The sequence below is a fragment of the Lagopus leucura genome, unplaced genomic scaffold (genome assembly GCF_019238085.1).
Source record: "Lagopus leucura isolate 7727_CA_CO unplaced genomic scaffold, USGS_WTPT01 Super-Scaffold_100004, whole genome shotgun sequence".
Lineage (NCBI taxonomy): Eukaryota > Metazoa > Chordata > Aves > Galliformes > Phasianidae > Lagopus > Lagopus leucura.
This window is the reverse complement of record NW_024962264.1, coordinates 44,913,553-44,985,641: the sequence shown is the minus strand read 5'-3', so window position 1 is coordinate 44,985,641 and position 72,089 is coordinate 44,913,553. Positions and strand designations below refer to the sequence as shown.

The window sequence follows — 72,089 nt, the reverse complement described above, 5'->3', positions numbered from 1 at the left end:
CTTGCCACATGCAGCTCCACGCCTCTTTGCCTCATTAACTTTTTCTGTATTTCCTGAGAAACACTGGATTTTCTTCCACGCATTTTGAGATGCTGGAGGGCAAATAGAAACAGGCATTCCCTGTGCGAGTGGAATACGCGTATTCTTAACCCTCATTATGCACATGGAGGGTATGTTAAGCAGAAGGAAACACGGAACCATGACACAATGCAGTGCCACATTTTGGAAAACCATAGTCCTTTTGTTCCCCTCCCCCCTCCTGTTTTATTTATATTGTTTCTGTGGTCACTGAGCTCCTAAATCCGGGTTTTCAAGGACTCCCAAGGCACCTCAGGACAGGGAAGCCTGTAGTGTTTCTCTGCAGCCCTACACCACTGGCTGTGCAGCATCCCCCAGGACTGACAATAATTGAGACTAACGCCCTCATCTTGGAGTCACTCACTACCCTTTCCTGAACCAGCTATCATCCTCTCTCCCTCTCAATCTGCTTTTACAATTGCATCCACAATGGATGCTGGTTCCTTTCTAAAGCTGTTAACAATCAAAATCTTTAGTCCTGAAACTGCTTGGGGAGAAATAACATAGCAACTGCAATCCTGGATGTCCTTCCATTAACTGTAGATGGTCTTCCAACACACTAATGCGCTTCATGCTACTAGGCAGGAAACATCTGTTTCTCTGTGCTCAACCAAGTTTTCCTTATAAAGCAGTCCTCAGTATGCATCGCTGGGTCAGTTTGGACAGAGACTAGCAGATGAGGTATTTTAATGTATTATATAAGTTGGAAGTGAATTGTACTGGAATAACTTAAGGAGGTCCACCTAGAAACGGTTCTCTCGACACACATGGAAGTACTTCATCTCAAAAATAGGAGAATTAGTACTTTTTTTCTTTTTTTGAAAGGCTTTTGTCTGTAATATTCCCAAGTAGGAGTTTACTCAAGAATTACTCACTGGTCAGATGCACACTGTGCCTGAGAGCATGACAGCTCATGTTTTGATACTGGAGATTAATTCCCCTTTCTCCCCAGTGGTGAATTTGCCTAACATGTATAGAGACATGCGTCTGGAGAAGGGAAGCCTTTTCCTTCAAGATGTGCAGCTCACACAGATGCATAGACAGTAGATGTTCTAGCTATCCCTATGGGGTACTTTACCCTGTGATTATAGGTAAAACTAATATATAATCACTACTTTGTGCAGTAATGACAAACACTGGATAAGCTTATAAGAGAACTAAAAAAAAAAAAAAGTAGTATTTTATTACCTTAAACTTTAAACACAGTTATATAATCAACTAGAAATGTGAGTGCTAAGTTACATTGTGAGCTACATATACATCGCAGTGAAATTACCAGTTTGCCCTAAGATCAATACATAAGAGACAGGAGTGCTGTGTTCAAATGATCCAGAATTGAATGTGCTTCTTTTACAGCTTTCTTTCATAGAAAACAGCCATTTCTCTGTTGAAGAATTAATTTTCCATTACCCTTTCAAGTAGTACACAAATATTGAAGAGGAGTGAGTTCCCACACAGTGAGTGAAGATGTTACCAGACAGAATTCACAGTTGTTGGGGGAAGAACAAAGCCCACAGACAAGAAGCTTCAGAGAAAAGTTTCCTTCTTCCACTAACGGAATTTCTTAATAAGATTTTTTCTATTTAAACTCAACCTTTGTTTTCCATTCTGACAACAAGGGGGGTGCAGGTGGCACACCAGAAGAACAAGATGCTGCTCAGAAAGACCTAGACAGGCTTAAACAGTGGGCTCAGGTGAACATCAACAAATCCAAGTGCAAGGTCACATACCTGTGTCATGGCAACATCTACTATCGGTACAAGCTTGTGGATGAGAGGATTGACTGTAGCCTTTCTGAAAAAGGCCTGAGGGTACTGGTGGATTGCAAGCTGGACATAAGCCAGCAATGTGCCCTCACAGCTCAGAAAGCCAAATGTATCCTGGGTTGCATCAAAAGAACCATGGCCAGCAGGTAGAAGGTGATCCTGCTCCTCTACTCTGTGCTGGTGAGATCTCACCTGGAGTACTACACACAGATGTGGAGTCCTCAGTACAGAGAAACATAGCCTCTTGGAACACATCCAGAGGCCACAAAAATTATCTAAGGGATGGTGTATAATCAAAGAATATTAGGATGTTATAATCACAAAATAAACAAGAGAGTTAGAAGAGAGTTAGGCAAAGCAGACTATGATAACAAAAGAGAATAAATAGAAGGCTTACCCCTATCCTGGGCTCACTCACAAAACTCCAGCAGAGCAGATCTCCAGAAGAGATCCTTCCCTACTGGTAGCCAGCTCTTAAATAGGTCTAGGAGCAGCACAGATGAATTGGTGAATTGCCTTCACCTGTGCTCCTCTGGCTGACTGATTGCTCACCTCAGGTGATCAATCAGAGGTTCAGGCCGTGACTCAGCAGTTCCCATACAGATGGAACATCTGCTATCAGGACAGGCTGAAATTGCTGGGACTGTTCAGCCTGGAGAGACTCCAAGGTGACCTGATAGTGGTATTTCAGCATTTAAAGGGAAGCTACAGGAAAAAAAGGGGACAGACCTCTTAGACAGGTTTGTTGTGATAGAACAAGGCAAAATGGTTTCAAGCTCAAAGAAAGTAGATTTAAGTTGGATATAAGGAAAAAGTCTCTCACAGTGCGGATAGTGAGGCACTGTGACAGGTTGCCCAGAGATGTGGTGCCCCATACCAGGAGACTTTCAAGTCAAAACTGGACCATGCCCTGGACTATCTGATTTCGCTATGCACACCCCTGTTCATTGCAGGGGAGTGTGGACTAGATGACCTTTAGAGGCCCCTTCCAACTGTAAGAGTTCTACAGCTAAGATTTCTGCTAAGCAAAGGTATAGAGACCTACAACAGATATTCTAAATTAGCAAAGGATGAGTCATTTCTCGTACAGAACCACTTAGAAGCTCTAATATGCCTATTGCATTCCATCTACATTTACAGCCTTGATTTTAGTCCCCAGGATTGTGGCCTCCCAGTGCACAAAAATGCAGTTTGGAGCAGAGCAGCAGAACTCCATGCTACCAGGGACTGTTGTGAGTTACACAGAAGAGAAAGAAAAGCTACTGAAGTTATGGTCAAAGCTACTAAATGTTGCCTAGACCACTAGATATAACTTCTACTCTAAAATCCTGACGTGAAATAAAACATCACAGAAAACAGCTTAAAGTACTTTAAGAAGCATTCAGAGCAAGAGTGAACTAGAAAACAAATAGCATGCAATCACAAATCACTGTAGATTCCAAGGTTTTTTTGTCAGTTATTGATTCCTTAGCATCAGTCTAATGCAGATTTTCCAACTCACCTTTTATGCAACCTAAATCATAAGAAATATATTGATGATCAAGCAGCAATTTCTACTGCTTTATTCAGATGGAGTTCAGTTACCTCTTCTTTGCTGTCTCTACGCCATGATCTAAAGTTTGCAAAAGCAAGTTGAATGATAAAAACATTTTCAACTCCTAGCAAACGTAACATACGTGTCTAACTACAAGTTAGCAACACACTTGATAACAAAACCTGTACCTTCAATGTTTGCTGCAGGCGTGAAGCCTCTTCCTGTGAAAGAAGCAGCACTTAGCACCGAGGTATTTTCATCCTGCCAACGTCAGTAAGAAGAGCAACCGTAGTTTTGCTAGCAGGGATAAACTTGAGGTTAGAAATCAAGCACAGAACAGAAAAACCCTACCATTACACATTTAAAGTATCAGCCATCCCTGAAGCAGCTGTAGAAATGCCTGCAATTACCTCAGGAATGAGGAGCAGCTGAGTTTAGTTCCCAATTAGCATTTATTGATCTAGTGGTTGTTAACCCTGTACATGTTGGGGGATCTCTAAGAGTCTTTAAGGTTCTGTCCAAAGTAAGCCATTCCACGATTTAGGAAGTAAACTTTAGGAGTGGAAGGATCTTAGGGTTTTACATCTTAGTACATCTTAGGTTTGGGGGCAGTGGAAGGACAAATGATGTGGGAGAAAGGTGTGGATTTGTGTGTGTGTGTGACATTTGATCTATTTCTCTGAAAGGCCCTATGGTTAGTTGCTGAAGGGTTGGAGAAGTCTCCTCTTAAAAAATAAATTTAAAAAAAAAAAAAAAAACAAAAAAACCAAGAAACAAACAAACAAAAAAACACAAACCACATGTGTATCACCATAGCAGAAGATATTAAGATACTGCATTTGGAAGTGTGAGCTAGTGGTGATTTCTTTGGGAAGTGCCAGCAGGGCCTGGTGATAGTCATGCCTCCAGAAAGCTGCTCTGGATGTGGATCTGCGTGTCTTGTTTATTCCATTTGCTTATCCAAGGCACCCTAGAGATGGAGGATAAGAAAAGATCAGAGGAATTTTTTTCTACCTGCCCTTTATCTTTTCAGCGCACTGTCATGTATCTGTAGTTGCCATGCATACTGCTAATACCGGAGCTTAGAAGAAAGAGAATGCCTTAAGATGAAAGGAATCACTTAGCAAAGTGTTATGAATGTTCATCTCCTCATCTTTCTGTCTCTCGGTTAGGTGGAGAGAGTGATCTTGCCTGAATAATGTCTCTTTTGCAAGTTTGACACTGGAAATATCACTTGTACAAAGAACACTTACACAGTTGCATGCACGCTTCTGTAGGAAGTCTGACCAGAAATTGTAAAACCACTGCAAGCTCTCTGCACAGTGAGCCATTCAGAACCATATGATACCACAGCCACTTATATGCAAGTAACAGTGGAATTGCCCTCTTTAAAGTGAAGAGTATTTCTCCCTTTGATTTTACAATATTTAGTGGACAATTCTGCACATCCTTTGTACTTTACTAGCGGTAAGTGCGCACTCTTCACTGTGAATATGCTTTCACAAGGAGAATTAATCTTTAGGAGTCATTTAACAAAGCAGATTACATGAAGGTGTTTTCTTAAGGGAGAAGACAAGTAATTTCCTGTTTCACACAGAAAATGAATGGAGAAAAATAATATCACAGCCAAGAGACAGAAAGAATCAAATCTCAGTTTGTGTGTATGATTCACGATCCCTTCTTGTGATGAATGAAGCAGCACGCATTTTGGTATGGAGTCCTTTCACCATGTCCTTGGTTTCATATCATTTGCAGAGTAAAAACAATCAAAAGTACTTCACCCCCATTCTCCCTCTAGGAATTCAGATGCTCAAGTCACTCTGTTCTTTCTGGAACACATTAGTTTCACAACAGGTAAGCAGGAAGTAAAGACACTGAGTAATTTAGGAAGCAATGCAATACCTCTCAGAGCTGACTGGGATGTATGGCCTTGATTTGAAAAGGAAATTCTACCTTTCTGTTCAAAACTGTGTTCTTAATGTTGCAGATGTATCTTTGCGAGAGTTAAAGGACAGTTGTAAATGTCTCACAGTAATTATTTACTGTTTACTAGGAAGAGAAAGTTAAAGATCATATGGTCTGTAATGGGTAATTTTCCTAACTTTTATCTTACAGACTATTCCTCATTTTCACTAGCTAGGGAAAGAATATCCATCTGCCAGTACGTTCTATGGATGCACTCTATAATTGGTGTTTTTAAACTAAAATCAGATGTATAGCATATTTTACAAAGAGACAAGGAGGTATGTGGAGATCTAACACAAGTGTCTTCATTTAAAACAGCACTGCCAAATGCAGGTCATTTGGTCCTTCATGGAAGAAGATGAACTTAGATCTATTTTCCATTCTTTGTCCTGATACAGCTGTTAGTGCTGTATCTTTGAAGATAAGCTGTCCACATGTCCTTCCAAGGGAAGCCAGATGGTCACAGCACATCACTGATGCACAACTGCAGTGTTAGTACAGGCTGAGTGGAACTAATGAGTGGAGCGTGGGTGGGATGCTCAATGACTTAAACATTTGTTTCTTTTTCTTCTTTAGATGATGCTGGTGGTCCGTGCAGCCTAGTAAGCTTTGGTTCAATTAAGGTTGTAGGTGGATGATTCACACAACATTTTTTCTTTATGTCTGGACACTAACGAAAGCACTCTTCTCACCACACTGTACATCAATATCAGATATGCCATACTCATAATCACCTAAACTACATCTAAAATGATATTTTGTACTTCACACAATGCTAAAGTAAGACAAGATCTCTCATATAGTAAATTTTGAACTTTCATGAAGTTCTTTTAGAGAGTAGGTCTTTCCCAGACAACATTGCAAAATATCCTTTAACAAGGATACACTGAACATTGATCTAAAGCAACCCTGTATTTTATCTTACTGGTTAGCCTGGCAATGCAATTAGGAAATTCTGTGCTCCTTGGAACATTACTGGTTCATATTTGATTTTTGCTGCAAGTGCTACTTCATCTCTTTTGTTTTTTCCTGAATAAAGTCGTTGTGCTTAATGTAGCTTTTGTAAAGGTGATGACAACTGCTTGTGAGACAGAAATAGGTAAGAGGAGGAAAGAGCTCTTGCAGGAAGGTGAGAGCACAGCGAAAGAAGTGAACAAGAGCCCAACTATCTCGCTGCTTGCTGCCGGAGATCTGCTTAAGCTGACTCTTCCAAAGAAAACAAACCCAACCTTTCTATTCCTCCAGTTCTTCTGTCTTCTCTATACAAGATCTGGTCATGTTACATAATGCTTCATTACAGGAAGAAAAAAAAAAAAGTAATCCTTAACACTGGTTGAGGTCAATTAATTCTGTAAAAAAATCACAGAAACATAGAATCATTAAGGTTGGAAAAGACCACTAAGATCATCAAGTCCAAAAACTGTCTCCTTCTGTGCTCTTTTCAGACATATACAATTTGGTTTTAAGCACTTTATAAGTTTAGTCCTGTTTTCAGCTTAGCACTTCAAGACAGTTTTTACAAACTATTATTTTAAATATATTAAAATGAAAATACTTAATTCAAGAGATACTTTGGGGTTATCCATATTTATTTTGCTGAAAATTGAACTAGAAATGAAGTCACACATTTTTTACTTTTCTTGGTATTTCGTACTCTTCTTTTATTCTGCATTTAACCATTGTCAACACTAAGAAAAAATAGAAGTTAGTCTGATTTCCTAGAACAAGCCACGCACAGTCACAGTACATCTCCCTTGGCTTTTGGCCTAAACCACAAGGATTATACTCTTCATTGCCACTCATAACTTCTAGTTTATGCTTTCCAGAGCTAAATTCCTGAATTAGACACCATATTTCCTGCAGAAAATAGTCTAACACATTGTAAAGAGAGAGTTAGGAGTACCTGAACAGTTTGCAGCCGCCAGCACACTGACCAGAAGGAAACCGAAGGCAGCACTGCCGGAGCACTGAAGTAATGCAGACCCCTCTGGGACTCCTCTGCACAGCTTGAGGCCATCTCCCCTCCCTGAGGCTGAGGCTCACAGTCTGGAAATCCTCCTCTGGACACTGGCACTTGCCCTGGGCAGCGTTTTTCATCCAGAGTTTGGCAGAAGAGAAGCAGTGGGAAGCAGCTCTTCTTTCCTCCCCCAAGGGACATAGATGCAGTCATATGGTTTAAGCTGCTTTCTAAAAAGTAGTTTTCCACCTTGACTCCACTTCTTTGCATGCATGCCCACCTTCTGTGTACAGAACTTGATTTATCAGAGCTGAGGCTGTCTACTGGCTGCCCTTTTGGCTTGCCTGTATTCACACACTGAGCACAGCATAAACACAGATCCCTCTGTTACAGCCCCCAAAATGAACCCCACCAGCATGTGTTGTCACCTTCAACTGCTGTAGTAATAACAGCATTCATCATTAGCATTGTTAATTGGTAAACTGCTAGTAATATTTGTCTTTTGTCTGTTGCCAAGCTCTTTTATTCAGTATGAGGAATATGGTGAAAGTATCTAATACATTTACATGATCAGAATCTCCATTTTGCTGTTTGTTTTTCTAACTCTGAAGCCAAAATATCTTCCAAACCATTGACACAAAGAAGACGGAAGCCTTTAAATCTTCAAAAATTAATATTTTTCTAAAGCTTTCATTCTTAAATGAACTGTGAAATGGATAATTAACAAGGTCTTCAGAAATACAAAATCAAAGCTATCATCGTTTTTGACTTAGTTTGGGACAAAAATTGACTACAAACCATTGCAGTATACCTTTCAGGTGCCAGTGTGAGCCTGCAGGGAAATCAGAGCATCCCTGTAAACCAGGAATTCCCCTGCCCACCCTCCAGTGTGTACAGTGGTTCCTGATGAACACAGAGGCCAGCAGCTCACCTATACCTGTTCAGAAGATGTAGCTCCCACAATCAGAAAAGCAGCTCAGCCTGAAAATCTGAGACACATCTTTATGATTTTACATTTCTTCTTATGATTTCTGCTGAAGTTCCCAGTTTTTTTAATAGAAACTTCATCAAATTCACTCTTGTGGGATCATCTTGATGTCAAAGGTATTAAAGAATGAATAATTACAGTCCTGAGAAGAAATGCAGCATTGGACCTGAGTTATTCTGTGTACTAATGGAATTTATTAGCTCCCAGGCATGAAGCTAGGTTAGAGACTTACTCATAAAATATCTGAATCTAATCAATCAGCTGATCTTTGGTCCATTAAAACAAGTAAAACTGGACATCTACAAAAACACGCAGCCTTTCTACAGTTTTTCCAAGTCATGCTATGATAATCAGTAGCTGTGAAAATGAAGTCCCTACACACATACAGAATCATATCATAAAACAATAGTATGGCTTGGGTTCGAAAGGACCCCAAAGCCCACCCAGTTTCAACCCCCTGCTGTGGGCAGGGCTGCCACTCACCATCTCAGGCTGCCCAAGGCCCCATCCAACCTGGCCTTGAATGCCTCCAGGGATGGGGCACCCACTGCTTCTTTGGGCAGCTGTGTCAATGCCTCTCCACCCTTTGAGTAAAGAGTTTTTTCCTAACATCTAACCTAAATTTCACCCCTTTCAGTTTAAAGCCATTCTACCTTGCCCTATCAGTATTAGACTGTTTCACTCTCCTAAAGGGAGCTATAGAAGGTATCTCTCTTGACAGTGGTTCCTGAGATGGGAACTGGGAGTCAGCATGGGTTGGAATGCAAACTCTGAGCTGCACAACAGCGTGCTTGTGCCCCAATCCTGGGGAAGGGTGGGTACAGCACTGGGCTTTAAACAAGGACCTGTGAGTGGAGCCAAGATGCTGAAAGCCATCATTATAGAGTCCGAGACAAAATGGAACAATAACAACAAACAGTTGGGTAACCTTTTTGAAGTGGATGTGCTCCTCTTTCACTGTTTTCTGAATCTTCTTAAATTTTGATTGGCTTTAGATTAGAAAGCAATTGGCAGACACTCAAAATTTAAAATTGATGAAGCACAATCAGTCTGTTCATGGGCCTCTTGGAAAGGAAAATAATGATCTTTCAGACAAAAATGTTCAGAGGAAGCTAAGCCACAATGTCAACACATCAGAAAGCAAACAGTGGCACTAAAATGGCTGGAGCAAACAGTATTTAAAAGAAGGATTTGTCCTGGAGGAGTTGTAGCAGATGTAGAGAGCTTTGTGCTTGGCAATCTACAGGACACTCCTTTATGCTTCCAGGACACGCTGGCAGCACAGCAAAGCCCAGGGTCACAATTCATTTGGAGAAATCACATTAGGTCAGAGGTGTGACCTGCAAAAATGTGGTTTGTGACATGAAGGATTGGCACGGCTGCACTGATCCAAGAATTAAAAAAATGTCAGCTCCATGGAGTACCATCTAAGAAGGTAACCCCAAACAGGAGCTCCTAACACACTTGAGGTAGCTGTGACCCATGGTTAATTTTTTTTTTTTTTTTGCTAAGAAGGCATATGAAATACCTGCGCTAGCCTCTCCTCAACAGGAGTGTGGCAGTGCTAAGTCACTGTGAGTCCATCGCTTACTCTCTCTTCTCTCTTCTCCCTGCAAAAAGCAGCAAATGCCATGGGACAGCCTGCTGGGTCCTGGCTCTGAATCCCCTTGGGATCCCAGGGCAGCTTGTGGGATGCTAGGATTCTGATGAAGCTCATGAGTTCGGCAGTTCTGGAACTCAGTATTTGAATTGTGTATCAAATTTGATCTACTTTTACATCTGTATGTCTGAGTGATGTGTCACTGACTGTTGTGTAAGCGTGCCCAGAAGAAACGATGTTCCTTCCAGTCAGCCAAGCAGCAGGTTGTGCCTAGACTGTAGCCGGACTTTTTGGTGTGTGAAGGATCAGGGATGGGATTAAGTGAAGGATCTGTTCTTGTGTGTTTACCAGTTGTCTGCTGGAGTAGTTTGAACATTTGGGGCAGGAGAGCGAGGGCAGTGCACTGTGTGTGTAAGTGTGTGAGGAGCTGGGGAGGGGATAGAAAACCTGTAACCAATAGGCACCTTTTCATCTTTCTTTCTCTGTTTTCCTTCCAGTGGTGCCCAGATAGAGGACAAATCTTCCCATAAACAGTAATCCTTTAGAAAGTGCTCAAGTACTGCTATTACTTAACTTCCTGATTAGTAGCAGTCACCACCTGCTACTCCTGCTCCTCATTGTCCAGCATAATGGAAGTGTTCATTTCCCCTGGCTGTGAAAAGGTAATGGGAGGGGAGTCCCTGTTCTCTGCTTTGGCAAAAAGAGCAACAGGACTCCTTTTCTCCTGTAACTAATCCCAGACCATATTTATCCAAGAAAATAAAATTCTGTTTCTGCCAACAAATAGCTGGATAGGGCAGGTTATGAACACTTTTGGAAAACAAAACACCACACAAAAGCAATCATTCTGATCACTTTGAACTAAATCAAGGATTCCTGCTGCAGGGCTCTTTTATTGCCTGACCGTGGCTTTGAGATCCCAAAGGAAAGACAATATATTCAATATTTTTGACACCTCAGACATGCAAAGACTTCTGTTTTCTTCTGAACTTAATAGCTGAAGCTGCCAAGAGAGCTGCACATGCTGCCTTGAAAGACAGCTGTTAAAATAGTCTCCTTTGATCAAAATTCTTCCACATTTATGGTTAGAGCAGATAGAGTATTATAGGAATTTCTTAGCACGGGCAGAAAATCATAAAAAGAACGAAAGTTGCAAAACCCTAAAACTGCATTTGTCATGAGCGGGCATAACTTTTGAAATGTCAGTTAAAAGGAGACAACCCCTGAATAGACACGGAGGATTCTCAGACTTTCTATTTCCCTAAAGTCCCCTATTGTTTTACACCAAGAGTGGTGCTGTCTCTTCCTAGGGAAGCACAGGCGGGCAGTAGATTAGTCCTTATTTAGATGGTAAGTTCCAGCCTATTTGAATTGTATTAAGCATTCTCCTTCCTTCTGTGGGATTTGTCATAAATCTTGAGTAAATATACTTAGCACAATCTCAAAGACTGAAGTTTTGATTTCTCAGAGGGCTCAAATCCTTAAGCCTTAAAACTTCTCTTGTTTAAGGGAGATAAAGCAAAAGAATCTACTTGTCAAAACAAACACAGGGAAAAAAAAGCCTCCGTACAACTCTAGACATTATCTCAATGGGAAGTGGCACTCATTTGAGGCTTTTTGCTAGCGTTCTTTGCCCAGGAGTGAAATCTATTATAGGAATTAGTACTGCTCCTTAAAACGGTAGCATCACTAAGCAGCAAATGAATCCTACTCTCCTTCCCTCTGTTTTCCTATCCATTCTCCTTCTTCTAAACAGTATTCAAAGGTTTCTTCAAAGGTCTTCATCCTATCTTTGTTGCCATGGTCTCTCACAGAGTTGAATCAACATTTTCAAAACTAATGCCCGCTCTAAATGCATTGTTGTTGGGATGCTGAGTCAGTTCTCTGCTGACTATGGAGAAAGGAAAAAAGGATCTTTGAAAATCAGTTTTAACATTCAACTAACCTGAATGGGGAAAAGCAAGAGATCTGTATGCTAGAAAGAAGCAAAATTTCTCAGGAGCAAGATGCCTTGCATTTGGAGGAGAAAAACAAACTGTCCTGGGCTTTTTGTGCCAACTGTTCTGTCTTTTTCCTCTTTCATTTTATTCATACTAGACCTGAGAAAGATAATTGCTTCTTAGAAGGAAAAAAAAAGAAAGAAAGGAAAAAAAGAAAACAAAAAGCCACCGCAGAAAGATCCTGTTGATTAACACACAGATCCCAAAGTAAAGCCTTGCTGCGAGGGTGACAGGGATGCTTGGTATGCAGTAGCAGTGACAGCCATCGCTAGCTTTGGCATGCTTGAAGCAAGCAGGGGTAAATGGCGAAGAAGCATCATTATTTTAAGGGAACTAACAGGATACCATGCTTCATGAATCAGGTGTTGTTTGCCTCTCTTGTTTAACTACTTGCACGGTCTTTGGAACAAGGTCCAACTCTAACACATGTATTTGTACAACACACAGAAAAATGTTTGCTAGACTAATTTGAACTTCTCAGCTTTGCTCTATAAATAAGAACCTCTATTTGCTATGTAAATGAGAGCACCAGACGCTTCATAGTTGAATTACAAGAAGAGGTAAGATCTTTGTCACAGGTGAAGCTGCATCAACTTTAAGCTGCCTTTAGCTGCCCGGCCCCAGCTCTTCTAGATCTTTTGAACAACTGTCCTGAGCCAGTAGTCTGACATGGCATGCTAAATTCTGTATATTTGTTCATTATTCCTGGGGGAGAAATCCGCATGAAAATTCTGCTGGTGTAATTATATGCCTCAGCTAGAGAAACTATTCATCTGTCTGCAACAGATTTCATCTTCGTGTAACAGATGATGACTTTGCCAGAGACTTTCTGGACGTTGTAGCAACCGCAGGTTTTACAGCATGTATTTGTAGTACGGGTCATAAACTGAAAGAAAGGAAAAAAATCCAAAAGTGATTAGATCCTTACAGCGTGTTTGAAAACAGCCCTTCATCCTCAAGGAAAATCACAGTTTAATGGGGAAAGTTGTTAACGGCAGCTTAGGAAATGTAAACGCAGTCCCTTTACCCTTCTGCCACTCTATTTCCCAACGTTAGGGAATTTAGGCAGCAAATGAAGAGATGCCAGACAAGGATCTAAAAACAGCACAGGAATGTGTTGTGAGTCTTGATTGCTGAGATTGATGGGACACAATATCTGATACGTTTCATGGTGACAAGATTCCCATAACTTTGAAAAAAAAAAACAAATTCTATGTGAAGCACATTCATTAACTGGGAGTAGTAACGGTTGTCCCCATTTTTCCCATAAAATCAACACACTGAAACACAGATTGTGATCACTGTCTTTGAAGTTTCCAAAGCTGTCCATGTTTTGAAGGCTTAAAGATATTCCCAAAGAGACCATACACAGATTGTATGTTGTTACTCATGAAGAGAGGCCATCATCCATTTTTTTGCCCTTTTCTCTGTGACAATGTCTCTTATCTCCCCGTGGTTTTAATTCACATAATTCTCGCCATTTCACCTCTAAATCCTTTCCTTTCTGGTCTTTGGAATTTCCTCTTTACTTTTTTTTTCTTACCCTTTGTGTGCGTGCGTGCTATTTGTCTTCCCCCACTCAAAATCCACTGATTTTCCCAACCCTTCAATTTACATGCTTTCCCTAAATTCCAGCCTCCCAAAACTTTCTTGTTCCCCCTTTCTAGTCTGTTCTTCGCTTTACTGACTATTTTAGCACTGTTTGTTGCTGGAGCTTCCACGGCCTTTTTAGGTTTCTTGAATTTATTTCCACTCTCTGACCAGCCCTGTCAACCCATCAATCCTACAGCTCATTGCACTGTGAGCACTTGCATTGCAACAAATACCTCATCACTTGAAATCCATGCCTTCTGTTGGATAGCAGTGCACCTGTATTCTTCTTGTGACTTTCCATCTTTTAGATTCCTCCAGGCTCATTTATTCTCTGTCCAACAAGCATTTCTTCTAATGAATAAATTCTCAGAGCTTCAACATTTCACTGTGTTTCTGTTATCCTTGGTTTGGTCTCAGATGCACTGCCCTTTTTGTGCCAACTGATGTAAACCAAAATCTCCCCCCTTTCCATGTCCATTTCAGTGCCATGAGCAATTGTTATGAAAAGAGTGGAGAACAGTTTCCTCCACATCTGCCCACTTGGGCTTCCTTCCTTGCTGCATGTAACCTCGCCATGGAAAAGATGTACCAGCACTCAATGTCACACTGATGGGTTTTCCCACCCCACACGCAGCACAGAAGAGGAATGAGCACTGCCCTCTTCCCTTTCCTCACTCCACACCATTGGCTTCATCTTCATCCCCTCCTTGGGTAGATTCACAGGGCTTTGACATTACATCTGGGACCTGGACCTCCCCAACGCTCGCCAAGCAAACAAGAGTGTCTGCCTCTTCTCAGTAAGGGCCAAGAATGAGAATAGCAAGGGTATTTCAGGTCAGGCCTGAGGCAAATTATAAGACAAGTTGCAAAGCTCACACAACATGTGGCCACATTATGTGTGGCTCCAGTCAGCACTAACAGCCTTCATTGAGCTCCATGTTTAAACAATTTAAGCAAACAGGAAATACAGAAGATAGGAGTGGGGAAAAAGCCTTCGAGGAATTGGAGAGGTCAAACTGCTTGGTATACTTGGTAAGCAAACATTGCAGCAGTGAGGAGGGCAGAGTACCCACGGGATAGACAGATGTGCCCAACTTCCTACTGTGCAAAACCAAACGAACATAAATAAGTGATCCCATTTTAAAAAGTCACTCAGCCAGCAATTTTCAGAGCTGCATAGGAAACTGACTGCTGGTTTAGGCTATGCTTGATCATGTGAATTATCTGGGAGAAAAAAAACATGGTTTTGGTTTAGCAGTGAGGAAACAAAAATGGGGGGGAAAGGAGGAAAAAGAAAAACAAGTCATAGTAGCAACAAAGTAAAATTCAACCACACCAATATAAATAACTTCGATACCAGTGTTGGGAAGTAAATATAAAAACATTTTAAAATAGAACTTAGAAACCATATTGTATTGTTTAGCATGAAAATAATAGGCTTTCAAGGCAGTACTATTAGAGAATGTATTTAATCCAGAGCAGAATTGGCTATGAAACCGTCCACTCTACCATGGGAATGCTTAGCTCAGTATCTGGTAGGTTGCCAGCCATTTAAAATGTTTTTGTGTTGGTTTAATGATTGTTCCCATGAGCACTGATGGTAAGGGTTGACATTAATTAAAATACTAAGTCATCAGAGCTTGCATTGTGGGGAAAGGGAGAATGGGCTGGATCCGACTGTCTTCAAGGTTTCTTTGGCCTTCCACATTATTTTTTTTTCTTCTTAGATGCATCATACATGCCAAGTATCCTCTTAGCTGAGGTATAACAATGTAAACAGACTGTCTCTGCAAATATAATCTTTTTAGGTTTTCCACACACTCGTTTAACTGACTAGAGGACACTCATTAAAATCAGCTAATCATGTAATGTGGCTGTGTTCTGAATGCTAAACAAAATGCCTAAATGAAAGAGGATTTTAAAACATTGTCTGCCTCTCTTAATTTATTTCTACTGTATACTCAATGGCACACAATACAGTAGGAATGCTGGGCCCTATCCTCATTAACCTCAAAACTCATTATCTCATATAAAATCCAGCCTTTTACATAATGTGTATTGGAAAAGCTATGGAAAAGGATATGAAAGACAATGTCTTTAGGGATAGATTCTTGGAACACTACAAAGGATTTCACTTAGAACTGTGACGCTAATAAAGAAAAGCAGAAAATTGCAAGTATGATGCTATGCTGAAACAACACTTGCAGAATTTGGATACAGAAGCTATCATTATGTCTTTCACTGTCATTTCATTAACTATCCAAGATTGCCCAGAGAGGTTGTGGATGCCCCATCCCTGGAGGCATTCAAGGCCAGGCTGGATGTGGCTCTGGGCAGCCTGGTCTGGTGGTTGGCAGAGGGTTGAAACTGGATAATCATTGTGGTTCTTTTCAACTCAAGCCATCCTGTGATTCTATGATCCAGATCTTCATGGGCACACAAGCAAGAACTCATTTAATACATAGAGTTCTCTAAAGGCCAAACATAAGAGTCAAGGCTGCACTTTTCTGCTACCATCACTTAGCCAGTGAATCAGCAGAGAAGCACAACCCAAATGAGGTGTTGAAATCAGCTACCATCCCGGCTCTGGTACTGGCACAAGGAATGGGGCTTCCTGTGACACTGGGATGCTGCGCAGTAGATTCCTTACCTCTAAAGACCAGCAGCTCAGCCACCATTGCTTTGGCAAATACAGGCGTTGCTTAGCCGAGGCCCTTCACGCAGCCGTGTCACCCTGACATCGGGTGGGGCTGAGGTCACCACAGGCTGGAGATTCATGCTTGCATGGGATGGGCATACCTGTTGGCTTTTGGATGTGAATCTTCAGCCTCCTCCTATACAAAACGACCAGGTCTTTGAGTCCCCCCCATGTAACATGGAAGAAGGAGAGCATTTGAGGAGCCCTCGTCCACGCACACAGGGGCGGTAGGTCTGATGCCCTCCTGGGGCTGTTCTCCAGCAGAACCACCTCCGAGCACGAAGGAAGCTAGTCGTTGGGGAAGGGAGAACGGCTTGCCTTTGCTTTTGTTGAAAACCGTTTTTTGCAAAGCTCTGGGAGAGACTCGTCCCACGTGCGATTCCCCGCTCCCCTTCCCCTCGCGCTGGGTGCAGAGCTGGAGAAGCCCGCAGCGCTTCCGCAGGGCCGGGGCCCCGTTCCCCATCGGCGGGGCGCCGGGAAGGGGCCGGGGGGCCCCGCTTTGTGGCCGCCCGCCGGCCCCGCCGTGGTCGGAAGCGCCAGGGTAATCCGGGGAGCCCTCCGCAGAGAGTGGGTGGTCCGCGGGGACGAGGCACGGGCTCCGCGCTGCCCGGCCGCTGGCCTGAGCCAGCTCCTGCAGCTGGGCCGAAGGCGGCCGCAGAGCGCTCTCGGCACATTTCTTCATTTCTCACTTGAGTGCCCTTCTTTAGTTCCCTTTCAACTGCCCACTTTATATCGGCTTCATTACACCACCGCTCCATTTGTAATGTAAATCGGGAAACTCAGGGAAGTTTTTCTTTTGGCCTTGTCTACGGAAGAATACCGAGAGGTATTCAAAACGTATTAACACAAATCAATGGCACCAATAAAAGCAAAATCTCCTTAGCAACATAATCTTGATTGCAAAAGGAGAACTGAGAGCATTTAGCAGAACAGTGGCCCACATGGAATACGCATTTGTCTAGAAGAATGCAGCACAAAGCCTAAAAGAGAGATGCTGAAAAAATCCAAAATTAACTCACACCGAACAGTTACTCTTTTTTTCAAAAGTACACAATTGGCTACATTAAATCTATCGTGCGCTTTTCTGCTCAGCAACATTGTATCATACCGCTTTGCAAGGCGAAATTACAACACGGAATGCTTCACAGCCCCTGGCCGAGCACCCTCCCGCACGCACTCGGTCTGATGCGCGCTGCGTTGGCACACACACACAGATAAACCATACACACACATATCACACACGCACCGTACGAGGAAGATGCTAAGATTGCTACACTCGAATAACCCAATAGCTGTAAAGCGTTCCACGTGCAGGAGGAAAAGCTAGCTCCTTATGTACCACACCAAGCCCCACGGCCCCGAGAGCACAGGACGTGTTCTGTTCGCTGGGTTCAGGTCTGCCTGCATCTCGTGTCGGAGCCCTACACATACTGGAATTACACGAATGGAGTGATTCCCTTGTGAATAAACAGTGTCTGCCTTAATGAGATGGGAAGTGCATAAGGAGAAAACTAGCACATTAAAGGTGTGCAAACGGCTTCAACATTATCACCCAACCATAACGGTAACATACACAACTGAGCTTACCGGCATTAGGACCTGAAAAGCTTGAATAACTCCAAACGCAGACTTGATGCTAGCCTGACAATTTTAAGACAGGCAATTCCTCTAAGTTTGGTGACTCTTGGACTAGAGTTAAATTACTGTTTTCCTTTCTTCTTCCCCCACCCCCCCAGTCCAACCAAACATTGACTAGAAATGAGGAGAGAACGCTGTGTAAATTTGAGGTATTTCATTCTTTTTTCTTATTCTTTCCCCTCCACCCCAAAATACTACATAGGCAAAAAATAGTAAGGCTTAGCAGATAAGTTAACAAACATTTTATTAGTTTGGAATACAGACAACTTAACAACGCTTTAAAAAAATCATATTGGAGTCCATTCCAATTCTGGGTCAGGTCAGGAAAAACAATGCTGATGTATTAAATAATATTCTATAATTCAACAATAGATTAACTTCAGTAATTTAGCAGTTGTGGTTAAATATTCTTAAATACGTGTATTTACAATTGTGCAGCCTTAAAAAGAAGTCCCGTTCTTTCTGTCTTCTCTCCCCAAAGCCCGTGCCCTGTGAACACAGTGCTGGCCTCTGAATTTTAACAACTCTCATCCAGACTTTAAATATTTGAAGAGGAATGTTACGAAAGCAAAAATCACAGCAACCCTATCTTCCTAAACTCTTCATTAAAGGAAATCCTCTGCAGGCTTTATCATCGAGTCCATATAAATAGCAGCTTCTTAATATCCAGTTCTCTGTTAAATTATTGCTTATGCATTTTCTGTTTCATAGATCTAGCACAGATGCAAAATATTTATTTTATTTAGAAGTTTGCCATCTTGAAAGCTACCACCCCTTAAGCGACTCACTTTCTGCTACTGCTTTTTATGTTTAAGAAGTTCTTCCCAAGCAAAGTCTGCAACCTTTTAAAACAAAATGAATTACATTGGGCTAGCACACAACATTTAGGCACCATTTTCTAGTTTATTGTTCTTTTTATGTTTGGAATTAGTTGCGTATTCTCTTTGCCACATTCAGTCTCATATAGAAAGAATCACTTTCCAAATCTCTAAGTGCCCTCCATTTGTTGTTACCCCACTGAACCAAACCACTCATGGGCAAAACTACCACACAGTTAACACACAAAATATCCCAACAAGTTAGAAAGCCTGTTGCAAGCACAGAGGAGCAGAGAGATTTACAGTTGATGAGTGAGATGTGTGCACTGGTACAGTTAAATCAGTTTAAACAGAGCCACTAAAAATATCAGTTATATTGCATCTGGATATCTGACTCCTGTTTTGTTCAATTTCTAAGCATGATCATAAAAAATGGATTCACAAACCTAAAGCACTGTAACAGAAAAAAATCATCAGCTAATTACTAAGTCTAGTTTCCAGCATGAGACAAAGAAACTATCAGTGATATAAACAAGGAGAAAAAGCATGTTTCAGCAAAGCATTTAAGATCCGCTCTCCAAAAATGAGGATTTGTTAATGGCTCCCTTCTCCATAGAACTGAAAACTAACTACAAAGATCTCTTTTAGTTACCTGAACTTAAGCTATCCTAACTGGATGCCACTCCTGGCACTCGGATATACCATCACATGACAGGAGCTGCCTGGGCAAGAAAAGAATTTTCTTTGGGAACAATCAGCCGTGCATTACAGGCCCCAGCCTAGGGAAAGACTGGTCTGCAATCTGTGCAGCTCTCACCAGTGATTCCTTTTTGGTCTGGATATTTTCAACTGAAAGATGCTGAGTTACAAAGTACGCTTGTCTCCCTATCTGCATAATAGCACACTTGTTATAAAAGAACTACAGTAGAAATGAAGACACTTCATATAATTATTGAAATGGACTGTTAGCCTTTACTTAACTTTCATTATTTAATATCATTTCATACGGTTCAAAACTGTTTTCCAATACATACAAAATTTCAAACCTAAACCTCGAGTTCAGTCTTTCATGTGGTGCTTCTTCTAATTTCTGTGTTTCATTAAATTTCCCCTAATGGTCTGCTGTATTTTCAAGAGTCAAGCATTTATTAATCTCTTTCAAGATAATAAATCTTAATGAAATATTAATGAGCTAATTGAAGCAGAAGAATTTTAAATAAATTCAACATTCAGTTAATAAGAGATGTTCTACCCAAATGCCACGTGGTGGAGATGCATACATCAGAACAAGTCAAGAAACAGTTTCATACAAGGACTCCTTTTTAAAAATTTGCAAAAAATCATTTCTAATTCAGCCCACGCTGACTGAAACACCATTGTGAAATAAGTTTAAAAAAAATTCATCAACTACGAAACACTGTTACCAACAGAACAACCTGAACGGATATCTGTAACAAATCTGTAACAAAGAACAACTGCGGGATGGTTTTGGTTGTGGTTTTTTTCTTTTCTTTTTTTTTTTTTTTTTTGTTTTCCTTCTCCCAGTGAAAGCATTTGCTTTCGGGTACTTCTCCCCTTGTGAAATGTTTCTACTTCCCTAGGAATGACACAGTTTCCTCATTACCAGCACCTCCTGATTCATCCAGCCTGAAGAGAGAACTCGATACAGGGAACAAACACAGTAACGAAGGTAGCACCGTTAGAAATAATCACTCTGTCCAAATCAGCGAAAAAAAAAAAGTTCATTTATCCTTATTCAACATACTTTGACATTCAGCAGCCTAATAATACAGGGTAAATAGAGCTCTCATTGCCATATATTGGTAACATTCACAATGGTCATGCATAATACAATCAGAAGTTTACCGGGGTGCCGTTTGCAAGTAAGCCTTCATGCAGATAGGCATTCAGCTCATAAACTCCATTTTCCTATTTCCTATTTAGTCCCTGAGTAGTTAATATTTCTACCTACAATATGGCTATTAAAGGCATTATAACCACCATTACACCTAGTTGTTTGTAACAGAAATGCAATGTGGCTTTAGGAAGAAGCAGCACGGAAATTACAGCAAATCAGTGGTGACAAATAGAGATTGCATTTTTTAAATACTTTGTTTTTGTAAGCAAGGTAGCTGAAAAGCAACATGAGTTATTTTAGTCATGGGTACAAACTAGCCAACTCCTCTTAACCATTCATTAATAAGTCACTACTGTGAACCCAGAGATTCGGGGCTCTGAGACCTCTCTAATTGAGCATTTCCTTCACACAAAATCATCTAGATTGTGACCAAATGTAGGGTCATCAATATCCTTCTTTTAATTACCCAGCAGCAGTGCTTAAAGAACTTAAAAGAACCAGGGATTTTCTTCGCTTAACAAGTCTTTTGCCTCTTCAATTAAAGTGATCTCTAAATTATTCAGAATTCAAATGGTGGCTTTTTGGTGGACAGCTTGCATTATTGCCAGCTGCTCAAAAACTATAAGCTAGGGCTCCCAAAACAGGGGGACTGATTGAAAATTAAGACTCTAGGATGGGGGCTGGGAGGAGGGAATGAAGACAAATTCTTTCCCTTTGACTTCTGCCTTCCAAGCAGTTACAGATTGCATTTTTAAAGCTCTTCCCTGCAACCTTCAGGGCTAGACAATGACTGTTAGAAAAATGAAAACTGACTTCTAAGTAAGCATGTAACTTAAAAATATGTATTTTTTCAGCACATGGTCTTGACAGTTACAAAATAAAAGTGTCATTTAACAAATTAATTTCCAGATCTAGCTTATGTCTAAGTACTGTAAATAAGTTCCTATAATATACTTCACCTGGTTTTGTGTATCATAGGGAATTTTTTAGATTTACTAGAGCTGTTTTTGGATTTGTATACACAGTGTATTAAAACTATTACAGAATGTAACTTATTCCCAAACATTACAATTTCTGGTGAAATTTGCTAATTCCATTTTAAACTTCACATTATAATTATTTATCAAGAGATAAACTCTACAGAATTCTTATATATGGTCAGAAAGAAAGCCCTTCTGCCTCAAAACTTATTTCTAGGTATCACTAAAAGAATAAAAATATATTTTTTAATATTATGTTACAGAATAACTCTTCAATGACTAGCTGAAGGCCACTATTCCTACAAACAATAATTAGCTTTGACAGAGTCAACGATGCCTCTACCAGTAGTTAATCAGGCTAAAGGTGAAACAGACATAATTAGCAACAATCATTTGTTAAATGATTAATACCAAGTGGCTATCTAAATTTCACTACTCGAGGAAATTGGGAATAGACAAGATCTGTAGGAATTGCTGAGTTACCCGAAGCTGAATAGGTTACTCTAATGTAATAATTATTTTAGCAAAGAACAGCCTGTCTTACAAGTCCTACTACAGCTTCTGATCTGCTCAAACAATTTCAACCCTGGTCAATTGAACAAAAACAAGGTAATATGTATTCTTACTGGCATACAAAATAAAATTAAACACTTTAGAAAAAAATATCAAAGAAAAATCCTGTTGACTGCTGCAGGCTTTAAGTAGGAGATTTATTGAAGTTTTTCTTCAGTTCAATTTTTGTTACTGTAATTACTGAATGGAAAGGCATTGTGCTAAAATGCTTGCTAACATTCTTACTAGACAAGGGTACTACCTCAACAGGGAGCAATGCTTTTGAGCTAAACTTATATATAAATGCACTTTTTCAAGTTTTCTGGGTAGTATGCTCAGTCAGAGATATTAATAAGACAAGAAATGTTTTAAAATGCAACTAGTCTACCGCCTTACTGTGGGATTTAGGCTTTTATTTGCTCGAAGCCCTACTTTGGACCCTCTACAAATAGAATTCTCAGAGAGTAAGTGATAGAGAAAAATACAGAAATACCTAACAGCAGATGCACCTAAAACAGATGAGTTCTTAGAAAGCATTACTACTTATGTGGTATTCTAACTAACAAGGTGTTCTCCGCAAATCTTAAAGTCAGACTGCATTCACTGCACTTGCTTCAGCACACATCAATCTCGGAGTGCCTTTAAGAATCAGGTTTGGCAAGGTAGTCACAGTGTCACAGAATACAGTATGGGAAGCCTGGGGAGCAAACTAAGGTCATCGGCTGACACTCAGCTGCTATGCATGTACTGCAAGCCATCGCCAACTTACATCTCTGAGCTAAAGTACTACCAGTAAAAACCTGCCTGCGCTGTCAACTGAGAACACTGATAATAAAATCTAGGCATGGCATATTCAGTATTCACTTTATTGGAAACTGAGACTTCGAGAAATCAATATGCATTTCTGGCCACCAATATTAAACACTAGTTATTATTTAAGTTCATTTTCAACCTCATCCCTGCAACTCCCAACCCCCAGAACCTCAGCTGCCATCAACTTTAAGCTTCTGTCCTCCTTCACAGGCTGAAATTGGTCCGAGATTACAACAATACTTCTGAGTGTAAGAGTGCTGCAGACCAGATTTGTACTAAAGAAGAGGCTGTAACTGATTTTAAATGAAAATAGAAATGAACATTGTAACTAGTTTCTTTGGAAAAAAACCACTGCGGGCCCCAGAAGACCTAGACAGCACAAAAGTGATACTTGTTGATTAAAACGTCACCTTCAGTGAAATCAAACAAACATTTGTAGGCTGTATGAAAAGCATAGCTGAGCTATTTTCAAAGTAAACAGCAGGAATTCACACACAAAAGCTGAGCAATGGGTGGTTTTAGGGAGCTGATACAGAGATATGAATTTAAGAAAACTTAAAAGTTCCTAGACCACTCCCACTATCAAACATTTAGGAACATAATACTCACTGGAGAATATTTTACAGAGAATAAATATTTTGAAGACATAGAAAAATAGTTCACAGCATCAAGGTACCTGTAATATATTACCTTGAAATAAAACTTGTATTTAAAAGATTAAAAAGAGAAAATTACTCTTGTAGTGGTATCAACTTCTCATTCATACAAATATTAAGCAGAGTGTATCTGTTTTTCATATATTCACATTATTGCTTGCTACCACAACTGTACAAGGAAGATATTCATAGCTTACATTAATGTTCATGTACAGTAATTTTAGATACATAAAGCAAACCTTAAAATATAGGTAGCAATTTAGAAAAGCTATGTCTGAAGATATGTACAACTAAGATACAAGCAGAAGAAATAAAATACAACTGGCCTGACCCAAGCAAACATCAAATATCCAGTTAAAAAAAAAAAAAGACTTCGTACTGTGCAGAAAATAAGCTTTGTAAACCAAAAGCAGACAATGAGCAGAAGCAAGGGTGCAGTACATAATTATTTAACATAATTACATTTACACTGCTGACCAGCATACCGTATTTTGATAACTTCTGACATATGGCACCTGCATTTGTACCCAGAATTGTACTATTCAAAATTAGCCCACTAACTTTCTTCTGCTTATGTGGCTTAAAATAAAATTAAAAATGGAAAAGAAAAAAACAAAAAAACAACCACCCTGAAAGGTCTGCCTGGAGAAAAAATTTTTAGTAAAACAATCTTCTGCACCCCTGTACACTGTATGTGTCTGGTAAACAATACAAAAAATGATACATGGCATTAGCCTGAATTAAAACTGCTACATTATAAACCAATATAAAATATTGGTTTACATACTAACATATTGTTGAAATCTTGAATTCTACTAATCAGATGCATGCAATTTGTTCAACAATTTTCTAATACGAGTAATTCTATTTTGCTTTTTTCTTCTAAGTTCAGAACTTCTTCAGAACCAGCTGACAGGACTTCTTCATGAAAAGCACAGAGATTCCTATTAATGCAATGGCGTATGGGTTCCAAAAAGCACAATTTCAAAAGGAACTTTATTACCCTCTTTTGTTGGAAGAAGCTAGCCAATATCCAAAAAGAAATAAAAATATTTACAACTGACTAGTCACTGACAAAAGTTTAGGTAGATCTTCGATGATATTTCAGCACATAAACTAATAATCAAGAGGACTTACACAATGTACAATCAAACAGTTTTGTCATTTGGGGGTAAAAAAAAATACCTGCTCACTTGTAGAACATTTTCAGCTGTGTATTTATAGTAATATATGTACACACGCGCGCACACATAAAAGACTCTCTGAAAATCAAGATACATTAACAAACAGAAGTAGTAAAAGTAATAACTTAAGTAGTAGTTAACATTTGCATGAAATGACTTTGCAGAGTTTGACCAAATGCACTTAGAACATGCTCTTATTAAAACAAATGAACAAACAAAAACAAAACAAAAAAAGAATGGAAACACCACAAGAGTCTGTAGAACCAATGCTATGTCACCACCAGGAGAGCACCAAGCAAGGCACCATTGGAAAGACAACATACTTGAATAAGTCTCTTAAAAATAAATCAAATGCTAATCTGGTCGAAAAATCGGTGTCTTTGGTAAAAATTCTATAAGGATGACCTGCACAAAAAGAAAAAAAACAATATTAAATGGCAGTAGCAACCCTATTGCTTATCACAATGATAATGCACTTTTTTTTTGTTAGTTTTGTTTTATTTTGAAGTCCATCAGGTAATAGTATTTTCAACAGGTGCAGAAATCATATTAAACAATGTTTTGGAGGAAGAAAACCATAACTAGTAAAGAACCAAGAGGAAACAAAAGTTTGTCTGGTAATATTAAACACATCTTAAACTGGAAGAACCAAAAATGTGTGCAACATCCACTTTAAGTTTCATATGCAATTCTCTTGGAAATTGTTTCCACTCAGTATAGGATTCTAAAGGCAAGTCTACACTTCAAAACTCATGCAGAAATTTGTATCAACTACAGAAAAATTTGCATATCAAGCAAACCTGCAAGTGGTTAACAGGAAACCTAACTAATGTTTCTGTATGATCATGCTTCAGGTCCCTATTCAAATTTTAACTACACAGATCCAGTATTGTAAAGTCAAGGATGCAATTCAAGTAGTTATCTTGTTTTATATTTAAACAGAAAGCTCCAAGAAAATATTTAAGTGTGCACTTTCATTCTTCATAAGACTACCAAATAGCACGATGGTTGTATTAGTAAAAAATAAACATTTTTGGTAATATAACTAAAGATTTCATTTACTTGTAAGGGGAGCTTGGTCTTCTATAGAGTTAAAAAAAGAATTTCTAAACATTTTTTTTAATCAAAAAGAATAATAGAATTTGGCTGCGTAGGGTATAAATAAATGCTCCAATCTGATTATGTACAAAAAACAAGAAAAGAAAAAGTATCTCTGATATGACTTATGAGGCCAACTCTTTCAAGAAAATTGAATGGTATATGAATAATTTTAGAAACACTCAGAAGTGGTTTGATATCCTGAGAGCAGAATGCAATGCAAGCAGCTCAAATCCCACTGATGGCTGACACGAGACGACCACTGGGTACTGGAGAGCTCCCGGGGCTTCTGATATTCAGGCAAAGTTTAAAAAGAGCAAGAAGAAAAGCTGGAAGTCTGTGTTTATGCCAAGGAAGCATGACACCTTACACAATTTAGCATCTCCAACAGTGGGCGTAGAACGTGAAGTGAACAAGGCTGCATATTTTGTGTACAGGAACCTAATTTAAAGCACTTGTTTTGAAAAAAATATATATACTTAAAATTAAACAAGAACTACAACATTTTGGGTAGGCTTTATAAGAGACAAGCTAGTTAACCGAAACTAAGGAAATGATATAAGGAGGTTTTTAAAATCTGATTAAACATATCCATAGATTGCACATTCAATGTTTCGTTTCACAAGCTGAAAATAAAATCTCAGACCATCACCCTGTAAAGCTCTACATCTATTCTTACATATTAATGCAAATAGTTCCAATCATTTTAAACTGTATTTAACACAAGAAATGATCATCTTAAAATGCTGCTGAGCCACAGTATTTAAAAACTATCTGTGTATGTGTCATCTTTTGTTGTTCTTTTTAAATTGAATCTGCAAAACAATGGATGAAACAAAGTTTTTCTTCAGAAAAATGAGTCAGAGAACTACAATTCTTAATTAGAGAAACTCAAATTTACTTTGTGAAGTTTGCTTTATGCAAACTTATCTAAAGTTTGTGGAAAAGGTGATACAAAGTCCCTCAGTGAACTGAGTAGTGCTACTCTGCAAAAGAAAAAGGAAATTGAAAATCTTGTTTCAGACTAGAAATCAGATCTAACGTAGAAACAGGGATACAGAAAAAGCTAAAGGGAAAAGGTTAATATAATTTCCTACTATTTAATCAGGCTTTAAATCAATTTTACACGCCTGATAGCTTTGTTGTTTCAAAAAACAGAGTATCATACAACAAAAAATCACAGATAAGTTGGAACTAATACAGTAGATATTTCTCCAAAATTATTCTTTATTTTTTCAAAAAAGTTAACTCCTCCTGTCACCTACTTCCCAGAGTGTTAAATGAAATTCTGCAAATTCAAATAAACCTTACATTTTAGCAGCTTAATTTCACCTTCTCTGGTACCCTCTGTGCAACTCCAAGAGATTTTCAAAATGGAAGCATAAACAGCATCAAGAACAAGTAAGAATGCTGCCAGCTAAAAAAACTGAAATCCCACACAGGACATGATATATTATACATATAAGTTATCACTGTGCATTTCTTAGAAAGGCTCATGTGGTCTCAGCCAAAGACTGGAATTTTGATTTTGAACGCTAAACTTAAAAATATTTAGTGACGTCAATTTGAGATAAAAATACTTTCAAGACACTTGAGATAAGGGGCAGTTAAAACCCAAAAAGGCTACTAAAGGTTTCTTAAGCTCCAACAGCTTAATTGAAAGGTCTTCCATACTTTTAGACTTGATTAGCATCATATAAAACAGCCATATCTGACTTGCTGCGTAACCAAAGTTGTGATTATTCTTTATACAGCATCTAAAATTTCACACTCCATCAGCACATGTTCGAGCTATTTTATCTTGGCAATTAATTTATTATTTTTTAGAACACAGTGAAGCCTTGTTTTCAAGTCATTCATAACTTTATAAATCAGTCCTGCACATGAAACCATGCATCTGTGAACCGTAGAAAATCCTTGCACTCAGGCGATTAAGCTCCTGACACCTTTACTGATTAATAATCACGAAAAGAATAAGATCAGAAGCAAAATAAATGATCATTTAATAGAGAAACTCACAAAACAGCCCTTTAACTTACATATTCCATCATGTTATTCGTTTCACATTTCCTTTTGCTTAGTCTCCAATGCAAGCACAGCTAGACAAGGAGGAAAGAAAAAGAAGAAAAATGAGCTGTATTTTATTGCAGCACACAGACTGGCCCATTTGTCCACCTTTCATATTTTTCGTTCAACAAAAGCATCTGTTTCCATACTGTGCAATTCAAACTCCAACAGTACGAAGCTGCTCCCTGCGGCACTCACCTTGTGGTATAACCTATTGTTTTCCCATTCTAATAACTTCTCAATCGATCTTCGTGTCTGGAAGACAAATGAGAAAGAATTTTACTCTTGAGTGGTTTTAGAAAAACTTTGTTTTGCAGCTGCTTTTGTGTGAAAAGGAGAGAGGTACAGGACAGTGACTGAGTACAGGGTGGTCTGTAGCACTACCAAAACTTCCCTGGTTTTAAAAAGTAACCAGTGGAGAAAATTGCTTTTTATGACAAGCAAATAACTATTGTCAAAATAGCGTAGAAAGATATAACCAGTTTGGAACAAAATCTGTTCACATATATACACCTTCGTAGCAGTTACAGCTTCAAAACCTATTTCAGAAACTTTAACATGACCTAAGCATAAATGCAGGAGCATAGCTCAGTGGTACCAGTGGTCTAAACTTCACTTCTTAGAAAGTCAGTATTTCAGCAGACAAAAGTTGCAAACAGTATTTTACAATGTCATAGGTTGAGTACAAACACGCAGTAGTCCATTTGAGCAAACAAAAACAGAGCCGTTACATTTATGCTCAGATTTTAGGGAGCAAATCCAAAATGCAAAAAGTCCCAGTAACTCACAGAAACAAACGTTAGAAAACCTGTGATTTGCATAAAGAGCAAACCCAGTATTTAGGACTCTAAAGCCAAGTTTGAATGCCTGTCTTTTCCACAGTTGACACTTCAGATAGAGAATTCTGAAATCTGTTTCTTCACAGCTTTTTCAAACCGCACACACAAGCATTAAAGGACTTTCTGCACTGTAAAGTTTCACGGCATTTTGAATATAATTATTCTGTTGTATTTACATTTGAGAAATACATTCTGACATTTATGGTCATTTGACTGCCAAAATATATATACTGCTCAGCTCTAAATGGGATTTGCTACTGACTATGAATAAATAGAGGATAATTCATGGTGCCAGGTGTTAAGATGAGACCAACAGAGCTGCAGGTGCAAAAGGACGGAGCAATGACAAGGATCAAATACAACTTAGTGCAGCTGCAGCTTCCTTACAAGGCACAGAGGGGTGAGGGGAAGGGATGAGAAAGCATCATGCTGCTATTACTACAAAATACAAGTACTGTAAATGAACCTTAACAAATCAAGCAAAATGCAGCCCTGGCAAAAAAGCATGTCTGAACAAAATAAAAATTAGACAACAAGTTATTCATTTCCCATCAAATTCTAACATTTTCTGCTTTTAAACCTCCAGTTACTCTCCAGCATAATATTGTGGTGGCTACAGGGAAGCACGTCTAAGCATGGGCTGCGGTCACGTGATAAAAATTAGATCACTGCCATCCATAAATACTCATTAAACTGAATTTTTATTATTTTGTATTTCAAAAAGCGTAAGTCAAGGAACTATCCAAAGGTGGAGGTGCCAGCGACTAATTTATCACTTCAGTTTGGAACTGAGCGTTTTGGGGGTTATTGTTATTATTATGTTTTTAAAGACAGTGCCCTTTAACAATAATCAGTAGACCTCACTTGTTTCTTTGTAAAGATAGCCTTTTAGAGTCTGCTCTCCTTTTAAATGAAAATAGGGCAGCAGTTATGGTCACACTTTTGTTAATTTAGTTGCCAGTCAGCTCCAAATCAAAAGAAAATAAGGCTGCAGAGTGTAATTAACATTCAGTTCAGTCGTTTTGTCCCTTGTCTAGCCCCCAAGCTTTGTTAAAATTGCCATCTGAATGCTGAAGGCTGTAGGGAAATCGATTTGATTCTAATCGCACCATGAAAAGAACATGATCTAACTGCTTTCAGCCCTCCGTAAATCTGTACTAGGTCTTTAGCACAATGCAACTTCCAATTTAAAAAGCACTGAATGTCTCGTCAATGACTTTGTGAAGAAAAAAGAACAAGGAGCAGACATAAAAATTCCAATAGTTGTTTAAGCATTAAAGTTCATTTGCATCACAGCAAACCTGAAAAGGGCTGACCTCTCAAACCGCCTCTCAGGTCTATGAAGTTGTAGCCTTGACAAGCTCACATTGACAGAGCTCATTGACTCTGAAAGGCTACTCTATCAATGGTGAAAAATGGCAATAGGTTCTACTCTGAGCAGGCATCTGCCTGCCCACCCGCTGCTAAACCAATGGCAAAACCGATTCAAAACCTGAATCTACCTTGTAATCTTCCTTGCCGGGACCTCTTAATAATAGATTAAGATCACTATACAATTTAATTTCATTGTTTGCCCAAAAGAGTGTGAAAAACATCTAAGCTTTTCAAATTCCAATAAAATTACAAATATATTACAATGCACACACATAAATAAGAAACTGATAGGTAGTTATGTAGTATTAATTGGTTGTCTTAAAAAGGAACCCAGTTTAAAGTCATTTGAGCAGCATTAGATAAAAACACATGCAGCCTTGCGACCGTGATCATTTGAGTTCCCAAGGATGCACATCTAAACCCTCCTGTAGTATAACTTGGGATATTCACAGCTCCCAAATCACACCGCATTATATATACTAAAACGTTAATGAAAATTAGACTGTAAATTATTTCTGCAAATCTGAGCTTGGAATAAAAAGAAATGAATTAAGCAGCATCAGACAATTCACTATAGTAAGTTTTCTTCCTACTTGACAGGTGAAAAAAAGCACTTGCACGTGCAGCTTAATTAATCACTGCTCTTGACATCTCAATGATTTACAGTGAGGAGCAGGTGAGGATATACAAAACCAGAAAGAAGCACTTGATTTGAGTGTAGCATTTCCAGCACACCAGGATGACAAGCTTATATATTCTGTCAATGGTATACAGAAAAACCTATACAGCAAATTATTTGTTAGCCACAACAAAAGCACAAATTAAGTGGAAGAGAGACTTGCTAGTGTTAGAAAGATCTAACACTATCCAACTTCTACATTTTTTTTCTAAGAAAACACATTAATATTTGAGCAAAGCTGAAACTGCAATTTAAATATAGTTTTTAGTACACCAATGATATAAAAGTGTACTTTGTAACACGCTCTGTAAAATCGCACGTAGTGTTTAACATTGGCTATACATTTTTGTGGCATAGATCCCTTCAGTCTAGATGCAACCTTTAACGAAAGAATTTTTATTAAATGACTCTAAAGATGTTTAAAGATGCTAATGTAAGACTGTATTCTTTGGATATTCAAACTACCAAAAAAGCCCAAATCAAAATGCAGTTTACCAATTAGTGTTACTCTCAATTAGATACAGTTTTGCCCTGAACATGAAAAATATCAGAAAGACTATGAACTCATCACACAGAAAAAAGGCAGCAATTATTACAAATAGAGTGCCACTTGTACTATCAACCACAAGAGCTTTCTCCTATGTCTTCACAGTGTCTAGTGACGTTAGGTTGCAGTTCCAGATGCAGTTATGATCTGGACTGCAAGGCTGTACAGACATAAGGCTCCCTGCAGTGCGTAACCTGGAATATAGACACTGCATCACGCAGTACTAGCAAATGAGTCAAAGCTCCTCCACCTCATGCTGTAACCCAACGAATGACTAACGTAATGTTAAACAAGAGGTCTTATGTGATACCCAAGTTGTGCTCATTTGAGTAACTCCCTACGATTTAAGTGAAGAAACAATACAGACGGTGACAACACTATTTATCATTACCAGTTTTATTCAAAGGTGTCTGGAAACAGCAGAAGAATCTCCCCTTAAGTGCATTTGATCTCAATCTGAAGACTTCCAACATTTATGCAAATGTAGTGTTATGTTAGTCCCATAAACTGCACATGGAGATTTTCAAATACAAAATCTTACCACAATCAAGTACTAATAATCTCAAATACTGCTTTGAAAAAATAAACATACTTTATGCTCAAATTTCTCAATGCAAGGAGACCAATTCAAGAAACTTTTTGTAATGGTCATACTGCCCAAATTTCAAATACATCTCAAGGAAAATAAGCTGAGAATCCTATCAGAACTCTGACCTCCACCATCTCCTTTCATTCAAAGGAAAAAAAAAAAAAAAAAGATAGAAGTAGGAATGAATCCCTGTTAATTTTCCAGACAAAGATATACTGGTCTACAAAATTCACACCCAAGTAATTTAGTTATCACCTCGATAGTGAGGTTAACCAAGTCACACAGTTGTATGCTCACTTTCAACAAGCCAGAATGTCCCTAAACCACCTCTCGCACACACAAATGCTTTCAGAGATTTAATTCTTTCACAAAGAGTTTGAAAAAAAAAAAAAAAAAAAAAAAAAAAAAAAAAAAAAAAAAAAAAAACACTAAAAGTGTGGGTATATAGTTGACACTCAGGCAATATCAAGTATCTATTAACAATATTTGTGTGAGAAACGTAAAAACATACTGTAGACAGAGCTTAGATGGAGGAGGTCTTGCTATGCTGTCACACAGCATGTTGCTTCTAGTATTAAAAACCCTTCTGTAGAGTTTGTAATGTGTGGACTGTGAAAGAAGTCTAAACAGCTTCAAGTTCTATATTAGTGGCATGAAAATACCAATATTGTAATCAAAACATACATAACTGAACTACAAGTATCTTGATAGAGGTTTGAAAAGCTGTCTGTTAGATCACATTAGTGCACTTTGCACAACCTTTCCTGTTGGCAGCTAGGATGCTTCTTACAAGCTTAAGAGTGTGTACTCATATCAGAAGTAACTGTACTAAGAAAGTGAGTGAAACCCATATACATATATTGAATAAAATCTGGAAACAAATGTAGCAGTTCTGGTGGAAACTTCCTGCTATGGAAAAGTCTTGTAGTGAAAAATTTTGACCTTGGCAAAACTAGCAGTATTCCTTTGAGAAGGCCTAACTGTGAAGTGCATAAACATTTCTTGAACAGACATATATTGACTCAATCCCTGAAGCATCAAGATGATAACTAATATTGTTACTCCAAACTCAAATTGGTAAACGACTTAATTCTTGCATTCCAAAATGAAATTCCATCTCTGAATCTGCCATTAAACCCACAAATCTCCTTCCCTCCAAATAGATTTAATTCTGGGCACGATAAAGGCATTCACCTCCTGCTGAAGGACACCCTCACAGAAAGGGCCACACGGAACATGGAAGGTAGAATTGACCACAGCAGGGATGAGAACAGAACAGAATCTACCAAATAACTAATCTGGTGTTGTCCACTGTGAGAAGTTATAAACTGAGTGCAGATTATTAAAATTCTACCTCCATCTCCCCTTTCAAGATTACAAAGATGTCAGTTTGGATCTTGATCATTTATTTCCAAAGTATCTAGTAACATGCTACAGAATATAGTTCAGGGCCAGAGTAGGTGGAGAAACTCAATGATCTCAGGTTACAACTGTATTAGGAAATGAAGCTGTGCCCAGAAACTTTCCCATTCAGTTGAAGCCAGCTGGCAGGGAAGAGCTGACATCTCCATCAGTAAGTTTTCGTAACTTCCAAACCACCCATAGTGTCTGAAGCACCCTGACAATGCCTAGAAATCGTTACACAACAAATTGTTACACAACACAGGACCAACACCTGCCACAGACCTTCCTACGAGTACAAGTTATAAAGCTCCAATTCCTAGGAACACTCCCAGGCTTCAATTATTAATAGGAAGCCTTTGATTCTTGCTGTTACGATTATCTAAGGGCAGGGTCAAAGAATGGAAGAGAAACTACATGAGAGGCAGCACAAAGCAACAAAACAACTTCAGAAGGCCCTGCAAAATCCAGCATGCACACTGAAGATCCTTCTAAAAGGAACAGTCTCTAGCATCCTGCCTCTCTAGGACTGAACCAGAAGATCACAGAATCATAAGTGTGCTGATCCTGTAGATAATCAATTAGCTGGGAAAAAAATAAACATTGCTACATTAAAATTCAGATTTTTCCATCAATACCATCACTGTTCCAAATTCAAAAAAATAAGTTAATAGGGAACAAAATGAACAGTAACTTGTCACTTTCCACATGCATTCGGTACAATAGAAGACTTATCATCTCCTGCAGTCTTCTCTTTGTAGGAGAGTTGTCTCATCCTTCAGAATCAATACCAAAAAGGAGACGATTTGAAAAAACTGTGTATTAGGCGCATACAAATTCTTCTTTTAAAAAGTTTCACTAAACTGGCTAGACCCAATATAAATTTTGCATGTTTTCTGGTTAGAATAAACAAAGAGGTTAAAACTTTCCAGAATCTTCCAAATTAAATTACAATGTGAGCTTATAAGAAAAGAGATTCTAAATAGAAAAAAAAAAGCAGCACCTTTTGTTTTATATGATTGTCCCTTGAAACTGTTTGGAAAAGTATTACCACATCAGAGCATCTCTAGTGTCAAGTTCCTGGCAGGTATGCAGAGAAGAAAGTCTTTTTTTTCTTCAATTGTGTAAATAAATGAATTGTATTAAAAACAGCAATAAACAGAACTAATGTGGTTTATCACTATCACCCATAAATTTAATCCTGCATCTCTACTGCGTGTTTAATTTAATCAGCAGTTTGGAAGTTGTAATTAGCTTATGTTTATACAGCACTCTGAAGATGTAAACTGCTATGCAAGTGGCAATTAATAACAGGGTTTAAGCAGCATTCATCAGCTTTGTTTGAATTCAAAAACAAACAAGCAGCTCATAAAAGTATTAGTACAGATTGCTCTTAAATATCTCATCTATTCATTTTAAGAGACTGCCTATGAACCTCTGAAACATGTAATTTACATGCAGAACACTATTAAGAAATCTAGAGGTACGGCAATTTTATCATAGCTTTCACTATTACAGTTTCTCTTGAAACCATTTACCCCATTTACAAATCGAGAACAACAGCACTTAGTACTGAAATGACTGTCAATTCATTTGAAAAAGTGGCTCCAAATGGTCACCTCAGCCTGTACACATTTTTGAATTATAACTCATTATGTCATTCTTTTTTATTTAAAGAAAAAGACTCAGACTTACTGTCCACCTGTACAACCTGGAACTTGTCCCAGGAAGGATGGTACAATCTGTGTATAACTGCTGAAGATCACTGACAATCTAGATCTGCAAATAAGGAACTGTACTTCCTGCAATTTTCTTGCAGCTTTTATTCATCTAAATCCAATCAAGACCACATTAAAGGAAAGAGGCAATAAGATATTTAATCAAATTAAACATTTATTCTACTGGTGAAGAGTACCAGGCTCTTTCTCTAATACCTCACTGCAAAAGAAGAAAGGCTTGCAAATGCCTGTGATTTAAAAAACTCCTGGTTTGAAGGACTTGCTGCTCTAAGGAGACAAATCCATAACTTAATTTTTACACAAATGCACAAAAATAAGCACATATTCCCATTATACAAATAGTCATTCAAAGTGTGTAGCTTCAAAATAATTTACTTTTGTGATAGCATTCAAATATTAGAATTCAAAAAGCTATTGTAAGCAGTAAGGAGAAAATAAAAAAGAATTACTGTGACTAATTCAAAATTCTGATGAAAGTGCCGTTTTCATTTCATCAAGCCTTTCTCAGCCAGATCCAGGATTAAGAGTTTCAATTTGGGAAAGCACTCCTGTATTAGTCAGTTAATTAATTCTCCTCTATATTATAGTCATCAACTCACCCAACTGAGTTCCCAGCTCTTCACCTGATAGACAATAACCCTTTAAACAGACATCTATATGTTGCATTGCTGATACAGACAAGTGATGTTGTCACATCTGACTTAAAGGATTTTCATTCCACAGCAATAATCAAACAGCCTGAACGCATGTATTCAGTGCTATCACAAAGGCTGCAGGTATCATGTCTAGTGCCACTATGCCACTCACAGTGGCACAACAGTGTTCAAGCAGCTGAGACCTACCTTTAATTTCATCAGGTTCTAAGCCTGTAAGTCCAGCATGAATCACCCACCTTCAGTGCAGGAAAAGCTGTGGAATTCCTTAAGTAATACCTTCTGAACTGTGTATCCATGCATTTTTTCCAGATTTATCCTTCTGAAAGAGAGCTTACCAGAACTCCCATCCCAAGCTAACAACAACGGAAGCACTCCTCTGTTGCTTCACTGGGTTCCTGCACAGAACCTCTTTCCTCATACTACAACTCTGTTTCCTGGCCCCAGATACTATAAGCCCTTACCTTATTTTCTGACTGTTAAACACTGCATTAAGAAGTTGATTACTAGCGACTTTCAGTACTGGATTCCAAGATATCAGCCTCCTCCTCCCAAAAGCAACATTACTTTCTACCACCAGATTACATTTTTAACAAACAGAGCTAGACTTCAAATAGAAAATAGTTATCTCTGCAAGCTGGCTAGGTCACCAATCTACCTGTTGAAGTAATCAGCTGATTTCCTGCGGCAGACTTTCAGGATGTAGATATATGGTCATCCTACAGGAAACTCACTAGTTCATAGCAACTTAAAGGTACAAAACCAAGGGCTTGAAATAATTCAAACTGAAACTGTATCTCTCCATGGACTCCAATATTACCAGCAGGTTATTTTGCATACAGTTAAAACCAGTTTAAAGTAATCCCTCCAAGAAAATACTCATTAAGATTTACACAAAAAAATTAGACAAAAGAAATATGCACTGGTTTTATTATGCTCTATTCTTCTTGTTTGCTTTCAGTACCTGGGGGTTTCAGGAGTTCAGACATAGCTTTTACAGCACATAATGGTACTACCAATACTAAAACTACAAAGCAGCTTGCACAGCTTCTGGTTTTAGCAGCACCACATGCTTGAGCAGGTGTGCATTTGTGCAGGAGCCTCCATCTGAAAATGCTTGATCAATATTGAAAAGATGAGCAAATAAAATTATAATATAAATATAAATTATAATATAAATAAATATAATCACATTGCAGAAGCATATAATCACTGTCAACCTCAGAGCACTGATTTACGGACTGCAAAATGAGGTCTGCTGTCAAGAAAAGCACGAAGGTATTACACAAGATGGAATACACACAAGCATCATCATGAACTTGAAAGCATTACAGCACCAATATAAGGAGAGGATGGTGATGCACAGAGACTTCTCGCAAAGAAGTGAAATCAGATGAGCCAAAGTTTTTACACACGTGAAAACAGAAGAGATGGGGAGGGTTGCAAAATTACTTGTGGAATAAGGGAGGGGAAAAAAATCAGACACATGCAAGAAGCTTCTGTTGTGAACAATACACTAAGAGACACAGACAAAACACTAATTTCTAGCTGTTGATGCAAGAAGAAATATCTTATTCATCTACAGCTTGGAAGGAAGATAAAACAATCTTTAAAAAAATTATTTGTAAATGCAAGCATATGGCTACTTAGGTCACAGTATAATTAGAAACTCCTCACATACTCTTCACAACAAACAATGTCCAATTCTGATGATCCCAAACAGAGTATCACAGAGAAGCTATTAAAAGTGCTCAGAGTTATCTCTGTAACAGTAAGTGCTGCACAGTACACAGCTCCAGCAGAGACACTGCTAAACTATGAGTCACTGAGTTGTAAGCTCAGCATTCTCACTACCGTCTACTTTAAGTTGTATGACAGACAACAGGGATTAAAATGTATGAAATCAAACTCATCTTCGTAAGCAGAAGTATGCTTTATTAAAGTTGACATGGAAAAAAAAGAGGATATGAGAAATAAGAGAAAAAAAAGAACAAAGCCAATACAATTCTGACTACCAAAAATAAGAACAGTTCAACTTACTCTTTTACTGAGGCAGATAACTGGCCACATACTACAACCTAAAGTGCAGCAGCAGCAAAGGCATCCACAAAGTAGCCATCGTACATTAACTGGAAGGTTCTTCTTAAGACAACTGTTAACTCTACTGATGCTGGCTTTAAATTCTTCGGGTGCAACCTACAAGAAAAAGCAAAATACTTATTACCACAGCAGTGTGATTTATTACTCTTGGAGTGGACCACAACTTAAGCTTTTGCTTTTATAATAGCAAAAGTCTTAAATCAAATTCTAATTTATTTTTTTTTTATTCACAGATACTCACCTTCCCAGTTAAAGATGAAGGAAATTCTGCTTCAAATTTGTTGCTTAGTCCAAACCTGAAAAAACACAATGATACTCATACCAGAATCATAAATAACCCCAACCTATGACACCCAAGCTACGAGCACCCGATATGAACCCAAAGAACAGCATCAATTTATGGAAAAAATTGTTTCCTAAAGGTAATTACTAAATGCTATCCTAACAGGCAGAAACACAATCATAAACAGTCTGGAATTCACTTTGCCTCCAGCCTCTTTTAAAGATCCGTAGACACTGTTGACTCTTCCTTAAACTCAGCAAAATCTTCATAAGCAACAGTATAAATATGAAAAATTAGAGGTATTTAAGAGGAGAGAAAGGTAAGGTCATAGTGCAAATCTTCCGACTCCACCCAGTACAGATGCATCTTGAAGAAAAGCTCATTCAGCAGGATCTAAATGGAGTAACACCAAACTGTTCTAAGCATAAAAATGGATTCAACAACACCTTGCTTATTCAGAAAAAAAAAAATTACTAGTTTACTGGATGGTATTTGCTGTTCTCAAACTTACTAAACACAGTTTAAGCGCTAACTTGAAACAAACAAACATCCGTATCAATTGAGAATGGAAAGCTATGAAAAACCTGATATGGACTAGAATTTCTGGCTGACCTGGGTCATGGAAGATCTCAAGATTATGAGTTTCACCTTGACTTAAAAAAAATAAAAAGACAGAAAAGCCTGCTTGTTTTCTATCTTACAGGTGGCTGACAGGGTTCGTGAATGAAAACATCTCAAATAAAACCTGAATGCTTCCTGGCATCCAGTCTAGGTTGCAGCTAAGGGACTCTACAGCCTGAAAAAGGTGATAACAAAACTGTATGACAAGCTACTAATTTGGAAAACAACACTCAGGTCAAAATTTTATTTGCAATTAACAAGTTCCTGAATACAAACCAATGCAGATTTATCACCAAAGCTACAAACCAAATCAGACATTAAACTACTCAAGACTTCAATGTTGACAGCAAGACCAGTTACTCAGTTGTGCTCCAGCTAACTTGAGCCCTGACAGTTGACTATTTTAAATAAATTTTTTGAGAATACATTCACTGAGCAGCTGGGTATTCCTCAGGCAATATTAGAGTGCTCTGCTTGCCAATGGACAAATGTGTCCAAGTACGTAAGCGGACAACGGGCAGTTAAGTGCTACACCAATGGAAACGCACTGCAGACACACCTCACAAAACCAAGTGAACAAAAAATGGCACATGGACTTACATAAGAGGTTCTGAATCTTGGGAAAGCCAATGTAAACTATGCTTACATGATGCTCAACTTAGTTCGGTAGCTACATCTCTCAAGGCATGATTCTCTTAAAACATGAGCTCAACAGCAGCAGCCATGAAAAGTAGTAAGGAAAGACTAGGAACCATTAGCTAGACAATTAAGACCACAACATAGGGCATCATTTTGACTCTCCAAAAAACCCTTGTATGCCCACATGTTCAGTATAGGTTGTTCTTCTGGCATCTACATCTCATGGAGAACTTGGAGTTAAGAGAAAGCAGAGAGAAGGAAGACTGATATAACTACGGGAGTAGAAACAGGTGCCTTACAAGACCGTGAGGCTGACATTAACTTGGAAAACAGAAGGATGGGGGGAGGTTATGGGACCAAAGTGCAAAGATTCAGGAAGAGAGTGGTTAAGGTCAATGATCAACTCTTAATCATCAAATCCCACAACAGAGGGCTGAAGCCGGCACGAGACTGGTTCTAAACAGATAAGACAAGAGCTTCTTTAAACTGCAAGTAGTAAACTTCTGGGTTTATTCCGACTTGAGATTACAGAGGCAGACTGTGCCAACAGATTTTAAGACAGATTAGACAAATTCCCAGTCAAACAAGCACTAAAGGAAAAAGATGTTAAAGTACACATTACCCCTACACAGCTGTGGAGGCCAGAGACTACAGGGCAAACAGATGCCAGGAACAAGTAGGGTTGCACACAGCCTCTAAGCAGCAATGTCCATTGCCACAGTTTGCAAAAGCATGCCAGAATAGATAGCTTATCAATTTGATGCCATAGGTAACCCCTACATATGTTCTTCAGAAGTTAAAAAAGTCACAGTCCTGCCACTTGACAGAACACAGTACCTGACTTACACCTAAGTCACCTAACACAGCGGAATACTTTAAGTAGAATGGCAGCTCTGCAATTCCTACAAATCCCTCAAAACTGAGGAATTAAATTGAAACTTAACTAGAGAAACGTAAGGCAAGTTTACCACTTCAACACAGAACACACACACACAAATTCTTACTACAACTCCACAACAGAAAGTTCTGTGGAATACTCTATGTCAGGAAGACCTTCTACATTTCCCCAAAATCTTGAGTGAAATCAAGCACCCAGACAAAGATTATGTCAGAAGCACCACACCCTATCAGTTAAGCTACTTATAATTGCCAGTAGGCTGAAGATGAAACCAATTGCTGAAAAAAATCTCACATATCCACACATTTCACGTGCAGCCACACCTGGTAACACCATTCTAACACATAATAAGTCCATCCACTCAATAGAGACATGTTCTCCCTAAAACAACTCATCTTCAAAGAATGAATCACAAAGCAATCTTCATGTACCTGATACTTCAACACCCAGAAAAGATTAAATATGAACTCAAACAATAGAGGAGTGGCCAGCTGTAAGGATAATTCCATTCAAAGCAACTCTTGTTCCCAAGAGGAAGTGAGGCTGAGCCTTGTACCAAGAGATGCCAAGGAAAGTCTTTACCCCGAGGCACAAGCAGGTAAAGCAAAAGCCCAAGTCCCCCTGTTCTCAGTGAAATCACAAAACAACATAATTGCAGTTTCATGCTGAAGTTTGGTTGAGAAATCAGCAGAACAGAAACAAGGCTTTTTTATAAATGCACGATCCAAAAGTATTTAAATACTGACAGCTTCAAACATTACAGCGTTGTGCCTGACAAAGACAATCCAACTCAAAAGCTGCAGTGTTATCTTTAGTCTTTTAGAATAAAACATCAGTATTTAAAGTAGACAAAATATTTTTCCCCACTCTCCCACTTGGAAACAGTCACACTGCCTCAGTATGACTGTAAATTACTTCAAGTGCAGCTTTCTAGCACGGAAACTTCTGACCAATACAGATGCACTTTGATAAAGCTACAAGCAAATGAGACTAAGGTTCAGTATTCAAGATTTGTGGCAATGTTTAATACATGTTGGGATAGCTAAACTGAAACATCAAAGCTAGCCAGCTACCAATAGCACTCTGAGCTTTCTATTTTACAGTTGCCACATGTAGGTGGTAAAAACGATGACTCCATACTTCAAATGCTTTGGTAAGTAAATGATATGATCCCAGTGTTATCTCTGTTGACTGCATGCTATAATTTGGAAATTAAAAGATTAGGAACTACACATAACACTGCTACAGTTTCGCTGTAATGACACAGGAAAAAGCTGCAAAAAATGTCTTAAAATCACTTGAAATAAAATTCCAGAGCTGCATTTCCTCAGACAGCTGTCCTCATGTAGCACTAAGTGTATTTTGTACAATGCCCCATTCTCAGTAAAGCGTACCTTCCTCTGCTTGCTCTATGCCCTTTCTTATTTCATACTATGACCTCCATGTTTTCAACACATCCACGCACACCTTGTGCATGAGCACTTCCTTTAACCTTCCTGGAACCTGAAAAAGTGTTTCTTGAACATGTTTCTGCTTGAAAGGCATAGCTGAGTTCCTCCCTTGTTTACACTGGGGAGAAAGAAATGGTGAGAGGTGCAATCTTCAAAGGAAAAAAAATTACAGTATAGAGCTCAGCCAACATACAACTTTTTCGCAGGCTGCAGCTCTGATCTTCCTAACACGTAAAACTGATAGGCATTATCTTCCTCCTCTTTGTCATCTCTTATTGAGACACTAAACCATTTTTTCCATTCTTCTCATCTATCACAGAATCATAGTTGGAAGGGACCTTTAAAGGTCATGCAGTCCAACTCCCCTGCAATGAACAAGGACACCTACACAGCTAGATCAGATTGCTCAGAGCTCCATCCAGCCTGACCTTGAATGTCTCCAAGGATGGGGCATCCACATCTCTGGGCAACCTGTTCCACTACTTCACTACCCTTATGGTAGAAAACTTCTTCCTTATATCCAATCTACATCTCCCCCCTTTTAGTTTGAAACCATTTCACCTTGTCCTATCACAATAGACCCTGCTAGAAAGTCTGTCACCTTCTTTCTCATAGATCCCCTTTTAGATAATGAAAGGCCACTATCAGGTCACTCCAAAGCCTTCTCTTTTCCAGGCTGAACAGCTCCAACTCTCTCAGCCTGTCCTCAAAGGGGAAATGTTCCATCCTTCGGATCAATTTTGTGGCCCTTCCCTGGACACTCTCCAGGTCCATGTCTCTCCTGTACTGAGGACTCCACATCTGGACACCACACTTCAAGAGAAGTCTCACGAGCACAGAGCAGAGGGGTAGGGTCACTACTTTCTACCTGCTGGCCACACTCCTGATGCAGCTCAGGACAAGGTTGGCTTTCTGGGCTGTGAGGGCACATTGCTGGCACGTGTCCACTTGCTATCCACCAGTTCCAGCAAGTCCTTTCTGGGCTTCCACACGTTCACAGCTCTTACAAAATACATACAGATTCCACACATCTTCACACTCTCCCATGCATGATTCTTCCATTACCCTCTTTTTCACTCCCATGAAAATTTATTTTTGAAGGTTTTGCCCTGCCACAAACAGTTATATTGCATCAACACAAGAAGTGCTAAGATGCACAGCACAGAAAGGCATTCAGAAGCACATCACAACAGCTCTCTATCAGTCTGGTGCTGCAGAAGACAACTAAACCCAACCTTACTAGCTAAAACAGCCTCTGGGATAAGGCATGTATGTCTCAGCTGACCAAGGAACGGGGAAGCCCAGAAAAAGTCACTGAAAACACAGTAAGATAACATCTATCACAAATATTCTCTTAGCGATTTCAGACTCATCCTGAACCTCTCCTTCCACCCCAACAAGATTCTAGGGGAAAAAAAAAAGTGTGAAATACCCTGGATTTTTCAATTCAGTTAACTAATGTAAATAATATTCTGTATTCTCTCAGCTCTCAAGGTTCTTGTCACTAGAGATCTCTTCAAGAAAAAAAAAATCCACCTCAAATACTACTACTGAGTACCAAAATACCTAAATTTTGCTGGTGTGAAAATGACTTACCTGAATATTTAAAAAACAATGCTTTTACAAAATACGTATAGGATTGCGTGCAGCATGCTCCAAACAGTGAATTTAAAGTGGATTACTCTTAGCATCAAACGAAAGTTCCAAAATTGAAGGCAAGGCCTTCATACATTTTATCTGGATAATATTTACCTGAATTCTTTTGACTGTCTTTTAACTACTTAGCTTAGAAAGGATTCTCACACATTTCCACTATCTGTTGGATGAAATTGAGTAATAGTAAATGCCTTTCTGACATTAATTTGTAGTCATGAAAATGACATATTTCAAACAAAACATTATGACTCCTATAGAAGATCAGAGGATATAACAGAAGACAACAAAAAGGAGAGCATCTATTTAAATACGCACACAGCAAAATCAGTCAGCACCTCTTTAAACAACAGTCAGAGACAGATCAATCCAGCATTCACTTTATTTAACCACTGATTTTTTTTTTTCCTTTTTTTTTGGCCAGACCTTCAAAGCACATATATGCTTTTATACCACGCAAAACAAACTAATTAGACACGTACACTTTGACCTATTTCTTAAATTCAAGAAGCGAGTGTCCTGACAGTGATCTAAGTACTAGTAATAAGCTTCTCATCCACTAGGAAAAATGTCATAGGCTGCGGAAAGGTGAAAGGGGCTAGCACTATTCAGGGAACTGTTTGTGCACCCAGTGCAATAAAAAAAGTACATTAAGATCCAATTGCATGATTTTGGAGGTCCATGCTCACATATCATTACTCATCCAGAAGCTACAGAACTAATATTTTGAGGAAGGTGTTACAGCTATGAGCTAGTGATCATTAATAAACAATTAATGAGGCAGCTATCCTTCAGCCACGAAGTCCATACCAGTCACAGACACGGTATGCAAGCTTCCTCAGGGTTTTATTAACGGATCTCACACAACCTGTCTTCATGTACTGGAGAAGAAACCAGTGCTTGCCTCAATTTCAGTTCTTGATACATTTCCATCCGTCAATAAGACAACCATCCACATTCTTGATCTGCTCACCAGAAAAAGATCAAGGCTACCAGCTTATTTTCACAGATGGCAAACAGCCACTGGATGACAAAAACATCTCGATCACAACGGAGTGAAATACAAAGTCATACACTGAATATTTTGGATACATTTCCCTTCAGTGGGCTTCACAGCCTCCTGCCCACTCCACACCCTCCCAAGCTTCTAAACCTCTCTGTCTATCACATCTTGTTTCCTGTTTATAGCCATCTGGCAATCTCCACCATCTCGTCGTCAGCATTTCATAATATCAATCAACTATAGCAGTGATGAATCAAAGCACCACCAAACTATTCCAAAGTTAAACCCAGATTTTTGGACAGGGCGGTATATGGAAATCAGCAGAGGTCAGGGGAGTCAGAGAAGTAGAACACAATACCTTCAACTTTGATGCTTCTGCTGCAAGGCTAGTCCTGATGAACAGTTAAAATATACTTTTTTAATGCATATATATAAGTTTGCCATGCAGTGCTTTGTCTCTAGGTTGCTATTTCAGTACCTGAAGCTGGAGACAACCTTATACTTCAGCAGCGTGAGCCCGATGGAACCAACTGGAGGAAAGTCACCCTCACCTGTTTAATTATTGAGAAGCCCCACGCCAACTCACAGCGTTAGCGCCAAGGATATTTGCAAACCAAAACTCGCAGCACCTCCCGTGTCAGACAAAGTGAAACCACGTGCACCCACCTCAACCCAACCCCACCGCAGAGATACCCGTGTGTCCCGGGGCTTCTTCCGCCCCCCCCCAGAGCCCTCGGGGCGGCCCCACGTGGCCGCGGACGGGCAGCGGGCACGCAGACAGCCCTGCGGCGCGTTCCCGATCCCACACACAGCCCCACGCACCTGACTTCCTGACACCTCACCGCTCCGGACCCGCGCTTCGCATTCCTCTCTTACTCACAGCCTCGCATCCTCCTCGCCTCCCCGCAGCTCCCCGCTTACCCGCGAGTCCCGGGCGACCCCAACTGGCCCCAAGCCGGCACCGGGACAGCGGCTCCGGCCGCTGTCCGCAGCCCGGCCCGCCGCCCGTCCCCCGCCTGCCCCCGGCCCGCCCCGGCCTCCACTCGCCTCCCGCCCAGGCACCCGGCGCGCAGGCCCCGGCGCGGCCCTTACACGGTGACATGGCCGGAGCCGCGCACCACCACCGGGTCGGGAGAATACTTGAGGAGCTGCTCCTCCAGCGCTCGTTCCTCGTCCTCCTCCTCTTCGTAGATCTCATCGAAGTCCGCCATGGCCGGGCCCGGGAGGGGGAGGTCGAAACGAGGAGCCGAGGCGGCGGGCCCGGCGGGGGGGGGGATGGAGGGGCGGCAGGAGGCCCGGGTCCCGGGGCCGGAGCGGGTGGCAGCAGGGCCGCGGAGAAGCGGCGGCTGCAAGACGGCGGCTCCGGGCGAGGAAGCGCCCGTCACCCTCCGCGGGGGGAGGGGGCGAGGGGCGGGGCAGGAACAACAACAACAACATCCGGCCGGAGGGACGCCCCGCCCCGCGCCGCACGGGAAGCGCGGATGGGCGGCGGGGGAGGGCGGCGCGCCGTTGGGTGGCTTGTGCCGTGGGTGGCTTGTGCCGTGGGTTTGGGTGGGTGTTGGTGCTCGTCTTTGCTCTACGCTCTCTTCTGGGGCGTCCACTGAAGCGGTGGGGCTACGGGTATCTGTTAGGCCTTCTGGCTTAGCTGAGGGCTCTGTAAGGGAAGCGATTTCCATCCAGCACTGCTGTTCTGCCGCTCGGATGGGGGCTGTGCGGAACGTGTGTCTGTCCCTTGGTGTGCTCAGTGCGTCTGAGTACTGGCAGCCTTCCGGCAGCCTGCGCGTGGAGGGCAAAGCAGAGAAATTGCAGGAGAATGGTCCTTATGCGTGTTAAAATAAACCATGGAACCCTGAAAGAGTGAAATTCTCATTCTCTTCACAGTTTGTAGAATCATTAAGGTTGGAAATGACCTCTAAAAGCATCTGGTCTGACTCTCAGCCCATCATCACCATGCCCACTGACTGTGTCTGTAAATGCTACATCTGCACATTCCATGAACACCTACCTCTAGGCACAGTGACTCCACCGCCTCCCTGGGCAGCCTGTGCCAATACATCCCCACTCTTTCTGAGAATTATTCTTTCCCAGTGTCCAATCTGAACTTTCCCTTGTGCTCCAGACCCTTCACAGCTTTGTGGCTATTCCCTGGACATGCTCCAGAGCCTGTCTTTCCTGAAGTGAGGAGCTCAAAACTGAACACAGTACTCAAAGCGTGGCCTCACCAGTGCTGAATACAAAAAGATGATCACCCCTCTTCTCGTGCTGGCTGCACTACTTCTGATACAAGCCAGGATGCCATTGGCCTCCTTGGGTACCTGAGCATACTGCTGGCTCATGCTCAGGCAGCTGTCAGCTAACACCCCTGGATCCTTTTCCTCCATGCCACTTTCCAGCCACTCTGCCCCAAGCCTGAAAAAATGGATGGCACTTGTGTGATCTAAGTGAAGGACTCGGCCTGTGGGCTTGCTGAACCTCATACAATTGGCCTCAGCCAGTTGCTCCAGCCTGCACAGATCCCTTTATAGAGCCTTCCTACCCTCAGTTGGATCCTCACTTCCTCCCAACTTGGTGTTGCCTGCAAACTACTGAAGATGCACTCAATCCCCTCATCCAGATCATCAATGAAGATATTAAACAGGACCAAGTGTTATACTGACTCCAGAACCTAAAGTAAAGGCTAAAAAATGCCAGTAACAGCCCAAACAGCAGGTGGGCTCTTGGCTGTTGTGAAGGCAGAGGAAGGCAGCACTGAGTAGTATTCAGCTAGGTGATGTTTCAAAAGAGAGAAAAGATATTTTTATTGGGCAGGGAACTCGTGGATCATGTGTAGATAATACAGTTATGAAGACATGAAAAACTTCTCCAGAAACTTTCTGGGGATGAACCTGGTTTGTTTGTTTGTTTTTGTTTGTTTGTTTTTTGGTGTTTTTTTTTTTTTTTTTTAAGTGAAGAGAGAACTCCACATTCCCCCTTTTATTTTCTTTTTTTTTTTTGTCCAGCTACATTTATCTTAATCACATCAATCTCTTACTCATATTAAAAGTTTTCACCGTTTGCTAACCTCTAAAACCTACTGTTCTTTTTCCTTTTCTCTTACAGCATACATGTACCAATCAGCTTATTTTCTGAAAGACTATGTTGGCAATTGATTTCCATTATTCATAAAGATGTTCATGGTGTATTTCTCAAGAATAAAGTCCATAAAAATATGTAACGGTGCCTACTGCTGGTAGAGGCAATATAGCTATGAAGAATTCTATGACGCTATCTTGCCATAGAGGGAAAAAAAAGCATTATCTGTCATTGTCACACTGAAAAACTGTATTTCTATGTCATGACCTACTTGTGACAGGTTTCACTTACCAAATAACAAGATTCTGCAGAACAACACAAATTTCCCACTGATTAATGTCTTGCTTTCATAATAGTATGCTTATGTATGTGTTGTTTTGTTATTTGTGTTGTTTTATTGTTTTGGTTTTTTTTACCTAGTGAATGTTCTTGCATGTGTCTTGCGCGTAGAAACTGGAATTTGTGATACTGATAACTAATTGCTCCTACCTAACAGTCCTAAAATTGGAAAAATTGACCAAACTTAATATTGGCAAAAGCTAGTAAAAACTCACTGGTTTCAGTGAAGTTTCTTATGCAAGTTCATTCCACAAATGAATTTGGTAACCATTTTTTTTTTCAAATGACTCTTTCACTTTACCAGCCAGATAACTGGAGTCAGTGCTGTGCAGCACCATGCTGGGAATAGTTTTGCAGGAGTGGGTTTACCAACACTATGTATGAGTTCTTATAGCGGAACTGCACAAGCCAGTTATCTTGTTTGAGGTCTGCAATCCCTGTCTGCATGTTGTGGCAAGCTTGGTTTGCTGTCTTGATGGGTTTGAGATAAGACCAGGAAAAAAATGGTCCCAGGATTCTTGGTTATCGTGTGAGGTATACATTCCCTGTTTTCTATGGTTAGCTTAACAGAGAGAGAGCTGTGACAAATACTGAACTGAAGTATCAAGTTCCGAGGCTGAGATGGCCATGATGTTTCAGCACACTGTGTTCTGTAGCACTTGACCTGCTCAGAGCTCTGTGACTAATGGGTGTAGTGAGTACCAGTTACTTCAGCATCTCACAAAGTACGTACAGCTAGCCACCTCTGAAAAGTTCAGTTTAAGTTCAGTTAAATTTTCATCATCTCACATTGGAATAGTTAGCCTAAATTTAGGCAATTAGGCAGAAATTATATGCCTTAACCACAAGGTTGCTGTGTTTCTTTGTCTCATTTGCCAAAAATCTTTCCCAATCACCTTATGTACTACCTTTAGGGGTAGCAAATTCCATGGTTTGTGCTCTTGGTGTCCCACCACATGCTGCAGAAGGACTTACCTTGGGCCTCTCTCCTGTCTTCCAGTGGATATCACACAAGTTGTCACACCTTCACTACTGTCATCTGGACCCCTGGCAGCCGCTTGCTGTCAGCTGTGAGAAACTTGCTCAGCCAGAACAGAGCCTGCCTGTGCCTTCATATCACCATATTTGCTTGCCCAAAATGGTGGGACACCTCTCCTATCAACAGTGCATCGTCCTTTCACCAGGAACTATATAAATAATGCCAGTGTTGTACTGATTGTATTTTTAAGCCACTTTTTGTATCTAAATAAAAGATGATGGGTTTAAAGTTCAACTTGAAAGTGCTTTGCTGTTGTTTCAAGCAGGATTTCCCTGCCCCATTAGTTTGTTTTCTGCACCTGCTTGTTCAGTAGGATAGAACTGGTGCCATACACAACTGCCTTTGACCAAAGTACTAACTGCTCTCAAGATCTGCCCTGTAAGAACCATGTACTGCAACCTAAGGGGACTCTAAACTATTGCCACTATTTTTATTTTTTTTTTGTACCTCATTATACCAGCTCCCTTTCTTTGTCTTTTTCTGCCTGATATATTTATTTGCCTCTCCTTCCCTTACTGCTTCTTCCTTTCCTGACTGTGCTTCTTTCCCAGTTCCACCTTTGTCATTTTTCCTTCCCTCCGTTTCCCTCTAACATCTCTGTGTCATTTGCCTCATTCCTGCCAAACACGTTGGCTTGTTTCTCCCTGTCTTTTCCTTTGTTAATTAGTGCGGTGTTCAGCTCCTGAAGGAAACTCTTTCACTCAACAGTGAAAAATCAAAGAAAGAGCAGCGGGTGCAGTGGTAACCTTGTTCTTTGAACTCCTACCACTAAACAGCAAAGCAAAGCTGACAGGAGCTGCTTCTCTTTTTCTTTCCCTGATTAATTAAGAGAAGAGAGGTAGTAAGAGGGAAAACAAGAGTGGACAGTGATAGCAAGGTGAGAGCAAGCAGGGAAGGACAGGGCATGAAGTCAGAGATAAGAAAGTAGAAATAGTAGACTACAATTAACAACACAATGCTGCAAAGGGAGTTGAGAAAAGCTACAGGACTATAGCAGACTTCTGAGGATGCTCACTTCACTTTGTGCTCTACCTTTTTTTCATGCAGACCACATCTCAAACCAGCCTTTCCATTTCCACACAGCCTCTCATCTCTGAGATGGCTCCTCTGTCCTGCATAAGCATTCCTTTGCTATCTACAAACCTGACTGATAATGTATGCTTATGGTATCAGTCACCTAGACCCCTGGAGTTTCAACAAAATGAGTATCAGATTTCTGTTACATTATGGAAGCATTACTTTTGGAGCAACCTGCATATAACAAAGTGAATAATAGGATTTTTGCAGTTTCAAGTCTTCTAAAACTGTGGAGAGATGCAGCTGAATGCTTCTGCTCCTTCAAGAAATACATGAGAGCACATTATCGAAGGCAGAATTTCCTAACCCAAGAAGAATTTGGAATATTCTGAAGTTAAAGACTTTCTTATGTTCACATAACCTGCAGCCAAGATAAGTTCTTGAATATTTTTAGACATGAGTTTCTTTCTAATCTTCAGTAGAACTTGCTGATGTAGGAAATGTGCATGGTCACATGTTTCATCATCAGTAGGAAATAGGAAATCTATAGGAATAGAAATCAACAGGAAAATCTAATGGAGCACTATCTTTATTGGTTATTTATTTATTTATGCATCTATTGATAATAATCACATCAGTTAAGCAGAAACACAAAAATCTTCATCTGTCATTTGGTGAGATGGATGTAGCATTGAAATTGATGGCATATTTTCACACTGCAGGTACAAAAGTGTGAAGTGCACTAAATACAAAAGGAGCAAATCCATTTAGAAGTACAAACAGTCCTGTAAGATCAAGGTTTTCAAGATGTACAAATGGCAAATGTGCAGTACTTAACTTTTCTTCTGAAGATTGTCTTTAAGAACAATATTGTTGGCACTGCTGAGAACAAGTTTGAAGGATTACTGAGGGCCAGATTCTCTGCACTGTAAGAGATACAGATGCTGTTATTTGAGTAAAGGTGCAGTTGACTTCTAAGTTAAAAAAAAAGAAAAAAAAAAAGAAAAAAAATAGAAAGGGCAAAGACAAAGTTGAGGATTTTCTGGCTGTTAATGATGTGATTGCTCATATCCCCTTGAATATCATCATTATTTTACCTTGTTTTACTGGTTTTACCTCCTTTAAGGCCTCACCTGACAGCTTGTATTTTTTTCAAGGGCAGTATTTTTCTCTTAGTACACATGACTGAATGCCTAAGATGTTTACTCACCATCTCAAAGAGTCAGTGTCTGGCTGGGATGAATAGTGATGAGTAGCTAACTACTGCAAGTGAGCTGTAAATCTTCACTATAACATTATGAAGATTCAAAAATCAGATATACTAATCAGCTGTTAGGATGAAATGCTTTATTATAACATATTTAAGAGAGTTAGATAATTACTCTGCCCACTTTTGCTTGAAAATACAAAGTGCCAACATTTTTATCCTGCTTAAGGGCAAATACCTTCTGCTATGCCACCCACATCTACCCAATCAGTCGGAAAACTAGAACTACATATTCTTTTAGGATTGAGAACATAATTCTTTGCCTGTCAGATTATTCTGACAAATTACACTATAATTACTTTCTCATTAATTACAGTGACAAATGTTGATCTAAAGAGAATAAGGAAGGATGGCTTTCATGTAAAGTCCTCAAAACATGAACAATGAAGATTTTCCGTAAGCACTTTAATGTTCACTGATATTTGGATATACTAACATGTTCACATCTTCTGCATACATGCAAAAACATATTCCTAGCATGTCTGTTTGTGATAGAACGTTATTTCTGATCATCTTTGAATACTATCTTTTCTGCTTCCAAGGAAATATTTTTTTCTCTCTGATACTATCAGTCTTGACCAATAATTGCTCTAAAACCATGAAAGAAAAAAAAATAGATGCTCTTGTTCTTGGAATTATTTAAAGTATAGCAAAAGCACTTATAGTGGAACATATTACATTCCTAGAGTATGAGGTCCTCAAGGATTGGAAGAGTGACCCAACCTCTATGGTAAACCATGAGAGATGGGAATAACTTGCAACTCGAAAAGACAACTATTTTCCTTTCAGAGCAAGAGAGATGTTGGAAACATAATTGCCTGTCTTTGAGATATGGTTCTTTCTTTGGCTCCAGTTCATTTTTGGCTGCTGGCAGCCTTGCACTGCCCATCAAGCCTGATGTAGCAGTCATACTTTCTTGATGAATGTGTGAAAAATAGAAGAGTGAATAACTGTCCATGTGATTGAGGCAGTCTGTAATCAGATTTGTAAATCTTGTTGCAGATTGGTATGACACTGAAACTGACACTGAAAGAGTTGTTTTCTCTCCTTGAAGAGAGGAGAGTAACAATTCCTGCCTGCAGTAAAGAATAAAAAAATGGTAAGTTTGGGTACTGATCACTTTGTACTCAATGAACAACTTGGACCAGAATCTATCTGAGAGCAGAATAGCCTGTAGAAAATCTTGCCCACAAAGATAAGGGGGAAGCTGCATTAGGTTTCCTTTATGTTAGCAGTTTTTAAAGTGCAGTCAATCAGGTTCAACAGACTTCGTGTTCCTGAAAAGATCACTTGTGAGGCATTGTTAGTTACTGCAAGATCCTGAAAGATAAGAAACACTGGGTCTAATCGCAGTGCTGCAATGATCTTATTCTGGGACCTTGGACAAAATCAATTGTTTGAATCTGTACAAGTTGGATGCACTGGGTGAATTTCTGGCAGAGCTCTCACTGACCAGAGTGCTCCCAGGGTTTTCCTCATTGGACAACACTTTAATGTACAAGTGTTGTTTCTACATGTATCTAGGAAGTGTGATTGTGGCTTTCATTTTTATTTATTTCGTACCCTTGAAAGACCTTTTGTAGCTCTGGAGAACGAGCTGACCTCTTTCTCTTCACCTGAAAAAGGTTGTATTTTAACTAACCTTTCAAAACACCCGGCCAAATTCTACTCCTGCTGCACTATTCAGCATAGCTGCTGAATAGCTCTATCTTTCAGTTACATAACTAAGAGCATTATTTTGCCCAAATCTTCCCACCTTCTGATTCATTACAAGTCTATGTCTCCATGTGCTTGAGGATACATACAGCCATACCTCTTACATAAGATAACATTAGCTGTACACTGTACATACAGGTATCTAACAGGAATGTTTGTTCTTTGGCTAAGCTGCAGTGAAGCACAGAAGAAATGTTTGAGGCTGAGATGTTCTTCAAGTTTCAGACATATTCTTGGCTGATTTTCTTTTCATCTGGTTAATCTAGAATGGTAATTATATTTGTTTGCATTTTAAAATCATGGCTTATTTTAACCCTCCTAGTTACATCTTCTATGGTTTAGATTTCAGTATTTGTTCTATTTCTTCCTTTTTTAGAAGCTTCACACTGTATATTTTTCCATTTCAGTCTCTTTTCTTACCACTAAGGCAGAGCTTTGGATCTCATAAACTTCTGCCACTCAGCTCCCATGCCCAGGAAGGAAGGAAGGAAGGAAGGAAGGAAGGAAGGAAGGAAGGAAGGAAGGAAGGAAGGGAGGGAGGGAGGGAGGGAGGGAAGGAGGGAGAGAGGGAGGGAGGAAGGGAGGGAGGGAGGGAGGGAGGGAGGACTTTTTCATCACTCTCAAGCAGAATGCTTCAATCTAAGTGTGACTTCCACGGGTTGAAATGCTTGAGGGTGTAATTTCAAGAGCAGAAATGAAATAGGATAATTAACATTACACAGAAGCTTATATTCTTTGTCCCTATCACTATGAAGTGTAGCACTCCTGTGTTACTTTGTGATACATCAGTGTAAAAACTAATTCCATCATGGTTGGTGTGTTCAGTCATCTGTGGTAGGTAACAATTTTAGCTGCAAGAGCTCTAAATAACGACTCAGGACTGAAGTCCGGCCTGATGTTGTCCCATGTACTTAGGGACGTGGCAAAGCCTCTCAAGTCCAAGACAAAAATAACAGAACTGTAGAATCATAGAATGGCCAGGGTTGGAAGGAACTTCAACTCACCCAATTCCATCTCCCTGCTGTGGATGGGGCTGCTACCCCGTCAGGTCAGATTGCCCAGTGCCCCATCCAGCCTGGCCTTGAATGCCTCCAGCGCGGGGCAGCCACAGCTTCTCTGGACAGCTGTGCCACTGCCTCATGCCCTAAGTAAAGAATTTCCTCCTAATTAGATTTCTAATCTAATTTTTCCCTCTTTTAGTTTGAAACCATCTTGTCCTATTACTATCAGACCATGTAAAAAGTCGGTCTTCATCCACTTTATAAGCTCCCTTTAAGTCCTTAAAGAAAGTTACCACTAATAATAACAACAATAATAATAATAAACAGCGGGAGAATAAGGTCATTGCGTTAAAGAAAGTTGTCTGCAATCAGCCCTGCAGGCAGAGAAGAGAAAGGCGCTGGAAGAGCAAGCCAGGGCCGCATCTGTGGGCCAATGGGGATAACGGGCTTCCTTTGCTCCATGGGCAGCTCCCCGGGGCCGGGCGGGGACGTACGAGCGCCTGGAGGTGGGGCAGAGTTTGAGGGGTCTCAGCCTGCTGAGCTCTCGACCCCAAGTGCAGTTTCTCCCAGTCGCCGCCTCCTGTCCCTGAGATCCTTTGAAACCCTCAAAAATAAAGGGGGGCGGGTGGGGAGTTTTCAATGTTACACCCCTCTCTTTGGAAGGAGTGCGGTTTTCTGGCCGCTGCGACATCCCTCGTTAAACAATCAGCTCCCGAGCCCTGAAAGGAGAGGCATTGCACCCTTCTTGCTGAATGCACTCCTTAGTGCATATAACGCCAAGGCCTTTTGATGTCTCACAATGCGTGTTACGCCCCAAGATTGTCTCTTTGGACAGATCTACAACGCTTGGCTTCACGTTTGGAAGTTAAATGGCCAGCGAAGTTGTCGAAACTCCCACGTCTGGAGCTGCGCGGCGCTCCGGCCGCTCCGTCCCCGCCCGCCGCCAGGGCCGTGGGGCTGCGGGGCGGCGATGGAACGGCGGGGCCGGGCCTCGGCCGGCTCCGGGGAAAGGGGAAAACAGCCCGGCCCCGACTTTTTCTCTCTTTTCTTTTCTCCACTTTATTCTTTGGCAGCCTTAAAAAAAAGGGGCCGTTTGCAAAGAGTCCTCCCCGTGTAGGTGGCTTGTGTCTCGAAGCCGCTGGCAATGCTGCCGCTCCATGAAATCAAAATTTATGATTATTCAAATGTTGGGGAGTGTGAAAAGAGAGGAAGAAAGAAGGAAAATTAATATTGCAGCTGTTCTTCTGATTAATGAGAGATAATTGCTCATGAAAAGTCACCCCTGTGGCATTTTGTTGTCTCCTGGATCTTTGTTCTTTTCCACTATTATTGAGGACTTTCTTGAAGACTAAGCGGTTCTTTTCAATTTTTGGTATTCAGAAAGTGTTGCTTGGTTACAGATAATGGAGAAATCTCGGGCTATATCGGGTAAGATGTGCCACAGACAGCAATATCACAATGCCACTCTCAGAAAAGGATGGATACAAGTTAACGATGCGCTTTCAACAAAACATTAATAGACTTGTTCACGCTTTTATAATGACCTCATTAATGGGAGCTGTGGCCAAGTCCTGTCTTTTTTTGCCTGCGCTCCCTTCACACAGCCCGGCTCCGAGATAGCCAGCGGCTTAGGGAGCCGATCCCAAATCGATGTAAGACCGGGGAAGGAGCGCTCTCCCGGCTCAAGGGCCGGCGGCCCCGCGGCCACACGGGGTTTTTTGGGGGCGAGGGCCGCGCCCGCCCAGATCCCTCTTCGGGTCACGTTCGCCCCGCAAACTTCTTTTTTTTCCCCTTTTTTCTCCTCAAAACGCGGCCACGAGGTGCGGCTCTCTCTGCCGGGTTTGCACCGGGCGGGCAGTGCCTCTCTGCAGCCGGGGCTGGGGGAGGGAGGGGAGAGAGCCGCTTTTGTCGCATAAGCCGTGAATCTCCTCGACATAAAGGTGTTGGAGACATCTGGGAGAAAGGAGGGACCTGCGCCCAGCGCTGCGCTCCGCGGGCCGGGGGAGCGGCTCTGATGTTCTTTTTGAACTGCTCCACTTTCAAAAGGGGGCAATTTCGTTACATTCTCATTTGTTACACTGCCTTGAACTAAAGGCAGACAAAGCTATACTCTGTCACCCCGAGCAGAATGAAGGGAATCAAAGGATTTTCCCTTAAAAGGACTAATTTTCTCCTTGAATTATGAAAGTAATGGCTAGGTAACAGCCTGTGCTCTGTACCCAACCGCTTAATACCTTCTAAATCCTTCCACGTGGCTCTCCCAGTCGTAGCAATTAGAGCTCATTATAGGCTCATAAGAGCTCTCATTTCGGGGATTACTTAATGGACAATGAAATTTTATCGGACAGAATTATTGAAAAATAAAATCGTAACGAGGCCGATGTGATGTGGGCGCACGCCTTACATCATTCCGCCTGGTTTGGGATATCTCTGCTCTCAAATGACTTCTTTTCTTGCTCCTGCTTTCAGGGCTGAGATTTGCTTTGTGCTATTTTTTTTCCTCCTTTCTTTTATCACCGCGCTTGGTTTATTATAACAATTAGAAATCGCAACTTTGATCCGACTCTCGCTGTCCGCCCCACTTACAGCAGTCTCCCCCTCCCAACCCCGCTCCATTGCTGCACACTGAGGTTTTCCACGCACACTGGAAGCCCTTCTTTCTAAGTAGCTTCTCCTAAAAAAAAAAAAAAAAAAAAAAAAAAAAAAGAGAGAGAGATAGAGAAGAAAAGAAAAGAAAAGAAAAGAAAAAAGGAAGGAAAAAAAAGACAGAAAAGACAAAACTGCATTTTAACCGGAGAAAGTCCACTGCGTTCGCCCTGGGACCTTAACTACAGAGCCTTGGGAAAGGCTCCGGCCGCCCCGAAGCCTCGGCAGCGGTTTGGGGAGAGCTAGGTGAGGTCGGAGTTGACCCGTCGAAAGCCGCCGGTCCCTAATTGTTGTCACAAGACGCGGGATTAGCGCATTGCTGGAATAGCTGTCTGTTTACACTCCGGAGCCCCGCCGGCCGGTAAACACTTTCTAATTGAATTCTAATCACATTCAAATAGCTCCATAACCAGCCTCAGCTGCAATTCATAAAACTTTAATTGCCATCCATAAATCCTCAGTTCGCGGCTGCGGAGCGTCCCTAAAACTCTGCGACATCGCGGCCGTCGAGGGGAGCCAGGGCCGTCCGTGTCCCCTCTGACGGGGCTAGGGCAAAGCGCTGAGTCCCGGGCCGACGGAGAACCACCCCGATCGGAGGGCGGGCAGCGGTATCGGTGCCTCTGGTGTTGTTTTTCTTGATTTAAAGAGTGAAGGGGTACAGGGGATGTCCGCGTCCCTGCTCTGCGCGCGCCCACCGCCTCTAAAGGCGTGAAGGCTGCCGATTTCTCCCGGGCCGCACTCCGGCAATCAGCCGTGCTCTGCGTTTTCTGCCTTAGAGCACAATTGTCGCTTTCCTGCGCCAGCCGAGCGGCGCAGGATGCGCGGCCGCTTCCAAATGCCTCGTCGTATCTGCCCAACAGGAGTGCGATCGCCCTTCCTCCGCCGAGGACTCTTTTTAAACTCCCATAAAACAGGTCATTGGAAAATCGCGTAATATGCCGCAAATACCTCGGCCCTTTAATGCAATCTGAAATGCTCGGGAGCCACCGACCGTATTTAGCTGTTTATCCAATTTTACTTTGAATGATTGCTTCAGCACATTCGGTGCACATCAAAGCGGCTCCGGCACGGCCGCCTCTCAGCAGCGCTGCGCGCCGGTCCCGGTGCGACCGGGCACTTGGCGGGGCAGTGGCGTTGTGATAGCACTGGGCCGAGACTAGCGCCGGTGGGGAAGGCTCAGTCCCAATTTGGAGAAAGCTTCGGATGGGGTGAGAGGGGTGAAAATAATAATAACAACAATAACAACCAACGCCAAACCCTGTGAGCAGAAGTGTTTATGGACACATGTAGGTGCACCCCATCCCGAATTCCCTACCTATATCTACAGCAGTGGCCAGAGCTCCTCCGCTTGGAAGCGGCCTCCCGGTGCCCCGGGGGAGCTCCGGTCCGGCCGCGAGGGCAGCGCTGCTGTTGCTCCCTACGCATCCCCGGCTCTCCCCTAGCTCCCTCCGTGCGGGATGCGGAGGTGCTGCCGGGCACAATGTTTCACGCAAGTTTATCTCCCCTCCGGCTCTGCTGCTGGACGGATGCGAGGTCACCGCTCCGCTCCGCACCCCTCCCCCTTCCCCCCCCCCTCCCCCGGCTCCCACGCTCTCACAATTTGTCTGGGACGAAGGCGAAGACTGAAGCCATCGGGCAGCGAAAAAGCACGCGCGCACACTTGGTGCCCCCCTCCCCTCCCCCTCCTCTCGCCGCCTCTCCCGCCGGCCTGAGAAGCTGGGCAGATTTAGGTCCGAGAGGCTTTCAGCCATCACGTGTTTAAATAGTTGATATAAAACCCTCAGCGCAGGGGATCCAGGCGGGGGGACTTTAAGACCAGCCCTCTCCGGGGACCCTTTTGTTCGCCTCTCCAACATAAGCACCTTCTCGCCTCGCCAGGACTTCAGTGGCAGCCCGGTCGGCAGCAGCACAGCCCGCCGCGATGTCGCGCTCCTTCTATGTGGACTCTTTAATCATCAAGGACTCCTCGAGGCCGCTGCCGGCCCTGCCCGAGCACCACCACCACCACGGCCAGGACTTCTTCATCCCCCTCGGCGTGCCGTCCCCCCTCGTCATGTCGGTGGCGGGCCCGGGATGCCCGTCCCGCAAGAGTGGGGCCTTCTGCGTCTGCCCGCTCTGTGTCACCTCTCACCTGCACTCCTCCCGCGGGGGGGGCGGCGGTGGCGGCGGCGGCGGTGGCGGCGGGGCCATCCCGCTGCTCAAGGGCCAGTTTCCCCCCGCCGCAGCCGCCGCCGCCGGCGAGGCCCAGTGCTGCCCGCGGGGCAGCCCCGTCGCCCCTCCTCCGCAGCCCCCGCCGCCCGCCGTGCCCGCCGCCGCCCTGGGGCACCCGCCGCATCACCCTCCCGCTTGCGCGGCCACCGCGTACAGCGTCAGCGACCCGCGGAGGTTCCACTGCCTCGGCATGGGTAGGAGCCCGCGGCCGGGAGTCGGGGAGGCTGAGGCGGGTTTCCTTCCTCGGGTGTCCTTCTGCTCTCTTTTTTTCCTTTCCCTCGTCCCGCTTAACTTGTCGCTTGCCTCCCAAGGAGGGTCCGATTCCAGCCAGATCCAGAACGGGAAGAGGATGCGGACGGCGTTCACCAGCACGCAGCTCCTGGAGCTAGAGCGGGAGTTCTCGTCCAACATGTACTTGTCCCGGCTGCGCCGCATCGAGATAGCCACGTACCTGAACCTCTCCGAGAAGCAGGTGAAGATCTGGTTCCAGAACCGCCGCGTCAAGCACAAGAAGGAGGGCAAAGGCGCCCCGCGGAGCTCTCACGGCGGCTGCAAGTGCAGCACGGGCCAGGGCCACTTCCCCAGGTCAGAGGACGAGGAGTCCCTGTCCCCATCCTCGGCCACCGAGGAGAAGGAGATCTCCCCGCTTTGAACCGTCGGGGGCACCTCGAGCACCGCCGTCGGAGCCCGCGGGCAGAGGCTGTCGGTGCGGTCAGCCACGGCGCTGTGTGCAGACCCTGGGACGGGCACCTGTCCCGCCCAGCTCGGAGCGCGGACCCGGCCAGGGGGTTCCTCCCCGCCTCTCCCCAGAGCGGTTTGAGGGAAGAAAAAGCCGCCCGAATTATTTCGGACAGAAAGCCGAGACTTTAAAACCTTAAAAGAACTCGTAGGCTGAGAACCTCCTGGACGAACTCTCTGAAAGTGAATAAGGAAGGCAGTAAAGCACCAGTCGCTTGGGTTCGGGCCGTCGGTTTGTTTGTGAATAGTTTTATATAAAAGTTCTATTTATATTTATTTAAATAAATGAGATCGGATGAGAATTTCTTCTTCCTCTTCCTATTCTTTATTTCTTTTGCCCGGGCGAAGGCGCAGTAGCGGCCGGGGCAGTGTGCGCTTCTGGGCGCAGGGACAGCGCGGCTCCGTGTGCCCCAATTCCGCTATAACCCAGCTGAGCTCCGCCGCCAGCAGCCGAGCGGCTCTTTGCCACCAACGGCTCGGGCGGGGCGGGGTGGGGGCTCTGGCAACAGGGTGGAGCCGAGTATACGAACGAGGCCGGGAAAGCACGGCCCGAAACCAACCACAGCTCTCTGCCGTCGGGGAAGGGAAACGGGGTCGGGGGCAGACAGCTGCCGCTGTCCCGAGTCCGCCGGTGCCGGCGTGGGGCTGTGCGCCGGGATACTCAGTTTCTGCCCTCAGTTTCAGCCTCTCGAAGGGGCTGCATGCACACAGCGACCTCGCTACTTTTATCCCGTGCTCAGCTGGGTGGTGACAATCAATCAGATTATTTAAAAGAACATTTTTTTAAAACTTCTTTTTCTGTGGAAGGGAGAGCTGCTCGGTCCCAGCCGTGCCTCTTTATAACTTTTTCTTGGTTCCTCTTGTCCTGGAGGATGTGTATGCCTCTCTCCTGCTGTGCTGTTCCCCACTAGCACCTTTCCCAGTCCTTTCCCAGTGTGGCTTTTCCACTGACTCCATCTACACTTCTGACTTCAGCCCCTGAATCCAGTGCAGAGCCTTTAGGAAAATAATACCCCCTAAACACTTTCTGTGCTTGATTCATAACCTCAAAAGTTCAGCTCAAAGCTCCAATTCCAAGTGCTTGCCTTGCTTTTAATCAGAAAATGAGGAACAAGACCTCACACAGCTCAACAGGAACTACCCAGTGCAGGGTGTAGCTGCTGAGGGCAGGAGGAGAGGGCCCAGGGTGGACTGCTCACAGTCTGTGCCAACTGAGGGGTCTGGGATAGCACTGTGATCCTTCCAGGAAGGTTGGCAACCAGCCTGGGATTGGGAAATAAGTGCAGAACCTCAATCCAGTGTTTCAAGATGAGGGCCTTCTCAGAGGTCGGCACCCAGCTTGAACGGGGGGGCACACTGTTTCCCCAGAGGCTTTCCCTTCACTGCCCAGGCCATTCCCTTATGTCATAGAACTGTAACATCATTAATCTGGAAAAAAACATTTTAGACCATCTATTCCAACTGTGTCCTCTCATAGCCCTTATAATTTCCTCACAGAGGACCTCCTGGCTCCTAAAGTCACACTGAGCCTTCCCCACCTGGAAGCTGTGAGAGGAGAAACTGACACCGTGGGTATCACAGTAGTGTCACCGTTGTTCCAAAGCAGAAGGAGCTCCAGACCTGAGGATCACTGCACCCTTCTACATCAGGATGATGCTGTCACTGGAGCTGCAGGGGTGCTGCTTGTGTGCGTGTCTGTCCTCAGTGCAGTTCTGTGGAAGTAATTCAGGGAACAAGCAGGTGTTCAGCACCAGAGATGTGGGAATACTACCTTGAAGTATTTGACAATTTCTTAAAAATGAGAAGGAAAAGAAATAAGCTTCTCTTACCTGCAGTGTGAATGGTAATGTGTGCTGTTCAAGGACTGAAAGGAAGCAGTGACCTACACTCAGTGTGCAAGCTGTGCCACTGAGGCAGCTGCTGCCATCACCAGACTTGTTTGATTTCATAGTGAGCATCGGATGTGAGAAGAGCTCTCCCCATTCCCATACAGGAACAGAGCTATAGGTGTGCCCTGACGCATCCTGAAAGGCCGTGACAAAGGGAAACAGCGTTGCCAGGGCAGCCCGAAGGCAGGGACAGCAGCAGAGGGGATGCAGGAGCTGTGGGGGTGGCTGAAGGGCCGTAGGACAGAACTCAGACAGCAGGTTTTTCCTTCCTTGATTTCGTGCTATTCTATACTCGCTGCAACCGCGGTGAACGAACAGCAAACTCTGCCCTCTTACTTTGGCACTTGTCACGGCGGTGTTTGGAGGAGCTGCAAACGCGGCCGGATTTAGCGCTCCCGCGGGAGCAATCCATCAACCACTCTTTAGGAGCCCGCGACGGAAGGAAGGCTCAGCGACAAGCACACGGCCGCTGCCGTAGCGGCACCGGCACCGCGCGGCTCAGCAGCACCGCCGGGGACAGCCGCCGGCCGCGTCCCGGTGCCCCGAATACAGGCGGTGACCCGACGGGCACCGGGCGGAGCGGAGCGCCGCGGGGAGAAAGCGGGCGCTTCGCCCTGGGGAGGAAACGCTGCACCGCCCTTCTCCGGGGCCCGAGGAGCCGGAGAGAGCTCTTGCCGCGGGTGACAGCCCCGCATTATGATACGGCCCGAAGCATCCCTCCTTAGGCATAAGATGCTGCAGGCGAACCCAAAGGGACCGGCAGCGTGTGCTGCGCGCTCTGGCAAAAGGACTGCTTGCAGATTAATGAAGGAGTGACAATTTCAAGGCTAACGTTGGCACTGCCCAAGCCAGAGCGTGGGGAGCTCGCCAGGCTTTGCTGTATATTGTCTGCTTTTCTGAAGAGCAGACAAAGATGGATAGAGGGACATTGAAAAGCGGGAGGCGTATTTCAAGCAGTCCCATAAAGGGAGTTGTCACTTAAAGACAAGAACCATAGTGCTTTGATGACTTTGTATTAGCCTCACCGCTTCACAGAAGTGACTCCGCTCCCTTCAGGGAATTCACCGACTTTCAGCAGATGATACGTCGATGCGACAGCTTCGGGCAGTGACCGCAGCCCCTCGCCGCGGGGCGAAACTCAGCCCGGGACTTATTTTCTCGCTCCGGGGCTCGCTTTGCTTTCCGTCCCCAGACCGAGTGACCTCTATAAAAACCGAGGTTTGCAGTATATGAGAGGACCATCAGTGCAAACAGCGCCCGCACAGCCCTCGCGGCTCCGGGAAGCCCCCGGCGCTCCCCGTCCCTCGTGTCCGCTTGTCCCCATGTCCCTCTGTCCCCGAGCCCCCGCCCCCCACGTCCCCCTGTCCCCGTGTCCCCAGGGCGCCTCCCGAGACGCCCCCGCCAGTCCCAATCTCCCGTCCGTGTGCGGCGGGGCGGGAGGGCTGTGCGGCCGGGCAGGGTTCTCTGCCAAAACCGAGCATTTCTTCTTTCTTTCTTTCTTTCTTTCTTTCTTTCTTTCTTTCTTTCTTTCTTTCTTTCTTTCTTTCTTTCTTTCTTTCTTTTTTTTTTTTTTCTTCTTCCCCTCCTCTTTCCTAAGACAGGGACCCCCGACCGCTGCAGCCCCACAGGCTTTGAAGGCACAGCGAAAGGGCTTCGCTGTGAGTTTGAGCGAACCATTTAGTCACTGTTTCATTAGGCGCTATTTGAACCTTGCAACATGTGGTAATTTCTGGGGCAAGCTGAAAAGGGGGGATTACGGAGGAGGGACACAAGGAAATTAGCCAACGGTTAATTTAACTCGTTTTCTGGTAGAATTTTCGATACATTCCTAATTGACGGAGGAGGCAGGTGAAGTCTTCGGCTCCCGGCAGACTCATTCACGGTGGGAATAAATGGCTCTTTTTAACTCACACTGCTCACAATATATCATCGGGGAAAAGACATGTAATGAATATGTTGATTTTATTATTATTATTATTAATGGAATTACACCCTGCCACGCAGGTGTGAGGGTAACAACCCACACCGCGACGGAATCAGATTAACGATGAAATGAGAATTTTATTGGCTTTCTATGTCTCATAGACCCGCATTCAAACTGTCAAAACAAGAGACAAGAGGGGGGGAGAGATACTGTGAAGACAGAGGTGCCGGTCAGCAAGCAGAGGCAGCGGTATCCAAATCTCGCTATCCAAATAATAATTAGCCGTAATTCGCAGTGAATATCCACAGCCCACACTCCAGTCTGTTTATACAGCCGGTATGACGTATGATTAGCCTATAACGGCCAATCTCTTCCTATCCCGGATTCTGCCATTAGCTCCCATCTCCTCTCTTTGCTACGAAACCCGCCCGCGGGGTCCCACATATATCACCCCGTGTGGGACAGCGGAGGGGCTGCTGGGCTGGGATCGGTCCCCCCGCGGGCGCTACCTGAGCGGTGCGGGGCCGCCCGCCCGCCGCCACCTCCGCTGGGGCCCCTTTGGAACCTGCTATAGAAAAGAGAGGTACTCTGCATGACAAAGCACAATTAAGCTCGCTATTCAGGAGCGCTGCAGCTGGTAGCCCATTGGGAGAGTGGGAGGAAACGCGAATATATTAATTATGCGAAGGGGAGGTGGAAAAAAAAAAAAAGCCAACAACAACGCAACAATAACAACAAAACCAACAACAAACGTAGGTATGGGCTGGAAATGTGTTTAGGTGGGTTAGCTGACGTGCGTGTGCCGGCTTCTGTTATTTGTTGAATATCTGATGGCACAGCCCCAGCCCTACTCGGCTATAGGTAAATGACACCCACCAGCCAAAACTCGTGTATTTTACCAGCAACAGTCCACAGAGGAAGGAGCACTCAGTAGAAGGAGGCAGCAACGGATCAAATCAACGGTGTTTTCATGCTACAAGTGCTCCTGACCTTCTCAAACAGTGTGAAGCATAGGCCAGAATTGGCCAACCATACATGCAGTTGATGCAGGTTGCTTTGAGCTAAGAAACCTTTGAACTAAAGTTTGTCGCTCTAGCTATTCACCAGTATAGTCAGCTTTTAACTAACCTATCACTGTTATTTCATTCTGCAGAGCAGTACTGGAGCAGTCTCAGCTTCAGACTCTCAGTATGGCTACAGAAAACCTCACGTCCAATCCAAGTACTGCAAGGGAGGTGTTTGTAGTTCAGCTCCCTAGAAGACTCAGCCTAGCCTACATATTCTGGAATGAATAGACAAGGATCCTGCACTGGCTTTCATTAAGCTGACAATCATAGTAAAGACACCATGGAATTTTTAGACGCATGAGTGACTTCAGTGAGTACAGGGCAACTCTGATCATAAGTCGATTCTGCTTGTGCAGACACCTCAGTACCTCTAAGGGGATTGTAATGAGATAAAGGGAAGCAAACAGAAGTTCCTATTTTTTCCAGGTATCAGTACCTACCAGTCTTTCACAGGTAAAAGATACGATCTCAAAAATCATTGTACCAACATGCCATTAAGGAAAGGTCATAAGACAGGAGGCATTTTGTTATGTCTATCATCAAGTTTCCTCCTGATAAAAAGCCATTTTCACAGCCAGATTTATCTTCTGTAATTACTGCAAGACTGAGTGGGCTTAGGCAATATGTGATGTAATAGATTGTGGCAGTTCAGCCCACTGGGTTTTCAGTGAGAGTTGTCAAATTGCAGTGAAGTTGTCAGAGCATTTTTTTCCCTTTCACAATTGCTGTTAAATGTGAGTGAGTGAATGAGTGCACAGAAAGTTTCGAATTTTCCTAAACCAGGCACTGAGTTCTTTGAGAGCCTTGATTTGTGGCTTCAAGTTCTTTGAATACTCATGAGCAAGACTGAGGGAGTTATTTCAACGCTTGGAGTGTGCCTGTGTGGCAAATGCCAACAGAATGCACAGGGGAGCAGATACATCCCCATATGGCCCTACGAGGAGTTGAGCTTGGTGTTTGCATGGATGCTGCTGGGCTGAGAACAGCAGCATTGGAGCTCCTCATCCTGAAGGTACTGCCATGCAAACAGAAGGGAATGTGCTACTTTTCATTTTGAGGGAAATCCTGTGAAAGTGAACTGCAAGAAACTTAGGCTGCCAGGCTGGTGTGTATCAGCCTTGTTTGTGCTGGAGGGTCATGAAAGAAGACAGCAGAGTTGCTGGAAAAGATAGAATCATATGGAACAGCTTGGGCTGGAAGGGATCTCAAAGATCATCTAGTTAAAAAGGTGGCATTTGCCTCCTGCCATTGCCCATCTCTTGTTCTGCGGCCCGTCCCCTCCTTTACTCCTCTATTTCATACCAAAACTTGTGCCCTTGTCTTCATCCCATTTCCCGAGAAGCACAAGAAAGCAGAGGGTGCAACCAGGTCATCCTGTTTACAGCTCTGCCTCTGCAGGGAGGATAGGGTGTGAGCATATCCTTCAGACCTCTGCTCTTTTCCTGACCGACATGGCTCATGGACCCCAGAACTGCTGAGCTGAGTAGATGGGACAAGTCTGGGAGACAGATGGAGGGACTGGCAGACTGCTCTCATCCACTTCATCTCCCTGGAAAATGCAGTATTACAGCTGCTGGCAGAAGCTGCACTCCCAGAGTTGCTGGATCAAAGTTGAAATCTTTTTAAAAATCGTCAGTGCAATTGCAGCCTTTGTAGGAGGCATTTCTTGCAGGAAGAGTGCTGCAGATGTTGGGTATCAGTAGCAGTATCAGCAGCACTGTGCTGTGCCTAGAATGACAGTCCTGGGGTCCTTTTACAGCTGGGGATCTGACCTGCAGAGAAAAAGCTTCCATAAAGCCTCAGAAAGAGGAGAAAGTAAACAGTGTGTATTCAGAGCAAAGGGCAGCACAGACATGTTGTTTTCACAATTGTTTTTTCCCCTCTTAACTTTGTGCTGAGCTCTTCCTATAACTCTGAATGGAAGTGGAAGGATTCTACTGTTTTTTCCTTGTGTCTGCATTTCTCCCCCTAGGCAAACCCAAGGGCGTATGAAGAAATCCCATCCTCAAAATTAGGGAGTAATTTCTGTTTCAAAAGTCAACATGAGAAACAAATATTTGAAAGTTATTTCTGTTTTACATTCATTTGCAGCATTCAGATTCAGCCTCCCCAGTGCTGGGACAGAAAGCAGTCCTCACCAGGGTGTCTGTACACCTCACATCTCCCATTTCTATTTATTATGCAGGGACCTGGGAAACTCCTGGATCATCTTTTGCAGGAAGGAAAAATATAGGTGTATCTATGATCCTATGTTCTTTTTAATGTGCTTGCCTTTTTCCTTTTTCCTTTTTCCTTTTTCTTTTTTCCTTTTTCCTTTTTCTCTTTCTTTTCCTTTTTCTCTTTCTTTTTCCTTTTCTTTTTTTTTTTTTTTTTATTTTTTTCCCTTTCCCTTTCCCTTTCCCTTTCCTCTCAGAAGAAAGCTGACTGCATTATACCCTGGATTTTCTGCCACATCTTTTTACTGTAAAGAACCCAACTGCATTTTTCAGGAAAAAAAAAAAAAAAAGAAAAAAGAAAAAAAGAAAAAAAAGTTTTGAATGGTTTGCTTTTTTCCCCTTGCTGTTTCAGGATTCATTGAGGAAAGAGATAAGGAAGGACTTGCTTCCCTCTTACCTTCTAACATCTTTCCCCTTTGAAGCAAGCAGAATAATGTTGGACACTGGTTTATAATTAATTGGTCGGCTTTGTACACGTTTTCAGTTAAACACAGAAATACACGCACTGTTCTTTCTATGCACTGAAAGTAGCTCGCAGAAAATGGTGTGCTTTAAAAGATTATTCACACACACACACAAAACGTGTATATTTGCAAATTGTTGCAAAGTTTTGGCAGGGAACGCTGGCAGGCCTGCAGAGCTCGCAGCACTAGGGGTGGGAGCCATGCAGGAGCGGGGCGAGGGGGGAGCCAGGCTGCTGCTGGGGGCTGTGTGATGTGCAAGAGGGAACCGGAGCGAATGCCACCTAATGGAGAGACTAAACCACTGCCAGCCAGGAGGTCAGCGCTCAGTATCAGGCAGGGAAGCTGCAGCCGGTCCCTGTAAGGCCTCTCTGGAAGGTGTGGGGAGGGCAAAAGGCATGATTTGTAAGGGCAAATGGAGAACAAAAGCTTGCCCGCCAAAAGGGATATTCTGATTCTCTGTCGAATTTACTGTTCTGCTGCCAAGCTATAAAAGGGGAAAGGGAGTGACAGTCAAATTAAAGAGCAGACAGGGATTTGAAAACTTCATTCTGATTGTAGTCAGGACAGAAAATGGCACAACATGAATCCATTCTATTCGCAATGATTGTAAATGAGAAAGGGACTGGCACAAAGGTAACCCCTTACAGCCTTAACAAGGTGCCCTTGTGTGGTCCCAACACCCTTTGGCTCTTTATGTTGTGGAATTTGCTGGTTTCTTTGCTGGACTGACTGTATGCTCACAGCTCTGGAACACTGCATTAACGAATAGGTGTTCATCTTTGAGGAGCAGGAGCTTCCACTTTAATTACATCGATGCTGATCAGTTAACATCTTCATACTGTTCTATAGCATTACAAAAGTGATGTCACGGTGGTTAAGAACACATTTGCCATAGCAGCCTATCCTGGTCACTTTGAGTGCTTCAACAAGCAGATTTCTGTCTAAAATATTCTGTGCTTATTTTCAGCAGAAAAAGTCAAGAGACAAATATTTCAAACTGCGTGTCTTGGCTAGGACACAGACAAACAACTGTGCCCATGAGCAAACAACCCATGCAGTCTGCATGCAGGCGTGCATTTGCACATACAAAATGGGATTCGTGTGTGTAAACAGGAGTCTGCTTACACACACTGATTAGCCGCAGCAGAAAACAGTGGGAAAATGTTGCTTTAATTGTTTTAGAAAGCGAAACAGGATGGTAATATTTGCCTGGAACATTTCATGCTGTTATCCACTTCCCACTCTCCTGGGAAAGAGCTGGGAAGGTTTTGTTGAGCTGCAGATAGAGCTCGCTTGTTTTGCATCCAGCTGGAAGAGAAGTGGGACGCAGATCCAGGGATGAGTGACAGCGAGAGTCAGATGGGTCTGTGCAGAAAGGCTCCCAGGGACTGCTTGGGGGCTGCTGAGCCTCCAAGCCAAGGGTGGAGCAGTGCTGGAGCTGTACTGGGGGAGAGCAGGGGCAGGATGGGAGCCAAGGCTCTCCAATTAGGTGATGCTCTAACTCTTTGTGGTGTATTTCTGTATCACATCCAAATTTGTAAGGCAAACTTGTTAGAATTAAAATCTATGTGATTCCTGTAGGTGTGCTTGGCACCTAATCCAAACACTTTGGGAATCCTAGCATGAAGTGCCATTTAGCAAAAACACAGAGACAAATTCCAGAGATAACTATGGGGAAAGTATGCCCAGATTAAATTTATAAAGTATCACATATTGTTTTAATGAAATATTAATACTATAAATAAGGAAATGGGAGGGGGGGAGGGGGGGAGTGATGGCTTCATATTTAGGGTTGAATTAAGCTTTCCATCTAACACAAAAGATACTTTTATAAATGTGTTTTAATTATCCATGCCAAAGGCGTTAGCTATTTTATTTCATTTGCATTTTTCAATATTTCTTGCTGCTTTATAAACAAAAAATGCTCCTTTTTTTAGGATGCTATTGTCCTTCTGCTGGTGTGGTATTGGGAAACCACCCACCATGTACGTACAGTCAGTGACCTCATCTTAAATCTATTATCAGTATTCTGAGAAAAAGAATAGATTTGGAATAAAACAAAGAAAATGCATCTGTTCATTTGAACAAATCGTAATGCACTCACACATTTCAGCAACATTAGGGAAAAATAGTTTTCCATACACAGATTATAAAATGTCCGGACGTGTCGAGTTCTTGCCTAACCAAAATGGCTTCTCTGTGAGGTTTGTATTTGAATGCAAATTTGAAGAGTCTGACAATAATACAATAAACAATAAACAATAAAAGCAATAATAAAAACATTGCAGGAGATTTTACACCACTTTCCTTTTTCTGTTTATTTTCTTAAGCCAGTGTTAAGTGTTTGTCAGAGCTTTCACTGGCCCAATGCTTGTAGAAGAGCTATCAGCATGCTTAGTTCTTATGTTGGGTGATGGGGAATGAAGGAGCACCAATTCAGACTGATGACCAAAGGCCACATTTTGGAACTGCTGTTGGATGTGTTACTCTCTGCTCAAGATCATCCCAGTTCTGAAGGCTTGCTCTGCATTTATCTGTATCCTTGATCTGTTTCCATTTCTGCATTTAACAGATTGCCACTTCCAGATTTAACAGACTGTCTTCCAGTCTTCCACATCTTCCTCTAAGTTCCCTAAATGAATATGGTTATCTGAAACCAGTGACAAGGATCTCTTTTGGTTTCATTTGCTGCAAGCTCACATTCTAAGGCAACATTGACTGACATAAGAACACTTCACATACACAGTCTGGACTGCAGTTGCACAGAAGTCAGCTGTTCTTGTGATCCTCTTCAGTGCATTAAAACATGTATTTTTCCACGAGTGCTTAACCTATTCAGACTGAAGATTTTTTTCTGCTCTTCAAACAATTAAGTGAACGTACTCTACTAAATTCTCTCAGAGAGAAAATTCTTGCTGTGCACAGAGGTTGTCCCATGTGACCAGTAGATCATTGCGTTTGGAATCCAGGAACACCAGAAAGCCTTAATGCACATTCAGCAGATAACCACTTCTCTGTCATTTGTGATGAAATCTTGCAGCCTTTGTTCTGAAGATGATGTGGCACCATGTCCAACGAACAACAATTATAAATATAGAAACTAACAAAGTTTCATTCCTATCTACTTTGTTTTGTCTGTTTTCTAGTGGAAATATGTACATGGATTTTTTTTTTAAATATATATTAAACAGTAAAAAATAAAACACACATTTGAGAACAATTCTGTTGAAAGCATGGCTACTCAAGGACAGTGAAATAACATATACAAAATACAGTTTGAGGTCCACTTCAGCTCACTTCTTCCATAGGCCGTAACCCAGCCTGTATATACAAATAACCCACAGTGTGTGCCTGAAGTAAGGCAATATGGATCCCTCCCTGGCCAGAAGGAAACAAAAGCTCACAAATTGGCTATGCTGTATATTTTACAAGGTGTCAGAGCTTCCTGTTTTTTCACATTTACCCAGACTACAGAAATGTGAGACTCGTGAAAGACCCCTCTGCCCTAAAGAATGATCGTAAAATGTTGTAAGTATGCCTAGGCATTTGCACCTATTTTACAAATGTGTATATATATATATATATATACATATGTAAGTTATATATGTATATTTATGTGACGAAATCAAGTATAAAACATTGTCAAGGAACTTTTTTTTCTTTCTTTTTTTTTTTTTCTTTCTTTTATTTTTAATTTTTATTATTATTATTATTGTTATTATTATTTTTTGGTGCCTAGAACACCTGGAATACCCAGAAGCATACTTAAACTCTTTGAGAAACATGATCACTATGCTGCATAGAGATTTCACCTTGAAGTACTCAAAAAAGAGAGAGGTAAACATCATATACACACTCCACTATAAACAAACATTTTTCTGTAGTGTTTCAAGTCAAACATTAGTAGACTTGGTGCTGCTGTTGCTAACTTCCCTCATCAGTCTACAAGGACCTCTCCTTGGGAATCAATCCAATGTGACTTTGAACCAGAAGACTTTCTGATTTGACTTTCCATACCCAATTCTGCCTCCCCTCAGTTAGATGCTCTCCTGCCACTTTTGCAGTAGTCCAGATGCAGGCTGTGCTCAGCAGAAGGCACGGCGTGCAAGGGCTCTTAAGAAATCTTGCAGAGAATTTACATCATAAAGGAAGACTAAATTGATGCTCGTAGTACTTTGTGTTCGTTGATTTGTCTCTCATCACTGTGGCTGTATGCTGGATAATGCTTTTAATTAGAAAATTCAGTACACATTTCAAAGGTTAAGTATGTAGTGAAGTGTTTCCCCAACTCACTTTCTCCATCTCAGCTCAAGAATTTTTATGGTTCTCTTTGGGAAAGATTATTCCTTAGAGTGGATGGTATCCTCTCAAAGGAGGTTTATTTTGAAGAAGGGGGTCTAACAGATGTGCTTCAGAGCAAGCTCATAGAGCAGCTCATGCTTGGCTGCAGGTGTGGTGGAAGAGTAGGTGGGATTTTATGCTTTCCCTGTCAAGGAATCAAGAGCAGCCTTGGCAACGTGGCCAGGACTGGGATGAAACCAAAGAGATTTGATTAATAACTGCCATATTATTTTGACAGCTTTATAAGGAGAAAAAAAAACAAGGGGGTAGTACTGTAATAATATAATATTTTAACTGCACATTAACTTCTGTGTGGTTTTATCTGGAAGAACCTTCCCATGTGATAGAGAGCATTTCTAGATGGAAGTAGGGCACACGGCATCAAATGCTAAATGTAGTTTTATTGAGGACATTACTTTTTTATATCCATGTCGACCCTAGGGTAAGGTCACCTCTGTAAGTTTCTGTATTGTGCCCCAGAGTTACTCCACTGGTGTGTTTTCCAGACCAGAGGGATTTCTTAGCATTCTTTGCTTCCTGTTCCTAAACACTACTGTACCAGAACCCAAACACATTTGGGAAACCTACACTGTGCATGAGAAATCAAGGCAGGAATGATGGGAGAACTTGGAATGGTTAAGAGAGATTGATGACTTTTTAAACAGAAAGGAAACTGTATTTTAATATGCTGAACACATCCACATGCCTATAGATACACAATAGGATAAACGTATAGAACATAAATTCCTCATACCTTTTTTCCCAGGAAAGTAAAACTATTCCTTGATTTCAGTGGTGCAGAATCTGGCCTATCAAGACATCAGTGTAGT

At 42.1% G+C, this 72,089-nt stretch overlaps 2 protein-coding genes across 2 annotated transcripts; one reads left to right on the top strand and one right to left on the bottom strand.

Moving 5' to 3' along the window:
* Nucleotides 1–18,044: 18,044 nt before the first annotated feature.
* CHIC2 (cysteine rich hydrophobic domain 2) lies at nt 18,045–45,580 on the bottom strand. The gene is made up of 6 exons (XM_042870440.1): nt 45,405–45,580; nt 38,006–38,060; nt 37,705–37,860; nt 28,042–28,098; nt 27,816–27,875; nt 18,045–25,083 (listed from the first exon to the last, which is right to left on the bottom strand). Exons 1-6 carry the CDS (start codon nt 45,521–45,523, stop codon nt 25,033–25,035), a joined length of 498 nt encoding a protein of 165 aa, XP_042726374.1. The 5' UTR covers nt 45,524–45,580; the 3' UTR covers nt 18,045–25,032.
* A 12,750-nt stretch (nt 45,581–58,330) lies between these two features.
* Nucleotides 58,331–59,272, top strand: GSX2 (GS homeobox 2). The gene is made up of 2 exons (XM_042870439.1): nt 58,331–58,814; nt 58,932–59,272. Exons 1-2 carry the CDS (start codon nt 58,331–58,333, stop codon nt 59,270–59,272), a joined length of 825 nt encoding a protein of 274 aa, XP_042726373.1.
* Nucleotides 59,273–72,089: the final 12,817 nt, after the last annotated feature.

What these genes read in the sequence shown, in the direction of transcription:
- CHIC2 (XM_042870440.1), bottom strand. Translation starts at nt 45,523, where the DNA reads ATGGCGGACTTCGATGAGATCTACGAAGAGGAGGAGGACGAGGAACGA. An exon ending in GGCTCCGGCCATGTCACCGT is followed by an intron (nt 38,061 to 45,404) that starts GTAAGGGCCGCG and finishes GTGTTTTTTCAG; the next exon opens with GTTTGGACTAAGCAACAAAT. An exon ending in TTATCTGCCTCAGTAAAAGA is followed by an intron (nt 28,099 to 37,704) that starts GTAAGTTGAACT and finishes TTTGTCTTCCAG; the next exon opens with ACACGAAGATCGATTGAGAA.
- GSX2 (XM_042870439.1), top strand. Translation starts at nt 58,331, where the DNA reads ATGTCGCGCTCCTTCTATGTGGACTCTTTAATCATCAAGGACTCCTCG. An exon ending in GTTCCACTGCCTCGGCATGG is followed by an intron (nt 58,815 to 58,931) that starts GTAGGAGCCCGC and finishes TTGCCTCCCAAG; the next exon opens with GAGGGTCCGATTCCAGCCAG.